Genomic DNA, 61,107 nt, shown 5'->3' on the forward strand with positions numbered 1-61,107 from the left:
GTGTTTCTGGGAATAGTTTTCTCAATTCAGCTTCATCAGCTGTCCATCAGGTAGGAATTTTTCCCATTTTCAGATTACATTTCAACTTAAACATGTCCTGGCCACTTCTGCTGTTGGTTAAGTGAGAATCAGCGTTTCTATTAGTGACGTTCATTACTTTAAATATTTTTTTAAGCCATGTGTTATTTCCTCGATAAGAAAACACATGTGGAGGTGATGGCTAGGAGGTCTTTATATATTTACAATCTGTTTAAGATTTTGTTCATGATGCCTGGTGATTTGATACTTTGATGTGAATTTTCCTCTTTGAAAAATGTAAAAGTTTTCTTGAAAATTGGTTAATGGTTATGCTGTTCTTTTCTGTAGGCTAGAAGTCCTGGTGCCTCAGTCCAACCTGTAGATACTATTTCTAACGGGAATGTTATGTCTCATTATAATCAATTGAAAGCAGCTTCTACTTCAAATAGTGGATTTCCTGATTTTGGATCTAATGCTAATGGACAGTCTGCAGTTGCTAAACTTAGGCAGAAGTTTCACTTTGGTAAAGTACCAAGTGACGGAAATGGAAGCTCTGATGTATTGGGTGAGCAAAATCGAGGCCCTAGAATTAGTAGATCAAAAAATCAGCTGTCTGTGAAAGCCTATACAACCATGGTAGGAGATGGTAACGAGCAAGGGAACATCATCATTTATACTGATCAATACAACAAGGAGGATTTCCCTCTTGACTATGAAAATGCAAAGTTTTTTGTTATAAAATCATACAGTGAGGATGATGTGCACAAAAGCGTTAAATATAATGTGTGGTCATCTACTCCGCATGGAAACAAGAAGCTGGAGAATGCTTATGAGGATGCAAAGAAAATATCAGCTGAAAAATCTGGAGTCTGCCCTATCTTCCTCTTCTTTTCTGTGAGTTTTCATTATGATGATGCGTCAATGAGTTTTGATTCCGGTTCTTTCTTATTTGTATATCTATGATCTGTATGCAAGCTAATCCCCTTCTCTTCATAACACTGACTTTTCTTTTCTTTTTCTTTTCTTTTTTAATGCAGGTTAATGCAAGTGGTCAATTCTGTGGGGTTGCAGAGATGGTCGGCACAGTTGATTTTAATAGGGATATGGACTTTTGGCAGCAAGATAAATGGAGCGGGAGCTTCCCTGTAAAGTGGCACATCATAAAAGATGTACCAAATGCATATTTTAGGCATATTATACTAGAGAACAATGAAAACAAACCAGTAACTAATAGCAGAGACACACAAGAGGTATATATAGTTTCTGCTCAGTTCTTTTTTTATGTTTAAAATTGGCAAGTTTTTATGTTAACATATAAGTCAGTGTGTGCAGAAGTTTTTACCTGAGTAGTTTAACTGAACCCGTTCACTGTGTGTGAAAAGATTGTTGCAAATTATCAAGTGTCTTGTTCTGTAATATCAAATGCAAAGTTATTAGATGATGCAATTGGTTGATTGAACCATTGAATACTTGTTCGATTGTTTGTTTGCACACACATGCACGCTTAGTTAACAGTAGTGTTGGTGGCTTGGTGCTGGGTTTAAGATTTTAGTGAAGTTAAAAAGCTTGATAGACGTACTTTGAGTTAATTATCTTGATATTGGATTTAATATCATTTAATTGATATTAGGATGCGTTTGTTGTTGTTGGTATGGGTGCAGCAATGCAGTATGCAATTCCTGACATGAATGTATTAAGTTGGACTAAGTACAGTGTTGTTCGTCATTTTATATCTTGGTTTTAATGTGGGGTTTAGCTATTATCGTAAATTGTGGCTTTGATTAGAGTTATAAAATTTTCCCTATTATCAGTTATGGCTATTTTCTTCTCCTTGAGTTGTAACGTTGATTATTGAATGCCCCTTGCTTGAGCAGATAATGTGTTGGAAAGGTTTGGAAATGCTGAAAATATTCAAAAATTACACTTCAAAGACATCTTTGTTTGATGACTTTATGTACTATGAAAACCGTCAGAAGATCATGCAGGATGAGAAAGCCAAGTTGCTAATCAAGAGTTTTGAAAGTCCGTTGTTCATACCAACAACATTTGAAGCTCCCCGAAAGTTTGATTTTGCTGTTGACGTCCTTCCAGGCAATAATGAGAAGAATTCAAAGCTAAAGGATGTTTCTAATAGCCTAAAACAGAATTCAATTTCAAGTCCTGAGCAGATTGTTAGTAATTCTGATGTCAGTGTCAAGTCTGTGGATGAGAAGGCTGAGAAAGTTGCAGTTGATAAAGATGATATTTCTTCAATTTTAAAGATCGGTTCGGTCACTATTACCCCAAAACAGGCCGAGACTAAACAATCCATTGGCATTGGTAATAAAGAATCAACTGATGTTCTTACAGTAGGCTCAATGCAAGTCAAAGTTAATGGATTTGCTGAATCCTCTAGTATCTTGAAGGTTGGCAGTATCCCACTTGATGCGAGAGCATTACAACCGGGAAAAGGAGATGCTGCCGTTAAAAGTGGATCTAAACGGTAAAATTTTGCGTCTGCATTTCGACTTTCAGGCACCATTTGGTTCTCTAATCCCGTACTTTGGTAAAGATGGATTAATATCTGCCCAATTGTATCATACATTTGGGAAGTTGAGTTTCTTTTCTCTCTTTTTTATTGCTCTTTGGGTTTTCTAGGTTACTTGCCAATGATGCTTTGATCCAAGGCCATCCTTATGTCATGTGTCTTTTGAGCGGTGTTGATTGTGTTAACTCCTAAAGCTTCTATGAAATAGCGTAACCTCTTTTCATTTTGCCTCTCGGCGTCCAACATGCCAAAACTTACCCCCACCTTCATTCTCTGTGATTCTGTTATATCAAAAAGATCTCATTTCTTGAATGTATTCCATTTTGATTTGGTTTAAAGATGAGGAAATGTAACGAATGACTGAATGAGAGCTTTTAAAGGAAGATTACAGTATATCTCCATCTGGTTTATTTATTTATTTTCCTGTATTGTGGAATCTATCTGATGTTTCCTTCTGTATATTAATATCCCTTGCAGTTAATTCCAGTCGAAATATTTATTTAATTTTTCTAAGTTTCCTTCATTTTTTAATAAATTAACATTTGTACCGTCTATCAAAAAAAAAAAAAAAAATTAACATTTGCACCTATTGTAATCAAATGCGTCGCTAGTAAGAGATATAAACACGTTGATACGATTTTCTTCATCTCATTATTGGGTTTTAAAAAAATGTTGATGCTAAAGTCGTTGGACTGTATAAGCTTTACAAATCTAATCCATCAAGGATGTCTCACTAGTCTGACAGCAAGCCCTGCCAATTTCTTAAATGTAGTTATTCCAAACATATCTTACGATTCTTAGGTAAATTTTACAAAATTTGATATACACTTGGACCTCTATTTGTCATTACTCAGTCACTAGTTTGATACCACGTGTGTTTGATGGGTGTGTAAAAATACGTTATTTTGTTACGCTGAGATATTCTGTTAATAAACATAATTATGGTAAATTGAAGTTCTTTATAAATTAATATATGGGTTCGCTTTTTGTCATGTCACATGACAAGACTATTTTCCTGCACACACAAATCAAGTGTGGATCCCACGCTTAAAAAAAAAAAGTCAAACCAAAATCAGGATACGGCGCCGTATCCTTAAGATACGTTGCCGGATCCTTGTTGCAGGAATGAACAGTGTCATTCCTGCAACGTGATCATTATATTTTCCTAATATCATTGTATTAAATTATAATGCCATAATAGATTAGTATATCGGAAAAAATGATATTATAATTTACGCGGTACTAAATTTGTTACTGAATGAAAGCATTAACAAAATGAATTCATCTAAAGATAGAAATTGCTATATCAGTTTAGTTATAAATTGGAGTTGAACCTACCCAACTCGCATGTTAGCATTGAGTAAGTCCACATATAAAATGCACAATAATAGCTACAATCTAAATATTACGTCAACTTGGTACATGCTACTTGCATGTCAATACACAACACAAAGTATCATATCATCCAAACGAATGTCACCGACTCACCATCATCAGTTGAAGCATATCTTTTCATTTGAGTAATAGTATCTGAATAACAAATGTCATTATCAGTATCTCAAGTAATAGATTGATTTTCCTAAACTAGGAAGTAAGTTAACAAAATTCTAATGAATATATATATCACTAAAAGAGAAGTAAATATAAAAATAAATATAAATATACTGTGAGATAGTTATCTTTTTAAAAAAAATTATGTGAAATAGTTTCTAATGTTAATAATAATTCAAATGAATGAGGTTATATCATTAATTAGTTCATACATTTTTTCAGATTCAGCTCATTAAAATAGAGTACACATGCACAAAAGATATTCTGATTGAAATCCTATATTACTGTTACTTACCATTTGAATAGTCGTTTTTCCAACTGCTATTGAAGAAAGGTTAGTCACTGAACCATCAAAGGCGGATTCCTGAGTAAAAGGAAGCATCAATATGTATTATTCAACAAAATTAAATTTTAGTTTGTTATATAACAAGAAGTTGACACAAAATATATAATTATTTTTTTTTAACTTATACTGTCTATATCAGCCAATGGTTATTTTATTATTCTTTATCCTCATATTTTCTACAAGAAAAATATTTTTACAGTTACTGTAGATAAGTTATCTGCATTTGCTCCCAAAACGACGTCGTTTTGGGATTAAAAAATTAAAAAAATAATTATAAAGATTATAATAATCCTGAAATAAATTAAAATTATAAAACACCATAATTTTCGCCCAAAAAGACATCGTATTGAACTTACTGCAGATATATCTGCAGTAACTGCAGAAAAAACGAACCCTATTTTCTATTTCTTATCACTTATCAATATTGATTTATCTATGAATGACTGAGATTGTGATGTGGTCATATTAAATAAAACACTACAGGGTCCATTCTAAACCAAAAATAGATGAAGATATACTATTACAATTTGGGTAGTATTTCTATCACGTAACATGATATGGAAAAGCATTCCTACTCACACATCGAATATTGTGTCATCATTTTTTTTGTTTTTCATTTTTTTTTTCATGATGGGTCCTACCAAAGTTTGTTTGTATAGGAAATTGGTTTTGTATTATGTTACGTAAGATATGTATTTTCCTTGCAATTTACAACTAACAGTTTGATGTCATAGTGTAAAATCAATTTATAAATAATGATAACATACATCAGACTTAGGTAAAGAAGACATAGAAGATCTGATACGTTCGACATCATTGATTATTTTCTTGAGGGTGAAACTTGAAGATGGATTACTTTTGATGAAATCAGTCACTTTACTTGTAGAACATGTAGCTTTAAGTAGGATTCTTTCACAATAAAGTTCATCACCATTTGGTGGAACACGATACTTTCTCCCAATATAGAATCCTTGCTTTGGTATGTGGTATTTTTGAAATTTTCGGAAACTGAATTTTTCTAAATTTTTAATTTCTGAATATAATCGTAAACTGAATGTAAAAATTATATTTTTGAAAATCGAGATTCTCGGATAAATTTTTTTTTTCCTCTACCAAACGCTCCTACATGTAGACAAATATTGATGGAAATTCATGCATGTGTTAGATCGTTTGCCGCATCATAACTGTATGATTAGCCTCAAATAGAATAAATTGTTCTTTCGGAATATGAAAACTAAGTATTCCCAAAAATGGTTGTCTGTAATTGGATATCAAAATTGAAGGAACAGCAATAAAGTATTTGCAAATAAGGAACTACAACTGCAATGCACGAAAATTTTAATAAATAGACAATCAAGAAATATACCTGTAATCCAAGCACTGCTATATCCCATCCAAGTTTCCAAGATTAATTTGTTTCATTTCCATTATCTTAAGAAGATTTGTGTTACAACCTATTTGTCCAAGTCTACTAGAACATTACTATTGTTATTTTAAATAGTGAGTAATTATTTTGTTTGTTTTGTTATTTGAATTTCAACTTTGATAAAAGATAAATTATAGTTATTAGTGGAGCCTAATTAATGTTAAGGAAAAGTTATTTTTATAATTGACTTGTATTATCTATTTAAATTTTAAAGTATTTGAATAAATATGATCAGAGAGAATAAGAAATCTTTTGCGCATTTGTTTATGTGTTTAAACAAGATTTCCTAAATTTCCTTATTTTCTTTCAAAACAAGTGTAAGAGAAAAGTGTTTGTCTTTTTAATTGACATAATTTATATCATTTTACTCTCACAAAAAGGTAGAATTCACACCTTTATATTTTTTTGTCAACTCTTTCTCCTTCTTTATCTATCTCTTTCTCTCATTTAAAATGACACAACTTTACATCCTTTCAAATAATAGATACTTTTGCCTGTAAATATCAATGTTAAAAAGTGCGAACATCATCGTACTTGAACCTGGGACCCAACTTTTATTGCTTCTCGAAAATCTTAATATATTATGATTATTCTTCATGCAACACACACAAAAGTGAGTAGGACTCATTTTTTTCTTTCTCTCTCTTCCTCTTAGTAAGTCTCACTCATTTTTTCATGTGTTGCATGAGACAATTTATCTAATGCAACATGGGGAAAACATTTCCCTTATTCTAAAAGATCAAAATAATATAACACAAATAAATAACATAAGACACTTAAATATCTCAAGGGGAGTTTGTATATTCTGTCCGACTTAAATTAAATTAGTCGATTAATTGATAATTAGTTGGTAGAGAAATAAATAAAAAATACATAAGATGCTTTTTTTTTAAATGAAATTCTAATCAAATAAAAATAAATAAATAAAATATTAACATGATTATATTTTTTTAAAGAACATATCATTTATTAAAAATTAAATTCTTAGAAATAATGAAATTTTTAAATAAAAAATTACAAAAACAACATAATAATTCCTAAATAATACTAATTTTTTTTTTTGTATAAGAAATAATACTAAAATTTAAATATACTTATTCCTTATACATCACCACCTTCGTTTTATTTCTCTCTCTCTCTCTCTTTTCCCCCCCTTCTTTTCTCGCCATTTATCAACGCCAGTCTCAAAAAGTTCATGGAACTAATTGTTCCCTGTGGTGAGGATACGGGTGGCCTAGCTTTAGATTTTAGATTGCTTTCAGTTGGTTTGAATAAAGTACTGATATATTTTTAAGACAATATGTACATGCAACCAAATGCCATCGTTTTGATAAGGATTTGAATATTTGGTTTGGGTTGCTTTCTATTAAAAAACATTTATAGCAACAAGCCTAATTTTTTTTTTTGTTGCAAAATCCCAAATTAGACCAACTCTGACACGTTTGGTTGGTCTCAACAATTTGATTAATTTGATTGTCATTATACCAAACAATATTATTGGACCCTTATACGATTGAAGATTGCTATGGTTAGGTGAAATAATGGAGAAAATTTAAAGATATGAAGCTAACTTAGCTAAGTCCTAGGGTCCGCTGAAGCCAAGTGTCACAGTTTGAGTACACAAAATTGAGAATGGAATAGAAGGGTCACCGGAAATCTAACAAGTATGCAATCACTAAAAAAGGCTTGTCCTTTAGGCACTTAAGAGGAATTTAAATTAAAAATAATTGGAAATTTAAAAAGTGAGTAATAATTCATAAATATACTATCTTAGAGTGTTTGATTGAGGTTTGGTGTTCTCCGCTAAATTAAGCATGATAATTAAGTTTTGTGCGAGCATGTAAAAAAGATTTATGCAAAACTGTTTGATATAAAAATTATTAATGTAGGATCATTTAATAATTAATTTTTTTGGTTTAATTGCCATTTTATATGGTATAAGAGCCTTTATGATCATGTGAAACTTTTGGATTGAATTTACGATCTACAAAAATATTTGATTTTGCATATTTCGTTATATATGGATAAAACTTATGCTTTGATTCGTAACAAAATTATATTTCATTTGTGTTCATGATCGGTAACATAATTGTAATGTTGGAAAGAAATAAGATGACTAAATATCTATTTGTGTGGTGAGGCTATGAGAATCTTTTAGTATTTTAACTTATTTTTTCTGTGATATGATTCACTGTATAATCTGTAAATTCAATAAATATTCGCATATAAATTTATAAATATATACGAAAAATGAGAAGAGGTACAAATCCATATATAATTGATGTCTCTTTGTCTTCTCTCGCTAATTTTGGTGAACCAAATTATAACCTGAAGGTATACCGAACTCGTGAATATTGAATAAGATACTAATTGATTTCCATTCTTAGTTATCGAAATAGATAGCTTATGGCATGCTTTATATTATATGCACTATTAATTCAGGAAAGAAATGAAAATGATATTTTCCCAACACATAGTCATAATTAAAGAGGAAAACGTGTTAAGGCAGTTGTGGAAGATAAAATGGTTAGGAGACTTTTATATAAGTGTAAAACTACAGCAGTGAATTTTATGCTGTATCTTAACTTAAAACTCTAAAATATTAAATTTATTAGTTCTCTCATTTATATGATTATCACACTTAAATAGGATTTGGTAGATATGCTAAAAATAAGATGCAACATAATATTCGTGTTCCATTTAATTTATGTTTAGTATATTTAACAAGCATTTTAAAATTTCTCATGTTATACGAGATAAAATTATCTTCTACACATATATGTGAAGTTCATATGAGAAAAAAAATAGAGAAAGAGAAAACTAAATCCCACACCACACATATATAAACCTCTCACAATATAATAAACTTTAAATACTTTTTGAATTTACAAATTGAATAAAATAGGACGTTAAGTTAAAAAATGCTTTTTAGTTATAATACAAGAAGTAGAATCAAGGAAAAGAGAATGGGGATTCTTTTTATTATGTTGCATAACATAAAACCATCTTCCTACACACATAAATTTTATATGGGATCCACTTTAATTTTCTTATCTTTTTCTTATTCTCTCTCCTCTCTCTTCCTTTTGTGAGAGTAGGAAGTTTGCTTTTATGTTATGTTACGTAACAAAAACAATTCCCAAAGAGAATAGAATAGAAAGTTACATTTCATTCTATTTGCATGCGGAAGACTAATTAGTTTATTTCTAGCACCCGAGAGATATGCTCCAATAGTCTAATTAAAGAACTTAAAAACCAACCTTTATAATGAATCTAATCTCATGTCTAAAACTTTTAAGTTTGTAACTTCATTCACTTTTCATTCATACCCAATATGAAATTTCATTATTCACACTTGAGTTTTAAATAAAATAATTTTTTAAGCAAACTTGATAGAATAAATTAAGTAGAATATTGAATATGGAATAACAATCAATATCTTATTCTTTCAGGACATTTTGTTATTTTTAAAATGATATTCTTCCAATAAATATTCTCGTAATCATTCTTTGCAGTATACACTTTATTCCATAAACCTAATGATTCTTCATTTTTTTTAAAGCAAAATATCAATGTTTGTTATGAATATATCTCACTATAAAGCTAGAAAAGATATTGTAATTTCCAAAAACAAAAAAGAATATTGTAATTTTTGGTAAATCGCTGAGAAGATAAAACAAATTTAACAAAATAAAGCATGTAAAAATACAAAAAACGAGCAACATAATTTTCTTTAATTTTTTACTATTTAAAAGTAACTGGACGTATAAAAAGCCAACATTCTCCCTTTGCTCAAGACTCTTGGACATTCTCCCTCGAGTCCCTACCCTTTAACATTTTCTTATTATAAAATTTAATTTTCCATTTGTTATGTGTCTGGTTTCTTAGGATGAATAAAAAAATGAGGGACGCACAAATGTGCATGCATTACATTTCTTTTTCTTCTATAAACAAATAAACAATAAATTGCGAGGGCGGTTGAGAAATAAGGAGATGAAAGATTGAAAAAAAATATAGTAAATAATGGAATGCAGGAAAAAAAATATTTTTTAGCTACACAAATAAATTAATATTATGAATTGTGTATAAAATAACTTGTAATCTTTATTTAATTTTAATAAATATTCAAATGCGTGGCTATTTATTTTATTATGTGATAGCGTGAAAAAAATATATAATACACACGTAAAAGAGAATACTCATATAGAATGAATCAGTAAAAGGTTCTTTTTTTAATTATATAGATTTTTGTGTATTTAATGTTAATTAAATGATAATTATATCTGAAACTAAAATAAAATGTGACTAAACGAAGGAATTCCTACAATAATATAGATGAAATTAAATATACAAGATAAATTTAGGGGTTTACTAATCTCATGTTACATAATATAATACTCTCATGTGGGTGACACAAATATGTGAAGTCCACAATGTAAAAAGAAATAGAAAAAATTGACATGAAATTTTATGAGTGTATAATATAAAATAATTCTCTTATGCAACATGAGACTATTATTTCCTATAAATTTATAGCCGAACTACTGGTTATTATGTAATAATTTTCAGAATCTATGCATGAAATCTTTATACGATATGAAATGTATCAACTTGTATACCACTATACCTAATGGTATATTCAAGATCTTTTCTCACAAATTGACATTATTCCCATTTTCATTGATGGAACTTGGCGCAAAACCACTTTTATATATATGCATATGGATATTAAAGTAATCCAGAACAGATGAACCTAATGGATATGAATTTGTTCTCTAGATACCATAAGATATATATATATATATATATATATATATATGAGCCACTTTAGATAAGGTTATCTACAACTACCATTTATAGCTATATTCTCTCGAGAGAACATAGTTATAACATTAAAATTACTTTTTTTTTCTCTCCTCAGTTACTTTTCAAATCTTATTTGTTGACGTGAAGAGAGAAAAAAAAACAACTTTAATGTTATAACTATGTTCTCCCGAGAGAACATAGTTGTAAATGGTAGCTGTAGATAACCTTATCTAAAGTGACTGTAGAAATATTTTTTTCATATATATATGGGGAAGTATACAATTTTTTTTTATAAATTACACTAAGTATGACCAGTCATACACTCTTGATTGAAGCATGACCGGTCATACTTAGTGTAGTTTGTAAGAGTTTGTAAACAAAAAATTTATAAATATAACCTTCCCATATATATCCGATTGTTGGTTATCATCTATATTATTGGTTATTATCTACCCATGTTCGATTGTTCACATAATATTTTGGTATATATTTGTTGTTGTTTTTTCTTTCTTCTTTGTTATATTCTTGCTCTCTCTCCTTCTAATTTTGTGGAGGAGAGAATGCAAAAGGCGAATAAATATAGGATAATATATTGGTTATATAACAGGAAAACAAAAAGTTTTACTGCACACACAAGAATTGATGTGGGGACCATTAAAACTTGTTTTTCTCACGTTACATTTGTTTCTCTCTCCCATTAAAACTTGTTTCTCTCACATTACATTTGTTTCTCTCTCCCAATTCGTGTGTGTAGGAAATTTTTGTGTTTTCCTGATACATGACCAATATATTACCCATAAATATATATCAAAATACTATTGTTTCATTTAAAATGACACGAAATTGTGTTCTTTAATATATGAGAAAAGTTTTTATTATTTTAAATGACACAATTTTTTGTCATTTTAAATAAAAGGTTAATTGTATGTCCTTTTAAAGGACACAAATTATGTATTTTTAATTTTTAACACTATCTTACCTGTAAAATATAGTTATAATATAAAAATTACTTTTTTTTCTCTCTCCATGTCAGGTTAAGTGACTGAAGACGCAGAAAAAAAAATTACTTTTCATATTATAGTTGTCTTACTGGTACTGGTAAGACATAGTGTCAAACATTAAGTGCCTGTTTGGATCCTTTCTTTTTTTTTAGTTAGAAGTCACTTATAAGCATAAGCTAGGCCAAATAGGTTTTGAGAAAAGCTCTTATAATGAAAAGCTCTTTTTTTTATAACGAAGAAAAAAGTTAAAAACTAAAAGCTTCTAGGAGGAGCTTTTTTTATGCTCTTATATGCTTTTCGTGAATTGTGTGCTTTTAAAAAAAAAATGAAGAGCTATAAAGATATAAAGAGATAGTTTTCTTAAAATATGTGCTTTTAAGCTAAAAAATTATGTAATTATCAAACAACTTTTAGCTTTTTTTTAAGCTCTTTTTGTTAGCTTTAGCTTATAAGTAGCTTATAACTTAAAAAAGAGAGAATCCAAACATGCTCTAAAAGGACACAAGTTTGTGTTTTTTTTAAAACACAAACCTTTTTTTCCTTATGAAACTATTGTGTTTTGGTAGTTTTTAACTTTCTCTCTCCTCCATAATACTCTAAGGGGGTATTTAGTACAGGAGAAAATAAAAATTTACCGAGAAAACAATTTTGTCGGAATGTGATGAGAAATATTTTTTTCTGAATAAGTTACAAAAATATGTTTGGTTAACCAAAATTTGTCCCGGGAATATTTGATTAAGTTTACTGAGTTGATGTTTGGTTGATTGTGAAATAGTAGTAGGAATATGAGGTTATTTTACAAACATAACCCCACTTTTACTTCTTTTTTTTTTTTTGGTGAAACCCAACTTTTACTTTTTCATTCAAAATTAGTACACAAAAAGTAGGGTTAATTTGGTCAATATTATTTTGGTTGCTTTTTACTTCCCCATGCAAAAAATTATACCACCTAATCTATAGATTTTCTACGTTTGGTAGGCGGGATTCTTGAGGATTTCCGGGAAATTAAAATTTTCTGAATTTTTAAATTTCAGATATTATCGTAAATTGAATGTAAAAATCATATTTTTAAAAATTGAGATTCCCGAACAAAAAAAAATTTCTCCTCTACCAAACGCTAGTAACAAAAACCAAGCAAACTTTTATTGGGGAAAGATTTGCATTTATTGGTACCAAACATGACATTCTAATTCTCTCTATCAATCTTTCCAAGGAATTCCAATATAATCTGGGTAACAAACGTTCCCTAACTTTCTCTTTACTCCACAAAAATAGGAGGAGCAAAAATATAAAAAATTATTAAATATGCACTACAACACAATAATTTCACTTAAAATGACACAAAGTATTCTTTAAAATGAAAAATATTTTCCCCATACTATATTATGAAACTATACTATTATATAAGGAGATTATCTACTATGAGTAATTCATGCTCAAATAATATGTGCTAGGTAAGAAGAGAAATGATATGTTTATAATTTTTTTTTTTACAAATTACACTAAATATAAGTGGTTATACACTCTTGATTGTATTATGATCGATAATTTGTAAAAATTTATAAACAAAAAAATTTGTAAATATAACTTTTCCATATAATAATTGGTAAAAAAAATGAGAATATTACTCGCATGTTACACGAGAGTAACAGAGAGAATCCAAGTACGGTCCACCATTTAAAAGCAAAAAAGAAAAAGAAAAAGAAAAAAGAGGGGTACGATTTTCGAAGTGAGAGAAAATAAGATAACTATCTTATGTAAGGTGAGAGTAGTATTTCTCAAAAAAAAAAAAATTGGTAAACAAATATAAACTTCATCACTGTAGTCTGTATAGCGTAATATGTGTGTGTTGAGAAGGTGGGGAGTTAGAAGGAGTGAGATATTTCTTTCCGAGCCAGCTTGTCATAAACTGGCAAAATATATGACTAGTAGTAGTAGTAGTCTCTCCTAATCATGTCATGTCTTTTGAAATGGAAACATTTACCAAAACCTTTACCGCATTTTTCTCCAACTTTCACCCAAAACCATATAGAGAGAGAGACACACACATTTCCAACACTTCTCTCTTTCTCCCTTCACTTTCATTTGCAGCAAAAATCCCCTCCTTCTAAATAAATACCCATTAAAACCTTAGTTGTTTTATTGTTGGCTTTTCTGGGCTTCTCTGCATTCCTTTTCCTTAACCCCACTTTTTTCTCCTTTCATTTTTAACACTAGTTTTCCTTTTTGTGCAAAGTTTGCTCTTTTGCAATGACTACAACGTTTCGTTAGTTCCCTTTTGAGTTTTTACTCTCATTGTCATCTATGTACTTTTCATTCAAGGCTTTGTTAATGTATTTGGATTTCCCCCCTCAATCTTTCTGTCTCCTTATATTGTGAAAGTTCCTATTTTTTCTGCTTAATCATCCCATCCTTTGTCATTTTGATCATTCAGTTATGCAGACTCCAACTGGGTTTTGAAGCTTGGTCTATTCCTTGTAACTTCCAAAGTTTATGTCATATTTCATTAGGCTAGATGAAGTAAATCTGTTGCTGTTGGGGTTCTATTTAAGGGGTTTTTATCTTATAAAATACAATGATGTCTAGTTGCTTGCTTATTTTACCATAGAAGTGTAATTATTGTTCTTAATTCCTCTGTTGCTCATAGAACTTGCATTGATAACAGCCAAGATTAATTGATTAAGTACAGTACTTCTCTGCTACTATGTACTGTTGTTGAAGCATCAAAGAAATTTTAAATCCTGCTAAAGTTTTGTTGTTTGGCCATAACTCCTGGTTAAGAAATTATGGAAGAGACATTTGTTCCATTTCGTGGAATTAAAAATGATCTTAAACGGAGATTGGTATGTTACAAGCAAGACTGGATTGGTGGTCTCACCGCAGGCTTCAGGTACATCTTTCCTATGTCGCAAAAAACACTCACTTATTTTATTAGAATTGGGGTAGTGAACTTTGATGCCATGACATATACTTTAATGAAGATAGAAAGCTTTTCTTTTTGTTCAGTTGGTAATCCTTTAATTAAGATTATCAGTTAATACACTTTTGGCTGTGTTAATTTCATACATTTTCTTTCGATTGGAAGGTTAACTTGGTACTTAAAACTGCTGTTTCTTAGGATCTTAGCCCCTACAACATATATATTTTTTGCATCAGCAATTCCAGTTATTTCATTTGGAGAACAATTGGAAAGAGATACAGGTACTTTACTTCTTGTTACTCATATCCCGTAAGTTTTTTTGGTTTTATCCTTGAATGGAGTCTTGTTTATGATTAGATAAATGCAGAGATAGTGATTTAGTGCACCTCAAATTTGATGTATTGTGTTCCAACAATTTCCAGATGGAGTACTCACTGCAGTGCAAACATTAGCATCTACTGCATTGTGTGGAATTATACACTCTATTATAGGAGGCCAGCCTTTGTTGATTCTTGGAGTAGCAGAACCAACTGTAATAATGTATACATTCATGTTCAACTTCGCGAAAAATAGACCAGATTTGGGTTCGAAGCTCTTTCTAGCGTGGACTGGATGGTATATCCATGTAGTCATTTATGTTCTTGGCTTTAATTTTTATGACAAGTTATTGTCTGCAAGTTGCCTTTAATAAGAAACTTATTTGCCTCGTGAATTTATTGATGGGCAGGGTGTGCATGTGGACTGCCCTCTTGTTGTTCCTACTTGCTATCTTAGGAGCTTGCTCCATCATCAACAGGTTCACTCGCCTAGCAGGGGAACTATTCGGCCTTCTTATTGCAATGCTCTTCATGCAAGAGGCTATTAAAGTAAGAGGCATCTTTATGTTCTATCTGACAGTAATATTGACTCAATGAGTTTTTTTAGCACAAATGATTATGTGGTTGTAGCATGAAGTAATGAAAATTTTTAAGATGATTTATGATATAATATTGGATGGCAATTAATTCAACTGATAAAGATGCTTTCTAATTGGGTTTAACAGGGACTCATTAATGAGTTTCATATACCCGAGAGGGCAAACCTAACATCAACTGAGTTTCAATCTTCATGGAGATTTGGAAATGGCATGTTTGCTTTGATTCTGTCCTTTGGCCTTCTGCTAACAGCATTGAGAAGCCGAAAAGCAAGGTCTTGGCGATATGGATCAGGTATGACTTGTGAAATTTTACAGAGGTTTCAAATCACATGTACATTTGCATCATCAACATGACAACAAGTAAGAAAGCATAAAATTTTCTTTTCCTTATAGTAATTGGCTGATTGTTGACAAAAGTTTCACAAATACTAAGTTCCTCCATTATGATATACATTTTTAATTTTTTGAAACAAGTATACCAGAAGCCAATAAGCTAATTAGTAATAACTTACATGGCTCCAACTATGGTCTTTACAGCGATGTGCTTGAAGTCATGGATTTGATTTGATCCCTGCTCCATCCCCTTTTGCTTCCTCCTTTCTCAGGTCTGTGTAAGGCCTCCTTTGTGACAAAAATACTTTAAAATAACAGAAAAGCTGGCCTTAAAAGAGAACAGCTGCAGTAGGAACAATGTTGTTGTGGGGTCATGGATTTCAGCTAGGAAAGTGTTGCTTTTGATGTTACTAACTGGACTTAGTGATCTGTAAATTGAACACTGCCTGAAGAACATTCCAAAAATTGTCTTTAAAGCTTTAGAACTTCGAAAGATACAAACTTCTGCCTAGATGAAATATTTGTTGCAACTCTTAAAATTGATTTTGTAAGATGACTTCTCTTTGATCCATGAAGAAAGGCTTAAACCCATAATATGTCAGCTTTATGAATTTCTATAGACCCACCAAATTTACATTGGATTTGGAAGTGAGATTAAATCTGATCAACATGGACTAAGGATTTGCTTTTTACTTCAAAATAACTGAAAATATATACTTTCAACTCATCTTTTGACCAAGTCCTTTCATTATATTTTTGGGTAGTTCTTAGATTTATTTTCCCCTTATCACAGGATGTTTACGGGGCTTCATAGCAGATTATGGTGTCCCATTGATGGTTCTATTATGGACTGCTGCTTCATATATACCAGCTGGAAGTATTCCAAAAGGAATCCCTAGGCGCCTCTTCAGTCCAAATCCATGGTCCCCTGGTGCATTTGAAAACTGGACTGTCATAAAGGCATGGCTAGTTAATAAGTCGAAATTATTTTATTGTTAGGATATATGATGATTAAAATTCTCTTTCATTTTTATATTCTCTGTACTTTCATGGAAATTTCTCATGAAATATATTCACAAACACTGACAGGACATGCTGAATGTGCCAGTTCTCTATATTATTGGAGCATTTATTCCGGCGACAATGATTGCTGTGCTTTATTATTTTGACCATAGTGTGGCATCTCAGCTTGCTCAGCAGAAAGAGTTCAATTTAAGAAAACCACCTTCCTTCCATTATGATTTACTTCTTTTGGGATTCATGGTACGTGATCCTCCCTTGCTGTATTTGATCGCTTGCTTTATGTGAAATTCCTTTGGCTCTTTGCCTTTTGCCTAATGCTCTTTGTTTTTCATTTGCAATTTGAGATGGAGTGTGGTTTCATGATCTGTCCAATGTGATAGTAGTTTTGACATATTTGATGTGTTGAATGTATGACAGGTTATATTATGTGGTCTAATTGGAATTCCCCCATCAAATGGTGTCATTCCACAATCTCCAATGCATACCAAAAGTTTAGCTACACTGAAGCATCAGGTAGATATAGTAATTACAAATGCAGGTTTCCTGTTTTCTTGTTTTATAGAGCTTTAATGTGGTAAATGTTGCCAATACCCTAGAAAGTGGAAACAGAATACATACTAATTACATGTGCAATACTGCAATGTAATATCATCCTTGTATTTGGGTGATTTGCAGTTACTTAGAAACCGGCTGGTTGCAACCGCTCGAAGTTGTATGAGAAAGCAAGAAAGCTTGGGTCAAGTATATGGAAGTATGCAAGATGCTTACTGGCAGATGCAAACCCCTCTAACTCACCAGGAACCTTCTTCTCGGGTATGTGGGGTTGTGGATTTTTTATCACTCTCATTTCTTCTCCCTTTCACCTATATGGCATGACTACTCTTCAATACTGGACAAATTTAAGTTGATAAAAAATTTTCAGGCATTTAATTCCTAAGTTATGCTTTGTGTTTTGGAAGTGCCCTATTCTAGGAGTGATGCAATAGAATCTTTCATCATGTCATGTTTTAATGTTTTAACAAACTGAACTTTATTCTGATAGTCTCTTGTCCATACAGGAAGTAGCATACCATATTATCATCCGACCTTGACTAAACTTGTTTTGACAGGGATTAAAAGAAATGAAAGAGTCAACTATTCAATTGGCATCAAGCATGGGAAATATAAATGCTCCAGTTGATGAGTCAATATTTGATGTTGAGAAGGAAATTGATGACTTATTGCCTGTTGAGGTTAAAGAACAACGAGTGAGCAACTTGCTCCAATCTTTAATGGTAGGAGGATGTGTAGCAGCAATGCCTTTCCTGAAAATGATTCCAACTTCTGTACTCTGGGGCTATTTTGCTTTCATGGCCATTGAAAACTTACCTGGCAACCAGTTCTGGGAACGGATTTTGTTAACTATTACTGCTCCAAGCAGAAGATACAAGTATTGTCTTAACATCATTTCCTGTCTGTTTATGTTTTCTCTTCTCCAGAAAATTTAATGAGTTGCATTTACTGACTTGCTGCTGCTTTTTTTTTTTTTTTAATGGTGTCTTAAAATAATTATAAAGAGTTCTGGAGGAGTGCCATGCAACTTATGTGGAAACCGTACCTTTCAAGACAATTGCAGCGTTTACACTCTTCCAGACTGCTTACTTGCTTGTTTGTTTTGGTATTACTTGGGTTCCATTAGCTGGGGTTCTATTCCCATTGATGATCATGCTTCTGGTTCCTGTAAGACAATACATTCTGCCCAAGTTTTTCAAAGGGGCACATCTTCAAGATTTAGATGCTGCAGAATATGAAGAAGTACCAGCTTTACCATTGAACCTAGCTACTGTAAGTCTTCAATACCAGAGCAAAGTTCACCTTTTTATTTAGCTACATTCCTAGGGCTTCGTCTCTTGGCAGAAGGAAATGGATGAATGCATTCAAACTATTTATGCCTCTTTGTCATGGAATTGCATGAACATAAATGACACCGATATCAGTAGTTGCACTAAGTTTTTTAATGATTTAGGTTTCTTAAGAATATGCTAATTGTACAAAGCTTTTTATTTTTTTTCTTGCTATTGGCATAACTACTTTTAGGTTGATGCACAACTTAGGTTTCTTCTGTCTTCCATGCTTGCTGTGTTTATGCAGGAAAGGGACTTGAGCAGTACAACTTCCTTTGCAGATGATGGAGAGATTCTTGATGGAATAATAACTAGAAGCCGGGGTGAGTTTAGACGTGTTTGCAGTCCAAAGGTGATGATGAGCTCTGCTACTACCCCATCCAAAGAGTTCACAAGTCTTCCATCAAGTCATCAAATTTGAGGAAAGATGGTTGAACACTGATATATAATTTTTGATTGGTTTCTGTGCCTATATAATACAAGGATTGCCAGCAAAGGTAGCAGCATGCCCCTCACTGGTTTTAACATCTGATTCTTGACAAAGGAAATTGCTAAAATATAAATTATTTAGTGCAGTGAATAATTAGTAACAAGAGTTCTCTCGCCTTTTTATTTTGTCGAACAACTGTATGGTAAGAATGGTTAACGTCTATGATTTGTTAGTAAATGCAACTGTGGAGCCCTGGTTAACGCCTATGCCAAGTATGCTGAGCCTTTTTTTTAAAAAAATCTTGGTTTGTTTTGATGTTAAAGGATTTCCCCCAAATTACATTTTTAGTCATAAAGAAAAGGTAATCCACTGTATTTTACAAATTGAATACTCTTCAAGACGAATGTAAAATTCAAACAAATATGTGACAAAACTTTCTACGCCACTGAGAAAACCAAAAAATATAATTTTTATTACCAACCTCCAAAACAATCCTACTATCAGAAGCCCAAAAGTGAGACAATCCCGGGAAGTTAGAATTGTAAAATTGTATTACACGTGAAAATCTGGAACATAATAATGCCACAGTATGATAGAGATTGCAAAATAACAACAGTTAGTTACAAGCTAATTGCAGTAAAGTATCATAATTAGTTAAAACAGTTGGTTAGAGAGGTTGGAACTTGGAAGGATAGGAATTTAGCTTATATAAGAGGAAAGGTGGAAAGGAGAGTGGTTAGCATTGAAAAAACAGAGCCTTGGAAGAAAAAGTTGAAGGACATTTCCCCCTTTTTTATCTGTAAAGATTCAGCTATTAAAACAGTTTCTATTAATTTCTTCTCTTTTTCCATACTATCTCTGGGCTTTCTCATTCATGCGGTTTTAACACAATCTCTTGGTTTTGACTTCGACTTTGGCATCTTTATCATGTATCATACACAGCTTATCAATGTAAACAGGAAATATATATATATATATATATATATATATATAGCGATAGGATATTCTTACACCAGTGTAAGAGTTAGAAGTCTTACACTCAATCTTGATCATTGATTCACTTGTATCCAATGACTCACATTACTAAAAAATTAGAGCCCGTAGATATAAGTAAGATCAATGGTCAAGATTGAGAGTGTAACTTACACTGGTGTAAAATGATCCTGACCCCCATAGGGGCAGGATATTCTTACACCAGTGTAAGAGTTAGAAGTCTTACACTCAATCTTAATCATTGATTCACTTGTATATATATGAGGTAGGATCCTTTGACACCAGTGTCAAATTTAAAGTTTGACACTTCATTTAAGAACCATTAGATAAAAAAAAATCGACGACTCTAATTTGTAAGCATGTGACACCAATGATTTTTTTTGATCTTACAGTTCTTAGATGAGGCGTCAAAATTTAATATTGAAAAGAAGTTTTTGTATATTGATATTGAATAAATTACATGAGTGAGTATTTATACAAGAAAGAATCGCTAAGAATGACTAAGCGATGACTAATCAATCCTATCACAATCCTAATCACAATCAATTCTAATCAATCATAATCAATCCTAATCAATCATAATCAATCCTAATCAATCATAATCAATCCTAATTAATAGGAAATAAAAACGGAAACATGTTTGAATTCTAATTTTTTACACTCCCCCTCAAGTTGGGAGGTAAATATTGATCATTCCCAACTTGCCAATCAAGTCTTCGAATGCTGGACGGTGTAGGCCCTTGGTAAGGACATCTGCCGTTTGCTCTTTGGTTGGAACATATATCAAATGCACACTTCCATCATCTAATTTTTCTTTGATGAAGTGACGATCAACTTCCACGTGCTTTGTTCGATCATGATGCACAGGATTTTGAGCAATGCTAACAGCTGCCTTGTTGTCACAATATAGTTTTATTGGTAGGGAATATGAAATCTTCAACTCTTGAAGAAGTCTTCTCAACCAGATTCCTTCACAAACTCCATGAGATAAAGCTCGAAATTCTGCTTCAGCACTACTTCTTGCAACCACTGTTTGTTTTTTGCTTCTCCAAGTAACAAGATTTCCCCACACATAGGTGCAATAGCCTGAGGTAGATCTCCTGTCTACTGATGAGCCTGCCCAATCTGCATCAGTGTAGAGTGTTTGTGGAAGAGAGTATGATCAGTCTGTGCTTGAATGAAGCCTCTTCTTTTGACTGCTTGTGTGAATTTGTCGAACCATTCTCTGGGAGACTGTTTCAATCCATATAGAGACTTTTTTAGTTTACACACTGATCCATTTCCCTTTTCAAAACCAGGTGGAGGATCCATATAGACTTCTTCATGTAAGTCACCATTTAGGAATGCATTCTTCACATCTAACTGTTGCAGAGGCCAATCTAGATTGGCAGAAAGAGATAAGAGAACTCGGATGGTATTGACTTTAGCAACCGGAGCAAAAGTCTCATGATAATCTATCCCATGAGTCTGAGTGAAACCCTTTGCAACCAATCTTGCCTTGTATCTGTTGATGCTATTATCTGCATTGAATTTTATTGTAAACACCCATTTGCATCCTACTGCCTTTTTTCCTTTGGGTAGGGTCACTATCTCCCAAGTTCCATTTCTTTCTAAAGCATTCATTTCTTCAAAGACAGCATCCCTCCATTTTTTATCATTGAGAGCCTCATGTATATTTCTCGGTATCTTTGTACTATCCAACATAGTATTGAAAGCACGAAACCCTGGGGACAACTTTCCATATGAAATATGATTAGAAATAGGATGAGTAGTACAAGATCGAGTACCTTTTCTGAGAGCAATGGGCAAGTGTAGATCATTTTCACCATGACACTCAAGTATTGGGGTGCTGGAACTAGAACATGGTTCAGAATCCTGGCAGTGTAGAGGCTCTGGGTTATTCACACTTTGAGGAGGCTTTCGCCTGCTATAGACTTGTCCCCATTCTGTAGCTCCCCCTGTTTCTAAAAGTAGAGGTAATACTGTGGCATTAATAGGTTCCCATGACTGATCTTCATCTACTCCTATAGACTCCCCCTGAAGAGAAGTCGAGGGGAAGAAAGGGTCATTCTCAGAAAAAGTGACATCCATAGAGACAAAGACCTTACGAAGAGAGGGTGAATAACACTTATAGCCACGTTGAGTAGGAGAATAACCAATAAGGACACACTGGAGAGACTTAGGATCAAGCTTAGACCGTTGATGGGAGGGAATATGGACAAATACAACACAACCAAATAACTTGAGAGGTAAGGAGGAGACACCTCGGAAGGAAGGGAAGATACGAACAAGACTAGAAAGAGGAGACTGAAATTTCAGAATGCGAGATGGCATTCGATTTATCAGATACGAGGCAGTGAGAACTGCCTCTCCCCAAAGATATTTAGGAACACTCGTGGTAAACATAAGAGCCCGAGCAACTTCAAGGAGATGTCGGTTTTTTCTTTCCGCAACTCCGTTTTGTTGGGGTGTGTCAGGACACGAGCTTTGGTGAAGGATGCCATGTTGGGAAAGATATTCTCCAAGAATAGAGTTAAAATACTCTTTGCCATTATCTGTACGAAGAATTTGTATAGCAACTTGGAATTGGGTTTGAACCATGGCATGAAATTTTTTAAACACGAATGCAGCATCGGACTTATCCTTTAGAAGATACACCCAACAAACTCGAGAATGGTCATCAATGAAGGTAATGAACCATCGAGTACCTGAAATATTTTTAACACGGGCTGGACCCCATATGTCGCTATGAATTAAGGAAAATGGGGAAGAGTCATGGTGAACTTTAGAAGGATAATGAGCACGAGTATGCTTGGCAAGTTGACAAATATCACAAGAAAACAAACTTGGACTTTTATTAATAAATAAGTTTGGCAACAACTTCTGAAGATAAATAAAATTTGGATGGCCTAGCCTACGATGCCACAGCATAACATCATTACATGAATCAAAAGGAAACATAGAGTTTTTTTTTACGAAAACAGCTTCATGAGTCACATCCTCCTCAAAGTAGTAAAGTCCACCATCCTCTCTAGCACTGCCAATCATCCTCTCCGAGTCCTGTTCCTGAAAAACACAACCATGTGGAAAGAATTTAGCAAAACAATGCAACTCAGAGGTGAGCTTGCTAATGGAAATGAGATTACAAGTCAGAGAAGGAACATAAAGAACTGATGTCAAAGTAATCAGCTCAGAAAGTTTAATGGTGCCGTTTCCCGCAATCTGGGAAAAACTGCCATCGGCGATCTTGACCCGAGAAGGTTCAGAATATGGAGTGTATGAACAAAACAAGCCAAGATTACCTGTCATATGATCAGAGGCTCCAGAATCAAGGATCCAATGATTTTGACTATCAACATGGAAAGTTGTACCTTGCTGGACCACATGACTAGTGGCCTTAGGAGGTTGCTCGTGGTAATAAAAAGAGTGTTTTGAGGAAGCCATGAATAAAAAGAGAAGGGTTGACCGTTGATGAAAAATCAAGTTTTGTAAACTTTTGATCTGACCTCTGGAACAGGAAGGGGAGAAGCCGGCGAGAAGGTCTGTGCAAGTCGCGACGGAAAAAAAACGTCTGGAAGGCGGCGCGTGGTGGCGCGTGCAGCGGCTGACGGCGATGGGTCCAGCGGCGGTCGACTCGTCGGATCCTTCTGAGTCGAATGGTCACCTCACTTTTTTGATCGGAGGTCAGTAAACTAGGTTTCTGTGTTGGACAGATTCAAGGCAGTGTTTAGGAGGTGTTTGACGGTGATGGAAGTGTTTGGATGGTTATTTCAGATTTGAATTAGGGTAGGAACGAACCCGCTCTGATACCATATTGAAAAGAAGTTTTTGTATATTGATATTGAATAAATTACATGAGTGAGTATTTATACAAGAAAGAATCGCTAAGAATGACTAAGCGATGACTAATCAATCCTATCACAATCCTAATCACAATCAATTCTAATCAATCATAATCAATCCTAATCAATCCTAATCAATCATAATCAATCCTAATTAATAGGAAATAAAAACGGAAACATGTTTGAATTCTAATTTTCTACATTTAAATTTGACACCGGTGTCAAACTTTGAAATTTGACATCAAATCCTAACTGTTGATTTATGCCAATCAACGATTATTATTTATTGTGAATTAATGATTAATTAATAAATTTAATTCCTAATAAATGATAACCGTTGATTGGCGAAAATCAACGGTTAAGATTTGATGTCAAATTTCAAAGTTTGACATCAGTGTTAAAGGATCCTGCCCCATATATATATATATATATATATATATATATATATATATATATATATATATATATATATATACGGGGTTTGCATTTGTCATTTAACATTACACAACAAACTTTCCTACACACAACATTTTGTGGGGTCCACATTTTTTGAAGAAAAAAAAAAAAAGAAATCACTGCACGCAAAACGAATCTCTATAACATTACGCAATCACTTTTCATTAAAAACACTTATAAAACCCTATATATATATATATATATATATATATATATATATATATATATAATGAACATATATATATAATGAATGATCACTGCTATTTCCTCCACAGGTTTAGTTATTAGTTCTGCACTGATACAAAAGTCAAAAGAATCACCCACAAGAAGGCAGGGTGTTCTGGAATCATTATTTGCCAAACCTTGAGTTGATAGAGATATTGAATCATTTGGTAGAAACTAGAAAGTAGTCATACGAAATTTAAGGACTCTTGATATGAAAAAGAGTAACAGAAAAAAAGCCATCCCGCTATTTTCCACAATTTTTTTATTTCAACAGTTTAACATGTTACATCATAAACACCTTGGAAGGTTTTCTTCTACATGTTTGATCCGCAAAACCTTGTACTGATGGACAAACTGAATCATTTGGAATAAAGCAAACTAAGCAGCTTTAGGAGGACTCTTGCTAAATTTACGACCAGACATTTGCTCTGACTCGTACAGTATGTGATTGATAAGTCCCCTTGCAGCACTACAAAACCAGAAAAAAAAGAAAAAGAAATGTTTTGTCCTCAGAAAAACCAACCTATGTATAAATAATTAAATATAAATTTCCCACACAAACGCGCATGTTTTTGTGCATGGAGACATCATAAAGGTATTGCATCTATTAAGGGGAAAAGGAACAAAAGAAAAAACAGGAACAGAATAGACTAGGAATCTAGAAAACATGCAAAATATAAATGAAATATACTAGATCACAAGCTTACTCATCCTTCATCTTTTGAATCTTCTCGGGATCTGTCTCATGCATGTGTTTCTTAAACTGTTGTCTCACCATATCAACAAGAAGCTCCGTGTTATGTTGCTGCAACAGCAAGCAGGCATAAAGCGTAATCAGTTTGACGCATCTTGGTTTTATCACACGAGCAGTTTATATATTTAGTATAACAAGTACAGTGCTTCAGCAGAAGGAGTGAATTACTAGCTGTATAAAGACAGTAACCGCAATGAAGAAGCATCCCACGATCATAGATGAAGAGTTTAACAAGCATACGAAAGGACAGTTGAATCAAGTAAATGATGCTGTGTGCTCAAAGGATCTGAGTATGTCCAACATGTTAAACCTCAACATCTAAATGTGATAATTTGGACATCAATTACATGTCTTCACAAAACACACATCACAAACTTGACACATACGCAATTGGTAAAACTTTTTTAGCAAAAAACTCATAATTTGAAAACAAGAAACCCATCATTGCAAATGGGGAATTTTTCACATATATTCTATTTAAATGATGCTGGCAGCAACGGCCCCCAATAAAGCTAATTGAGATAGATATAGAGAGAATCACGTACCCGATGACCAATATATTTAGCTCTTCGCAGGCATTCACGATAAAGCTAAAACAAAATCCATAGAAAAGCAAAAAAGAGATATTTTTATTACGCACAAAATTTCAAAATTTCGAACACAAACACAGGGCTTTCATTGAATTGAATGGAAGAAAAAGAAGGTTTCGTATCAGACCCTAATGGCATTGTTGGCGAGCTCAGGAGGTAGTGCAGTTTGAAGGGACGGCATTTTCAAAATTATAGACCCTGCTAAACAAAATCCCCCACAACTCAAATTCTAGAACCTCACAGAGACAATTCATCGAACAGTTTCGAGGCAGAAAAGCAAATTTGGTCCAACGAAAACATTGCATGAAACCCACGACACGAATAACGATTTGGGAACATGGGCACTTGCCTGATACTGATTATGCAAATATCAAAATCAACTTCTGAATCCGCCGAGATGAGGAAGAGTGTCCACGAGCAAAGCAAAGAAGAGAAAAAGAGAGACTGCGTTTTTTCTGGCCCAATTAAACGACTCGGCGTTTTTATGGTACTAGAAGCAGACAAGAGTGCACTCCTAATTTATCTTATTTTTTCCTTCATAGAAGATAGAACTTTAAAAATATTTATCCTAATTTATATGGTGCGCTCGGGTCAAAAAGAATGAAATATTTATCGTCCGTCGTGGTTGGTTAACAAAAACTTGTGTTGCTATCTTGTTCTATATTTCAGGAGGAAAAAACTATAGCATTGACACAGAACTTTGCAAATATCAACCATAAAAAAATTTTTGCTATTCAGAGTGATCAATACTATTCAAATCAAATGTAGTTCTCTACTCGATGAGTTATGAAAAAAAAATATACGCCATAGTAGACTATGTTAAAATGAGGATGGCTAAAAAAAAAAAAATGCATATAACTTATTGCTAACTATAACACTCACTAATAAAATAAGGTAACAAACACACTAATAAAATGCATACAACTTAGCTTTATTACTTTTACTATCTCTTTGATTACTACCTGTTTAGCTTTATTACCGTTATAAAAATGGCAAGACTAAAATATAACCGCTCACAATTTATATTTCATTTTTTAGCAATATCCTTACTAAATTATTTTGAGTAAATTACTTTGACCTTCTCTATATTTACCTGATTTTAAAATCTACCCATAAACTAAATTGTTTTATTCTGTTAAGAAATATTTTGTTGAAGTCTGTTTTATTTGTTAAAAAAAAATAATTGCTTCTATTGAGTTACTCCTTATATGCAGGAGCGTGTTGACAATATGAACATTATTACTTAATTTCAAACTCGTTTGAAGTGAAACCTAAGCAGGTATTTGAAAAGTAATATAATATATAAATGGCCAATCAAACTATTACAATATAAGTCTAAAAAAATAGACTGAGGGGTGTATTGGATTAGGATTTTAAAAGATTTTTTTAAGATAAAAAATCCTACAGATTGTAAAAGACAATTTAGAATTGGAGAGACTTTATAGACTTTTTTAAAAGGCTTTTTTTACAATCAAGATTTCATAGGATTGGATTTTAAAGGATGTTAATAGAATTTATAAGATTTGAAAGGACAATATGAATTTATAAAATTTTAAAAAATTATATGAATTTTTAACAAATATTCAAAATTACAAGAGTCAATACCAATAAATAACAAAGAAATGCAAAGATATTAATAAAAAAAAGGAAACTTAAAAACGGGTTGAAAATTATCTCAAAAATTACTAATATAATCTAATATAATTTTCTCATTGAGTTTGAGTTTGATTTGCAAAAATAATAACCATTGATTGACGGAAATCAACGGTTAAGATATGGTTGTAAAAGGTTGTAAACAAAAATAGGTCGTAAGTATAATATTCTCCATAAAAAAATAACAAAGAAATGCAATGAAATTAATAAAAAAAAATAAAACTTAATATAATTTTCTCAAGGGGAAAATATTTCTGCAGTTAATGCAGATAAATTATCTGCATTTATTCCCAAAACGACGTCATTTTTGTATTGAAATCTTGAAAAAATTATAAATCCAAAGACTATTATAACCCTGAAAAAAATTAAAATTATAAAAATACCATGATTTCCGTCCAAAACGACGTCATATTGGGCTTACTACAGATAAGTTATCTGCAGTAACTGCAGAAAAAGCGAACCCTTTTCTCAATCAGTAAAACATAATATAATTTTTAACAAACATTCAAAATTACTAAACAACAACTTTTCACATATCTAATGGGTTGAAAATTATCTTTTACATTTGGTATCAAAGTTATGCATATACGATTATAAGACCCAATTTTTTTAATTATAAAAATAATTCTAAATTTGCATATAGAACCTAAAGTTCATGATAAAATTTCGTTTGTAATTTTTTGCAATTGATCTTGGAAATTTTGGGGTTTTTATTTTACGTGATGAGAGTTTTCTAACCATATATCATATGCATATTTTCATTGAATATTCTAAGAAAATTTTGAATCTGAAATTTTGGGTTTAATTACATGAAAGTTTAGAAAAAAATTCAAATTTTTTTCAGTCAATACATTAAAACCTTAAATTGCTTTGGAATTTTTGAGAAACAAGTTTTTAGTTATCTATTGACACAAAAATTGTTTGAAATCGTTTTCTATAGTGAAAGAATTTCGTTCATGAATGTATTGTTATGAAATATAGGGTTCATATTATGAAAGTTTCAATCTTTCTTTAAATTGATATTGTTTTATTCATGTAAAACGAAAATTGGTTCGAGGGTTTTAAAAATTACTAATATATTAAAATCTTGTTGGTTTGTTTTTTCTGGAATGTTTTGTGATGAAAATACCTCAAAAATATGCTTTTTTTTAGTTTTTATGAAGCTCCCATGGCGGAACCCGATTTCGAATAGTCAACCTGCCAAAGGAAGAAGAAAACACTGCAATAGAAGAATTTCAAGAAATCCTAGGGGTTAGGATGAGATTGTGAGAGAGTCATCCTATTTATATTTTTCACTAAAAAGTCTTACGAAATCCACACCAATAGAAAATCCATTAAAATCGTCGAATTTTTGAATACAACGAGATTGTGATTCCTTTATTTAAAATCCTGATTGAATACCAACAGATTTGGACGGATTCTAAAATAATCCTTTAAAATCCTAATCGAATACCACGTGACTTTTTTTCAATCCAATAAAATCCTAATCGAATACCAACGGATTTTTTTATTCAAATACAATCCATTAAAATCCTTTGAAATCTCAATCCAATACACCCTCTAAATTCTATATCTCATAACTCATCACACACTACGGGTATACCCCAAATAGGGATGAATCCTAAGTAACAAACATAAGACCACAATCATAACCCATAGTAATTAGGCTCTATACAAGTACTATATAATATGACTTCCATATAACAATATAAGCAACCACAATTTAAAGTAATATGTTAACTGCATTCATATGCAGAGAGGTCTACCACAGTGTCAGGCACACCTTCTCTTAAGCAATCAATTGGAGGTATAGTCATGGTCTCCTGAGTTCCATAAGCATTCCAGCAAAAAGGGTTATCAAGTAATTCCCCTTCATGTGGAAAAAGTTCAACCTCAGAGAGTGTTATGTTTGTGCAGGCAACAGTGTCACTGCAAGCAAAGTGTATAGGAGGGGTTCTCACATCATAAGTACCCTTTATGTTATTGTATAACACATCGTTTACATGTACTGCTGAAGTTTGATTCAGACACTCCTTGGACAAACAGTAGTACTGGTCTATAATGATGCAGTTCCTGACATTCTCCATTTGGATGTTCTCAAATTTCAAGCCTGTCACTGAGCCTGTACCACCTTGCCATGTCTTAATCCTGATTCCATTGTCTGATTCCCTTATGTTAGTGTTACGAACAGTTAAGTTAGAGACACATGCCTGGGAATTGTGTACTCCAAGGCTTCCAATGCTGTATGTACAAAATGACCACATTTAGTGAAATATGCTGAAATTAGCTTCATAGAAACTTGGCACTTTATAAAGGTTCCAAAATAGCTTTGAGAAAAAAGTGAAGAATAAATATTGATGTCATATTAATGATTGGTAGTTTGAACCGTTCCAACTGTTAAAGTAATATAGTTATATAGATCACAAAAAAGAAGAAAATAACACGTGTGACCTGCCTTTCTTTCAGGAGAATTGGTGAAGATCAATTGAAGGTTGAATTGAAACATTTCAATTCCAAACCCTTCTCCATTATTTTTTTAGATGAAGATGAGTTATAATGGTTAGAGTCACTTTTTACTTTTTTGTTGTAAAAAAGTTTAGATGGGATTAGATACTGATATCGCAGTACGGCTAAAGCAAACCGACCCTCCCAAACCTATTTGAGGATTTCTGAGAGGAATTATACTAATAAGGTCTTCACATCAACCAATGAAATTCGAATTCACGCCGTTACATGATCCTTAACCAATTGTGCCCATCCTCCTCTGCTAAAGTCTCATTTAATTCATTTTGCCTTTAGGTAGTGTTTGGTTCGGGAGAAAAAATTTTTTACTAGGGAAATGTAATTGATAGAAAAATGGTTGGAAAGTGAGTTTGATAGGAAAATGTATAAAAAGTTGTTTGGTTGACCCAAATATTACCAGGGAAATTTATTTAAATATGCAAAATCTATGTTCGGGAGAAACTTTGCACCTGTTTTTTCACTTCTCCAGTCATCTCACAATACCACATCTCAAGTGGTATTCTGTAACAGTGAATTTCATCCAAAAATCAACACAAAAGTCATTTTTCCATCTATCCTATTTGTCTGGTATTTTTTGAAAAAACCTGAACCAAACGTGGTATTTTCCAATATCCACCTACACTTTCCCATCAATCCTAAAATAAACCTTCAACCAAACACTACCTTAGAGATTGTTCTAGAATCACTGTAGGGATGAATATCATAAGCATCAATTGGTTTATTTTAATTTCTTTGTTCACTAATCAACATTAACTGGTAGTTAACAACCCAAGTTAACTTTGAAAAGAAAGAAATTATGTAACATTACCTAATCCCGTGGGAAGGAGCACAAGTTACACCTTGTATGTCCACATCTGAGCACCCGGGTCCAATGGAAATGCAATCATCACCTGTTCAAGAATCATGTTCTTCTATAACTACTCATGTGACATACATAAGAAACTTATAACCAAACTGCCATATTGAGCAAGTAAGACATTGATCTTTAGTCTTTACCATTGCTTATCATAGTGTTATATATCCCAACACCCCTCGTGTCTCGTAAGTGGATTCCATCAGTGTTGGGACTGAGTTTAGGCGAATAAATGGACAACTTATCGATCATTACACCTTGGCAACCATCGAATTTCACGTGGAACTGAGGACTGTTTTGAATTTTTAGCCCACTCAGCACCAAATTGGAACTCATGAAGAACCGTATCATCTACCAAAAAAAGAAAAAAAAACAAGGAAACAGTTACAAGTGGAAAAAAAAAAAAAAAGTATAAAATGTTTTCTAATACTTGAGCTGAATTCTGAATAGTTTACTCACTGCTGGGCTTTCACATGATCCTGATACAGTTTTTCCATTGGGACCCTGAAAAGCCATTTTTTACTAGCAGTTATTTTGATTTCATTTAACATTAAATAAATACAACAATAATGGTTTCAATGATATAATTACCCTGTGAGGTTTGCAAGGCATATCCCACCACTGTTCCCCATTGCCTTCTATGATTCCTGTCCCATTAAGGGTCATTTGATTAAGTCGATAAAACACTAGCCATTGATTTTTGCTATCTGTCTCAGGCCAAGAATCTGGTCCATCTGGTGGCATGAGAGTACCATCCACCTATATACATTTTTGAACCTTGTTAATGTGCTAGCTATATATAGGAACATAGGAAAGAAAATTCTACATGTTTATTTATAATAAAAAAGAAAAGAAAAGAAGTGATAAACTAGGAAATTTAACAAGCATTCTCACTTGAAATACTAGTCCTGGCTTGCATGGACCTGAAAAAATAGTTGAAGTGATCTTAAAACAGTAATTTTCTGGAGCTAGAACAACCCCAGATTCTACTTCACAAGCTGCTTTCCATGCTTCCCTGAATGCAGCTGTGTCATCAGCTGAACCATCTCCAATTGCTCCAAAGGATCTTACGTCAAAAATGCAGTTTGAAGGGGAGTCCCCAGGATCATTTGGATATGGATCAGAGGGGACACTAGGAGAATTTGAAGGGGGTGAAGGGGAATTAGAAGGAGGCTCAAGAGCAGGTGAAGTTTTATTCTGCTTCTTGTGATGGTGGTATCTTCCTTCCACATTACACAAATTATGGATAAAAAAAATCATGGTAATCCATAGGATAAAAGACCCACGAATGAGACTCATGATGAGTTTAAGAATATTGACACTGAAATAACAATGTTTGTAACCAATTATGTGAAGCCACAAATTTCTCCCAGTATGATAATCTGCAGATAGAAAATACAAAACTCCAGCTTCAGAAATCTTATTGACTCAGATAAAATGGAGGAGATTGAAGTAAGAGAACCTCAAGAGGATTCGAAGCAAGTTGGCCTAGTAAGGACCATCCTAAAGCAAAGGTTCTTATTTATACTCAAAATTAATATAGCTCATGAATAAATTTTCAAGCATAAGGTGGACACGTGTTGGTTCATGGTTGATTAAAAGTCTCAAGGGTCTCAAGGAAAACAGTTGGAAGTTTTTAGAGGCCCTTTTGGAGATCAGTGTTCTGTAGTAATCCTTGCACGGTTTCTTTGTTCTCCAACCCCATTTTTCTTATCAGCTTTTTTTTTTTTTTTTTTTTATTGTAACCTTTTCAATGTTTTGTGGTCCATGATGTGATACCTTCGTTCTCTTCTTACTTCTTCGTTTCTGTTGTTCTGTATTCTGTATATTTGTTTTTTAAAAACTGCACTCCGAACAACTTTCAAGTGTGTGTTCAGCTCCTTTGAGGTTCAAGTTTTCTACAAAATTGTTCCGACACCAACCATAGTTCTATTTCTTTTTTTTCTTTTTTTTTTTATTCCAATTCTGTTTATCCATATTTTTCTCTAATTAAGATCTAAAGAAGAGAAATGCGTTGCTTGCAGTACATAGAATAAAACTCTTACCATTAAGGTGGCATGTTGAGTTTCAAGTGGTTGAATTGCGGCAATTGATTACTTCCATAAACTAAGCATATTTGTCTAATGTCGTGTGAAAAAAATATATGACATGATCGTGTAAAAAATTATAACCATACAAAGGTGGATCAATAGTAATAAAAGAAAAGAAAAAAAATATTAAAATAGATAGTTACAAAATCATAACCATTAATTTACCTTTATATGATTACCATCTTTTTACATGACTATCTCGTATCTTTTTCCACATGAGAGGATCTATTTCCATAAGCCTATAACTGATAGCTTAGGTAAAAAAATGAGAATAATAAGTTCTTTTGTGGTAATTAACTAAACAAAATATATTTGATCCTTTAGGGGGCGTTTGGTTGAGGAAATTTTTTTGGAATAGTAGGGAAATGAGATAGACAAAGAAATGATTGGAAAGATAGATAAAGTGAGATAGGTAGAAAAATGTAAAAAAAAGTTGTTTGGTGGGGAAAAACTTTATTGGAAAAATTAGGTAACTTTATGAAATCAACAGTGCATTAAAAGCCAGATAATCGGTTTGCCGAAAAATCCCACCTTCAAATTGGGTTTCTAAACAGTGCGGATATCTATGTTTCTCATAAATCCAGACAAATTGGATAGATGGGTTTTTGGTGAAAAACGTTGAAACAAACATGGTGTTTCTAAAAGTCATAGATAGATATCCCCTAAAACATTCCCAACCAAACACCACCTTAAGAAAAAAGTGAGTATTTTAAGTCGAAGCTAGACACATATTAAATTAGAATAAAGATGAGTAGAAGCCACGCGTATATCCTGTCCAAGAAAATGATCAAAATAATTCTAAAAAATGAAATTTGGGTTTTTAGCATATTTTGTCCGGTTATATGACATCTTTCTCTGTGGATTTTAACTTAAATGATCATGCAGCTATTGAAAAATCAATAGTATATAAGATATTGCATGTGAATTATGGCTATATGTTAGGACCAGATCTGTAAATAACAAAGTAGCAGATATTAAAAAAGAAGAAAGCTAAGCCGTCATGGGAATCGTGAACATATGAAACCTAGCTATAGGAAGACAAAAAACAATTGAACTTACATAATGAATCACAAGTTCACAACCACCTCTCTAGTTATAGTTAAACAAAATTTACCTTTCCATTTTATATATGAATAAGAAACTTTCTCTTGGTTGCTACATTAGGTAACTAACTTTCTGATTAAATGTTTTATTACCTCATCCTCGGTGCATTTTACTCAATTTAAGGCAATCCAGATATTACACACATAATCTATGTACTATTACACCCATTAATTTCCATTGTTTTTTACTAAATTATTTGCTTGTCATCAATCATTATACCTAAAAGTTTAGATTGTTAACTCTAACACACCTCTTCACTCGAGGGACTTTTGGACTTGAAACGTGAATATTGCATGAAGCTATTTATTTTTGTTTTACTTAATTTGTGTTGACTTAATTTCATTAGAAAGTGGGGCGGTGAGAATCGAATTTGTAACCAGGTAGTTATGAAGCTTCATGATAAACTCATTCCACCTAAAAGCTTAAGTTGTTAAAGTAAAAATTTATCAATAATTTTATATTTTTCTAACAAATAGTTGTGGAAAAAAAAAACACTATGCTATGAGGATGAGAGGAATATAAAAGGGGAAATATAATAATCATGTTGTAGGAAGGAAAATATGATCATCTTACAGATTATAACAATACATAGTTATAATATTAAAATTATTTTTTTTTATTCAGCCACGTCACTCGACAGCCTTATGAGAAAAAGAAAAAAAAATAACATTTAATATTATAACTATGTGATTGGGTGAATGTTGTAGGAAGTATTATACTAGTATATTTTTTTGCATTACCAAATTTCTTTCCTCCATGTAAAAAAGTGTAAATTGGGTGAATGTGATTTTGATGTAAAAGCAATGATATCATGACTCTTTGTTGTTGTCTAGCCGAGGGAGCATATAGTTGGTACGCGACAACAGAATCAACACATTCACGGGTGGAATCAAATCCTGAATGATTTAATGCCAAAAAAAAGAAGGAGGGGGTCTATATATATATATATATATATATATATATATATATATATATATATGGGAAGTATTTTTTTACACCGGTGTAAGACTACATCTCAATGGATGGAAATCATCGGTTATCATTTGTAGTGTAATTAATTCGTATGACTTCATGATCCATATATATATATATATGATAGGATCTTTTGACACCAAATCCTAACCTTTGATTTCCGTCAATCATATGTTATTATCTATTCGAAATTAATAAGTTTGATTTCCAATAAATCATAACCATTGATTAGCGAAATTAACGGATAAGATTCCAGTGTCAAATTTCAAAATTAGACACCGGTGTCAAAGAATCATATATATATTCCACGACCAATCAAGCAAATAAAAAACATTGAAAAATCAAATGGACATCGTGACTTCACCTGATGATGCGGGGTGTAATTTTTTTTTTTCTTCTCTTTTTATCTGAGCTCAGGAAGATTCTGCAACCATCCAAAGCAGTGGAATTTATAACATGAAGTTTGTAACTAGTCTTGTGTAAGCAAATTATCATGCAAAAGAAATAACTTGCTTTGTGAAATATGTGTATGAGGGGAGGGGGACTTTATAGAAGGGTTAAAGATTCAGAATTAGGCATGCATTCATGCTTGTCTTAACCTGTCACGTGTGTACAGTCACAGGTGAGAGGATACAAAAAAACAAATAACAAAAGAAATTTTAACGTCGAAAAAGTTATGACTAGAGATTTTCTGGGATGATGCACTTTTTTTTTGTGCTCTGAGGTGACAGCAGAGTTTGTGGTTATCAGCTACAACACGTGGCACATGCTTTATATACACGCGCCACACTCGTGAAATTACTGGTTCATTGGCTTCATGTTGGGGTTCAATGTCACCATGATTGATAGGCCATGAGATGAGAGAGACTTCCTTCTATAATGCATAGTTCCAACACAATGTTTTCACATGCAGTTCTAAGCAGATTCTGCAGAAATCCAAGAAAATGGTACCCTCTAACTTTCCTTTCCTCACTACATTTGAGGTCATATTTCGTAAGGAAGAGGGGACACGTATTCAGTGTTGAATTCACGGGATGGTGTTTTTAGTGTGTGTCACGGGCGTGTATATATGGAAGTGGATTAAAAAGTTGATTAGATTGTTAATGGTTTTGTTTCTGTGATTCTAATTAATGGTTGTTATTGTGAGACAGTGATGTTGACAGCATATGAAGATCAGGAATAAAACACAGCATTCTGGTGTCTGATTGTTAATTATAAAAACCCATTAGTTTAAAATTAATATTGTTTGCATTTGTTCTCATGATAGTTTTAATTAAGCTCATGCACCAAACTGGGATGACAGGCGTTTTGCCTATTCTAGTTAAAGCACAAAACCAAGCATATGAAGGATATCATTTTTCTTTTATGAGTTTTGTTAGCATTAGGACACGTATTAAATAAAAAGTATAAATGTTTAATCTTTTAAGATTATAAAAAAAATACTGTTTTTATACCTTAATATATACTTTGAATCACATGTTAACAAAACATTTTTAACAAGCCTAAAGCTAGCTCCATCTCACTTCTTGTTTACAAAGGTATATGTACACTCTTTGAATGCTCTTCCATCTATCCCCAATTCACCATTCCTTGGTCACCACTCAAATTAAATTTAACATATGATTAAAATTATGCTATTTACAACATTTGAGTAATGGACAATTTGGATTGATTGGAGGCTCACTCGCTTAATGGATCAATGGTAGATTGGGTATTCACTCACTTGATGGGTAATGACCCGGTTGGACTTTTTTTAAAACAAATCATGGCCCATTTATAATCCTCACCTGACTTATTGCTTGATCCATTGGTCACTTTATTTTGCAGTCTAATGTAGTAGTTCTATTGAATTGTAAAAATGTTCGATCAGTGAAATATAATGGAAAAAGATTCTTGCTATAGTTTGAGAAGGCTTGTCCTCAATACAAGGATGAGTGAGTAAATTCTAATTTTAACAAACTAAGCCAATTCGTCTTTCAGACTCCATCCAAATTTATTCAGAAGGTTTAAAATGTTATTTAGTTTCCTATTTACTTTGTATATAAATGAGCCTTGTTAATGTGTATAACCATGAATTGATGTCACACATGAATTGCAGACTCCATCCTATTTACTTTGAATATGAGCTCTTTTTATTTGCCACTTTTTTGATGATGTCACACATGAATTGCCGTTGCTGCCTGTGACTAACAGCTTAGCTTTCTATGGTGGCAATTAAGGTTGTTCACGGGCTGTGAAATCTTCGTGAACCACGGAGGTCTCTTGGTCATATAGAAGCAAACTTCACATGTGCAATTTTCTTCTCCTCTGTGCTTCAATTTGCTTTTCCTAAACATTCAGAAGCTGGGTAGTGCAAAGAATATGATAGTATCACGAAATATGAGCAGGAATTCCATTCCAAGTCCTTGAACAATTGTGGACAGCGAGGGACAGAATACTCGAGTGTTACTCTTGAGCAGAAGGTCAAGAGTAAAGATAAGATAGTGGAAACAACTACCACTATCCAAGACCACATCGAGTAAAGTAGCGAATGAAAACTAGTGCTCTCGATATAAAAGCACAGAGTTGGCCTCTGTAAAACTCACGGAGCCGTGTGATGAGCACAGAGCGAACTATTCTTTCGCCTTTTACTAAAGAATACCGTGTGCTCGTCACTATAAGCGGCATACGCCTATTTTTGGAGGGTTTTTCCTTTATGGAGGCTCCCGTAATTCCAGTATTAAATGTTGTTAATTTGGTTGATTTTTGTTTGTGTCTGAACTGTTATTGATTTGTGTTTTTGGGTAGGAAAGTCGTTAGATAAACAAAAACGTTATTGTACGTTTGGCAGAAATTAAAATCCTAACTCTGAATTTGTGTAACAAAACCGAAGTTTCTTTGCAAATTACGTCGTCATTATTAACGCGTAAAGCTTTCATTGATGAGTCTGTTTAATACCAAATTGTCATTTTTTTTTCTAGGGAAACATGTGCATGTTTAATTTGTTATTTAGTCCTTTAATTATGTAAAATTCATCGATTTGGTTATTTACTGAGAGAGGAGTGTAATGAAACCTTAATTCAATAACTAATTTTGATGATATTTTTGTAACAACTGTTGAATTAAATTGACTATTTTATATTGAAGAACTAAGCAGTCAGATTACATGGAATAGGACTCAAGGATCAAGTCGAAGTAAAGAGAAGCCAATGATTCCACTGGGGAAAAGATACAAGACTATAGGGGATGGGGGGAAATACTTTGCACAAACATTATGTGAACAATTTGAACTGCCAAAAAGAAAGTTATACAGAAATTATTACCTTATTTAATGAATTTTTTTTATACATACTTTATTCATAAAAAAATGTTTTGCATGAAAATGTTAGTCTTTCAAATTTTTTTAATTTAACCTTGAATTGTGATATGACATTGAACTGATTATTCTAATCGAAACTGGCATTAGATGTTGTAATTTTGCAACAAAACTCCAAATAAGTCAAATGTGGCATAGATAATCTCATTCTAGGTAAAAATGCCTTCCGATATAAACTCAGAATAATGATACCCTTCGATGCTGCAGCTATAGAAGGTGGACATATCCGCTGCACTTCTTAAAACAACTACTTGACCCTTGCCTAGTCCAGCTGCGTTGCTGAATACAATGTTGGTTGCGACGAAACCTTGAGGGTGCAGATCCACATGAAACATCTAAGAAGATACTCATTAAATTTATCCTATGTATAAAGTATAAATTTTCATGCCATAAGGACACCTGCAAGATTTGTTTTTGTAAGGGTGTATGTATGTGCTTTTGCTTACCAGATATGGTTTAGATGTTTATTCAAGTGTCGGCAGAAATTATAATCACAGAAAGTATTAAGAGAATCTTAAATAGTGAATGTCGGTAGACTATTTTGTAATTATTAGTGTTGACAAGATTATGAAATATTGAGTTTCTCTTTAAAAAAAAAATTAGATTTGTCAGAGATTCCTTCTTTAATCTAAAGTGACGATGGGCCCAATAAGCACCCGACTCAGAAAAGAAGAGATTCTCCATTGTATTTTAATTTTGTGTTTCAAGTCCGAGTCTATAAATAAATGTAGAATTCAGTTGTAAAATATAAAGATTGAAGTGTGTGCAAGTATTCTGTGTTGAAATGTTCACAATGTGTCTGTAATCCTTCTTTCTTTGAAATAAGTGTTTACATTTCTGAAAAAATAAAATAAAATAATCTTGCTCTTCATTTCTCAGTTCTTCTAAGAATCTTTATGGGATTTTTGAAAGAAAAATCATTCTCCTTTCTTAATTAAAGCTTTTATTTTAAGTATTTGTATATTCTTTCCCTTGCTAGTCTCTCTCATGTATATCACATTTTCTCATAATATAAAATGGGTTAAGTAGTCTTGCCCCGTCTGGTATATTTAACTATTCACCACCCTAGCGGAGCTAATAAGCGATCTGCATAATGAATTAAGATAATAATTAGGTCTATGATAAATGTAATTAGGATTAGTGAACAGTAATATAAACATGCGGATAGAATGTAGAGTCTAAATATATATATATATATATATATATATATATATATATATATAAGATTTTATAATTCTCATATTGAATGAGAATTAAATCTTATGTTCTAGAAATAAAAAAAATGTGGGACCCATATGTTAGAAAAAATTATATGTAGGATTCATGTGTGCACGGAAATCGAAGGGTGTGTAAGAAAATTTGAATTCTCATGTTACATGACAATTATAAAACTCATATATATATATATAGTACTTCTTGCTTTGGTTGATGGGGGAGAAGTACTTAATGTAAATGACCTTTCAATGATTTTTATTTAGTCTTTCATTAATATAAAATACCATCAATTGTTGCAAAATGTCATCAAAATTAATCATTAAATCAAGGCTTTGTTACATTCATTTTTCAGTCCCCTAAAAAAAAAAAAAATCAATTTGATGAGATTTTACTCTGTTAAAGGGTTATATTTAATAACAATTTTTTTTTTAAAACAAATTAGGTGATGGTATTTTGGGTAACAAAAATAAGAACTTAGTCAATATTTTATGAAACTCCATGTTATGTTATCGTACAATTTAACAATGAAAAGGTTCTACAAGATGACCGTACAATTAAGTAATGTGATCATGCCATTTCTACAAGGTCCAGCGTGCTTTAAACTGCTTTTAAAATGCACTTTATTTGGCGTAAAAAAGATGCCATTGCCATTTTCTACACAACGCTCAATTTAGGACCTGTACTGTGCAGTGATTTTCCCACCACAATTTTTTATAACATAAAATTAAACAAATTGCTTTTTTTATATAAAAAGAAATTTCTTCCACATATTAAGTTTACATCCGCTGAAAAATCTTTCATATTACACTAAAAAAAAATACCCCATAAACAAATAACGATATTTCATACTAGAATTGTGGGGCCCTCAAAAGATGAAGAACCCTCCAAAAATAGGCGTATGCCGCTTATAGTGACGAGCACACGGTATTCTTTAGTAAAAGGCGAAAGAATAGTTCGCTCTGTGCTCATCACACGGCTCCGTGAATGCTATTGAGGCTAACTCTGTTATTTTATATCGAGAGCACTAGTTTTCTTTCGCTACTTTACTCAATGTGGGCTTGGATAGTAGCAGTTCTTTCCACTTCTTACACACTTTGACCTTCTGCTTAAGAGTAACACTCAAGTTTTCTGTCCCTCCCCTCATTTGTTCAAGGACTTTGAATGGAATCCCGGTTCATATTTCGTGCTACAATCCTGTTCTTGGTATTACTCAGCTTCTGAATGTTAGTAGGAAAAGTAAATTAAAGCACAGAGGAGAAGGAAAATTCACCTTGTGAAGCTTACTTCTACATGACCAAGAGAACCCTCTTAACAAGTGAAATTCTGTTCAATCTCAATCATGCATAGTAAAATCACAAATTACTTGGTGATAAGCAGGTGGACAATATTATGTACCCATCACTGATGGACGAGTAATTATATTTCACAGCCCTTGAACATCCTTTACTGCTACCATAGAAAGCTTAGTTGGTAGTCACAAAAAGCAGTTGCAAATTTGCAATTCATGTGTGACATCATCATGAAAGTGGCAAATTCCAAAATGCGAACCTCCTCTTGCAATGAAGTGATCAAAGGTTAATGCTTATTGATAATTAACAACCATATCATTCTAGCAATTTAACTTGTTATCTTCATAAAAGTCCCACCATTTTTTCATTTACATATTCACGTCCTTCTAATACGTATTTTCCTCCTTGCACATGCAAGAATCTAAGCCCAACCAAATTCTTTAAATAGCACAGACATTACATGCAAATTTGGCTGGCAAACTTTAGCAGCATTATTTCAAAAGGGTCTCTCAAACTGCTGGCTAATAATGCAGAATGCAGCACAGTAATGTTTCACATTATGCATTAGGAATAATAGGTTTGTAAGTTGTAACATATCCTTGCAATAGATGCTCTCTCTTTTGGGTGCTGGAAATACACCTCGAACAAGTCCTTCCCGCATTTTGTAAGCAATAAATTTTAAGTAACATACTTTACCTTTTCAAATTAGAAACACGTGATTTACTAGCATCAAACATACAAGAAAATAACTTTAAATGTAATTAGGTAACTTTGTATATTTTTAATTTAAATGGGTGGATAAGTGGATTATGTGATATGAAAATTTATATTAGGCAAAATTGTATAACACTAAGATCACCAAGGTAACAAAGCTTTATATATTTGGGTTTTATGAGAATAATGTAACATGATATAACAAAATTTTTCTACCCTCACAATAAAGAAGAGAGAGAAAGTGAAATGATGAAAGAGAAAAAAAAAACATGTGGACCCCACCTCTTAATTGTGTGTGTAGGAAAGTTTTTTTAGGTTATGTAACATGATACTAATAAAACCCTATATATATATATATATATATATATCAAATGATGGTAGTTCAGTTGCTGCAGTAGAATTGAACAAATGAGGTGAGAGTATATTTTTATGTGTCCGATCTTCCTTACGTATTTGGTGTAGTATTTCAACAACCTAGTTGTTCCACAAATATTAAGTGTCATTATATTAGCAAATTAAATATTTTGATGATTCAACCAATTTTTTTATGATTATATTAGTTTTTTTAAAAAAATGTTTAGTGTTTGTCATTTTACAACTTTGTGTCATTTTTAATAAAACTACGTTGTTTTGGTGTGTTTTGTCATTTTTTTAATTTATAAAATTAGAAATAAAAAGAAAATAGAGGAGAGAGAATGTAAAAACACACCAAAACGATATAATTTCATTAAAAATGACACAGTGTCATTTAAAATGAGAAACATTTTTTCCCTTAAAAAAAATATATATATAAAAAGGTTATTGTTATATTTATTACAAGATTTCTCACCTTATCTGAAGAAAGCAAAGAAGATAGAGAATATCGAAGAAGGTTGGGATGGCGTGTATGGCTCAGCAGTTGAGTGGAGTGAGGTGGTCACCATTAGCGTCGAAGCCAACGCAGAAACAGAAGCTGAAGCGGAGGCACAGTGTGGTTGTGTGTTCTGTGGCACTCGCTAATGCTCAGAACAAAGAGAGGTTGAAGCTCAAAGAACTCTTCGAACAAGCCTACGAGAGATGTCGTACTGCTCCCATGGAAGGTGTTTCCTTCACCCTTGACCAATTCTCCGAGGCTCTCGAGAAGTATGATTTCGATTCTGAAATTGGGACCAAGGCAAGTTCTTTCCTTTCCCTCTATTTTATCATATAGTTACCAACATTGTCTCTGTATGACATGTCTTTTTGATGAATTTGCTATTGGGTTTTTGTTTAATTCTCTATTTACTTATAATTTCATACATGTTTTGATTGAAGATGAAATGGGGTTCTGTTGAATTGAATTTGTTTTGTTGCTATGTGTATGGATGTGAATGTTTACCTAATTTGTCTGTGGCAATTGTTAATTTGTTGTGTATATGAAGAAAATACAAAAAAGGTGCTTGTAGTTTAGAGCTAGTACGTTTTACTCCTTTTTCATTTTTTGTATTGGAATAGTTCTCAGAGGTAATCTGAATAGATTGGTGATGGTTGGTGGTTATGTTTCAGGTTAAGGGCACTGTATTTGGCACAGATGCAGGTGGTGCTTATGTTGACATTACTGCAAAGTCCTCGGCATACTTGCCCCTGCAAGAGGCATGCATCCATAAAATTAAGCATGTAGAAGAAGCAGGCATAATTCCTGGCGTGAGAGAGGAATTCATAATCATTGCTGAAAATGAAGGTGATGATAGCTTGTACTTGAGTTTGAAGTCTATCCAGTATGATCTTGCGTGGGAACGCTGTAGACAGCTTCAAGCAGAAGATGCTGTTGTCAAGGGTAAGGTGGGTTTGGCATACCGAGAAATTCTATTTCAGTAAGGATTTAGTATATTTGTGTTGATTTAGAATCCAAATAATTATGACATTAATTTCTAGTAATTTCTGTCAAGTAAAGATTACAAAGTGAAGCATAAGAAAAACTGTTCTTATTACCTTTCTGAGTTGGTTTATTTGATCTTTAATTACATAGACCGGTTCATCTCCCTATCTATCTCCTTCTCTCTCTCCTCACATATGCACTTTGCGTGGCAGATTTTTAATGCAAACAAAGGTGGTCTGGTGGCTGAAGTGGAAGGCCTTAAGGGGTTTGTTCCATTCTCACAGATATCAGCAACGGTTAGCTCTTGACCTACTTTGACATTTATGGACTTGTATGCATCAGATTCAAACTTGCCATTTGGCAAGAATTCAACTTATGGCCAATTAAAAAAGTATGAGGGCTTATTGTGGGAATCAAAATCAGATGAGTGTGGCCTAATTGTATGTTTTACCAAGGAATACAAATCTCAAAGCTTTGATGCAACATACCATGCAACAATATGGAGAATGACAAATCCATAATAAGTCTTTGACAAGTAGTGGTGGCTCAAACTTGTAAATATCAATCTTCCACTATTCAATTTCAGTGTTGAAATTGGGTCATGCAACTTTATTAATAGAACTTGTATGCTTCAACAAGTTCTAGTGTAGATTATTCTGGGTAAATAGAAATTTTCTTTTTACGTACATATCTATCTTTCATCTTTCCCCTTCTAAGAATTATACTTTTAGCCACCAACTCAAACTCTCTCCCTGTCACCTATGATCTTCTTAGAAATCAAATGGAGAAGAACTTCTTGAGAAGGAGATTCCTCTAAAATTTGTAGAGGTGGATGAGGAACAGTCCAGACTTATCCTCAGTCACCGCAAAGCTGTGGCTGATAGCCAGGGACAGCTAGGAATTGGATCAGTAGTCACTGGCACTGTTCAAAGCTTAAAGCCATATGGCGCCTTCATTGACATTGGTGGAATCAGTGGTCTCCTTCATGTCAGTCAGATTAGTCATGATCGTATAACTGATATTGCAACTGTTCTTCAACCTGGTGATACTCTGAAGGTAAACCTAAAATAAGCTACGTGAATATTTTCTTAGAATTACAGGTTCCACGTGGTCATAAAATTCTCATTTATTCTTTGATTAGGTGATGATCTTAAGTCATGATCGGGAGAGAGGCCGGGTAAGTCTTTCCACAAAGAAGTTGGAACCCACACCTGGAGACATGATTCGCAATCCAGACCTCGTCTTTGAGAAGGTATAATTCAAAGAAAGGATCTCAAATATTTTGCTTGCTGCGTATGTAAACTACTTTTGTAGAATATCAGTGGTTCATTAGTCAAGGGTTACTTCGACTTCCTGCTTTTCTGCTTCTAGATTGATATCCTAGAAGAAGCCAAAATACTGAGTTCCTTTTTGTTCTTTCCATCTCATCCTTTCTTTGATGAATCATATACTTAAAATCGTTTTCATAAGCATTGTCATTTTTGAAAGAGAATGGACACTTGTAATTCTTAATATGGTCTTATAGGCGGAGGAGATGGCTCAAACATTCAGACAGAGAATTGCCCAAGCAGAAGCTATGGCTCGTGCTGATATGCTTAGGTTCCAGCCAGAGGTATTTATTTGTTAATTATTTGTTCAAAATTCTTAACTCAATGAAATTGAAGCAGTGGAGCAAGGGATCAAAGGGATTGTTTGGATGATTTTTTTTTCCCACAAAGCTGTTTTTTGTTTCAAAATAAAAGTGCTTTTCACTTTATGTGTGTATTTCAATGCAACTTTTGGAAAAAAAAAACAAAAGTGAAAGAAAGAAGAAGCTAAAATGGTGTTTTTTTAAAAGCTTAAGATTTATGGTTTTTGAAAAAAGTCAGAATACTGTTTTTCCTCCCTTAAAAGTACTTTTTAGATATTGATCCAAATTAGAAATAGCTTTGGCTTTTAAAAAAGTCATTTTGAAAAAATAAAAAATAAAAAGTCCATTTAAACGGACTCTAAAATACAAATAGCATAAAAAAGTCAGTTCTTGCTGCTGCTGAAAAATAGTATTAGAGCTTCTGAAATGATAAGGTTAAATGATTTTGATGGACCTTTTTTAGAAGAGGACATGAAAAAATTTATGTGCATTTCAGTCCAGTCAGGATACAAGTGGATTTGGCATTTCAGACACTTGATTCTTTTTGCTGAGTTGAGATATATAAATATATTCTTACTTCCAACTATTTACAGCTGGGTTGGATATTTTTCTTGGATCACCTTATAGGATTCATGTATCCTTAGAGATATATTATTTGTTCATTTGATGAATCTATTTCACCCTTACCCTTTCATTTACAGAGTGGATTAACTCTCAGCAGTGATGGGATCCTAGGACCACTTGGTTCAGACTTGCCTGCAGAGGGACTGGATCTGAGTGAGGTACCCCCAGCTGAAGATTCATGATTGAGAATTGAGAGGCCTCTACTCCCCCCACACCCTCCCCTGCCCCCTTTTTTTTACACCTTACTTTAAATATTGTTGTAGAATGATAAACCTAATGCTTTCTTTTGTTTGATATTCATCTTACCGACAGCATAAAAATGAACAAATTCATTATTCTGTACCTATTTGAGCAAACTACCCCCACACACTCCTGCAATGCTGACTTCTTTTCAGTTTTCTATATAATGATTCTTTTCAGCCATTCATTAATGTAGTTAAGGCAAGTAGAACTCTTCAATAAGGAGTGTATGCTGCATTAGCAGTTCAGGACAATAATCATTTACAAGTTCTTACGAATATGTTTAGAGAGAAAGCGTACAACTAGCAATAGGTGAGGTACGCTACGTTGTTTATTCTCAATGTTTGATTGCTAACGAGGAAACTGTACATTGGTTTCATGTCCTTTGATCGAGTCTCTCACAGTACAAGAGCAAAACGACGCTACTACGTAGTTTGTACAATATATATGTTTATCCAGTATATATTTCACATAGGATAGGGATAGAAGGTAACGATGCATGTACATTAATTAATTTAAGGGAAAAGTTTATAAATTTTCCTTTGATTTTTTTTTCCCCATCATCCGAGTCTATTCCTAACACGGTTATAAGTTTAAAAAATATGTCCATGTTGCCCTTCTTATAATTACCATGTTAATAAAAATAGATTTTAACCAACATTACCTTCAAATCATCTGCCAAAACTTGTTTTTATTTAAACGGGCTCTTAATACTAATATGGATATTGACATGAGATGGAATAACAACTGAAATTTTATGTTTAAATTCAAGGTTTCTTATTTTATTCTGATTCTGGGTTTGCTGAGTTCTTGTACTGGTTAATCAATTATTCTTAGTTCCTACCAATAAATTAGGAAAATTTATAAATTCTGTCGGCAAAGTGTTTTGGTTTCTGAGTAGCATTGTGGATCTCTGACAATATGAACTAAGAGTCATCAAATGACTCAATTAATTTTATAAATCTTTTATCATCTGCTCTTCCAGTTCACTGGTGATGTCTTTAAGGGAAATGTTTATTTTGTTTTATTGATTGTTGTTAAATATATGACAGATCTTAAGTACAATAGGTGCAACAAAAAAACCTGTACACCATGATTTAAGTCTATGCAAATAGCTTTACTTCCATGAGGTGAATCACCTTCCTGTAGAAAGGTAGATGGTAGGGGAAGAATTAATGAAACGGGACAGGAATGGTGACCCAGATCTTGCAAGATCAACTCCACAAATGTATTTCAATCTGGAAAGTGGAGATCTTTACTTCAATGTGTCCTTGAAAGTCAATAATATGTCAGATGCACTAAAAGTGACTTCAAAATGTCCCTTGGCAAGAAATAGGAGCATGCAAGAAGAAAGTCAGAAACCTGATGGTGCTAAATAGCACAAAAATGCACATGGCTTACTGCAGTGGAGAAATTGGAGCACACTGTTATAAATCTTGATTCCTCTAATTGGAGTAAATGGATATGTTCAAATGAAATTCAAGGGATTCAACACAGATGCTAAGGTGATTTTTTTTTTTTTTTTTGGTACAGGATTTTATTTTCTATTGCTATACAAAGTTACACAAGTATCTGCATAATTTAGATTTGAGACAAATTCTCGATATAATAATGGAAATTGTAGCAGGTGATGTCTGAGGTAGCAAGCCAAGTTGTTAAGAGCAAAATGGACATTTTTTGTTGTTGAGATATATAAACGTGCAGTTGATAAGGTCTTGAGCACTCCCACCCTTTGAGCTAGCTTTTGGGGTGGTGACCTCAAGGTTCTTAACATGGTATCAAAGCCTCGCCGCCCCCCACTTTCTCTTGTGGCGTTTCTTAGGACAGGTAGGCTGAGCCTGTTGCATTGTCCACTCTTCAAGCCCAATGGACTCTCGTGTGAGGGGGCATGTTGAGATATATAAATGTGCAGTTTATAAGGTCTTGAGCACTCCCACCCTTTGAGCTAGCTTTTGGGGTGATGACCTCAAGGTTCTTAACAGTTACCAATGGACTTGGATGAAAAACACCGTAGGGAGATAAGTGATAAAAAAACCACAGGGGGGTAATTGATTCTAAGTGAAACCATAAGGGTTTTTTTAAACTTTTCCCTTAACTTAAATCATAATTTCACTTTTGCACCAAAAAAAAGGGAGAAAGAAAACAAAAATAAAATCAAACATGCCCAAAATTTTCGTACACTTCTACATTGAGAAAAACTTCTCTACATTTAGGAACTTGTAAAGATATACAAATTTGTCAGCTCTAAAGAGAGGGAAAAAAAGAGCCTTTTCTTCACCTAAGTAAATGCTACACAGGGTTGGGCTAACCCACTTGTTTGCTGCTCTTCTTGCCTTTCTTTTGCTTTTGCTTCAATTGAGTAAGGCCAGCTGCTGATATCTTAACATTACCAATAATTGAAGCAACTAGCTCAGGATCTGTACAGGCTTTCATTAACTCCTTCTCCCGGTTTGTTGCTTCTGACATGTGGCTGAATAAGTTCATTGCAGTTTTTGCAGCTAAACAATAAAAAGGGGGAAAAAATTATGACAAAATCTTGAAATAAGATGCGTTAACTTGGGCATTTCATAATTCATAAACTAGAGCATATATTGCAGGGCCCAGGGGGAAAGAGCACAAGTATCCTAGACCCTAAGCAATGCCATAACATGCATCAAAGCGCCAAATAAAGATACTACTCATCAATTATGAAGGAACAAAAACACGTGCTAGAAAATAGTTTTAAAACTTCCTTCTACCTGGCCATAACAAACAAAATTTTTAAGGAGGAACATGGTTAAACTGCTAATGTAAAGTTAAATAATAAAAAAAATAACCTTTCCCTTTCTTTGCCGATCCAGGAATTATCTTCACCCGATATTTGTAAGACTGAACTGCATTGTAAGGACCACAGACAGGAACAGCATACAAGAGAATGTCATTAGGGAGTGGATTTCCTGTCAAGTAATCCACATCATTTAATTTTTCTTTCTCATCTTCTCCTATTTCATGAATATCGTCTTCTTCCATTGCCACCCTATCTGCTTGGGAAGTGTTAATAGCACTCATGTTGGGATTTTCTTCAGTTTCACCAATTGCATGACTATGCAACAGATCATCTGGTTGCTCCTTACAATCCCGAGATAAGTGACCCGCCTTCTTACACTTGTAACATATTTTTGGAGCTTCTACAGGACCTAGCACAATCAACATTATAATACTATAAACAAGGTAACAAATCAAACAACTTCAATAATTGGCACATCAATATGTTTTCTCTCTAATTTAGAGCAAAGTCTAAATCTCAGTAATCAGATGAGGTAGTAATATATTGAATTATAAAACATGTCCACCACTAGATGAGAGGGCAATAAACCAAGCTCGGTCACTACTCAACTCTTTAGTTGGCTCAGAGTTTGGTTCGTGGACCAAATAGTGAAACTTGACCTAAAGAATTTCCCAAAAGCTTGTCTCATGACATTGTTGACTTGTTTGGTTCATAAACTCAGTCAGTCAACTCAAAAATATGTATTAAATAAAAATATATATTACAAATTAATATATATTACCATGGACAAAGTAATATATAGTATAATATGTATGAGAATGAACCTATCAAAAAGTTCATGAGCCAGCTCAACCCAAATCGGCTCATTTAGCTAAATGATTCAAGCTAAGGCCAATCAGAACAGTTCACAAGCTTTATTTAAGCCAAGCTCGATCCACACATATTGGTGTATATAAAGTTCATGCTGAACGTTAAGGCAACCCAAGTTTAACCAAACTGAGACTCAGCTTGGCTCACAGCTCATTTTCAGCAATAATGGTTGATGAAACTTAAAAAGGCTTACCATTGCCAGGTTTTTTCCCTTTGTCCGATGTTTCATTTCCAGCTGATGTCTCTTCCTTCTTGATTGATTTTCCAGAAGACTACAAATACACACAAAAAACCAGCTTTAGAGTTGAATCATGATGGAATTTTACCCGGGGAAATCAGAAAGATGCAAGATTTACTTGGAGGCAGTAATAAGTTCCAGAGAATGTCCATTGTCATGAACCAATTATCCCAAAAGCTTAAACTATTACACAAAGAAACATAAATGGTATAATGATATATATCTAACGCATCCCTTCAAGCAAGAGATTTTGGGCTTGAAGCATGATTAGACAATGCTCAGGTCCATCTATCTTGGGCTGAAATTTAACTTTTTATTAGAAGAATGGGGGCAGCAAAGATCAAATTTTAGACCACTTAGAGGCTCTAATACCATATCATGAATCAACTATTCCAAAAGTTTAAGCTATTAAGTGAAGACGCTTGAATGGTTTTATATTATATCTCTAACATCCGTGATGTGATTTCTTATATACTTTCTCCTATCCTGATTTTTTAAAAGATATTTTTAGGGAAAAATTACAGCAATAATTAAATTTAACATTTGTAGACTCATCTTAGCAGGTATGAGATATGCATCCCAGATACATGGTACATTCAATTTAGAAACAAAGACGCAAGGATGTATTCTGATTAAAGGCAAAAAAATAAAACAATTTTTCCCATGGATAAAAATGAAAGGACGAGCAAACTACTGAACTCACAGCCAATAATGCCATTCGGATGCTCCTTTCTTCCTCATCCTGGTCAGCATACTTCTCCTTTATCTTCTTAAGTTTTCCCTTCTGTCCACGACTGATTTTTTGACCACCATCTGTCTTCAAATTTTGGACTTCTTTTGCATGTAGATTTGCAGAAATATCTGTTAATTTTGATTCGTCCTTTCCATGTTCAACATTTGAATCGGCTTCTCCATGTTTCTGTTCTTTTTTAAGCTTTCTTCTCTCAGCTTTTGATATATAAGGTTTATCCCTTCCTGCAGCTTTGCTCTGTTCAAAATGGTGCTCACTGCCTAAATCAGTCTGAGGATCATCAACTCCATAATTTTTACTTGATTTAGCAACAGATCCTAGTCCAAGAGCTCGATCAAGAAGTTCCTCAAGTTGAGGAGTGACGGATGATAAGCCATTTCCATTAATGTCAGATAATTTCTCCTCATCAACCATATTCGTTATACTTGTCTCTTTTGCAGGAAAATCATTTGAAACTGTATTTTCTGCATTGATAGTATTAGTAGCCAAACTAGTTTGAGATGAGTCTGTTGGAAAGTCTTCTGATAGGGGTTTATGTGAATCTGCGGATAAATTACCATTCCTTTCTGAGTCAGCAGCAGATTTTCCATCAGTCACATCCTCCTCAGACTCTGAATCAGATTTTTCTTCAAGAGGGCCAGTTTCTTCATAATCATCTATTGTTTCCTCCTCTCCTCTTACTCTCCTTTCATTTAAATGTGATCCCAAGGAACTCTCATCCAAGCGAAATAGCAGGGCAAAACCCATGATAAGAGGGTGCGGTGGAAGAAAATTTTTCTTTCCCCGGATCATGAAGCTCCCTACTGTCAGATATTCCCCTGTAGGAGCAGTTTTACTAACCTGATGAGGATAAACCCACCAGGCACTAGTAACAATTTTCGAATCCCATGCCTGGCTGTGGCAGACCTACATTCCAAAATAATACGGAGGTGGTAATGGCTAAAAATTGATTAAGTTCATGAAACATGAAGTTAACCAAATAAAGTAAATACAGACGGAACATAGTATGGGCAGGTCTTAAACATACTGTGAAACATCCTGCTTGGTTTAGGGTCAGAGGCGGAACTGGTTGCACTGGCTTGTGATTCTTGATAACCGTACTAGAAGCTCCATGGAGATCGGCATGTACATACCTATTACATAATCAAATCAACAGAATGAGAGAATCAGAAATCAAATCATAAATCAAAATAGAAAAAAAAAATTGGACATTTCAAAGTAGTGCATAATTATTTTGATTTTTGATTAGTTATTACAGATGTTCCATGCACTTTAAATTGCAGCTGAGAATACATATTTAGTTTATAGATTAGAAATGAATCAGTAAAATTAATTTGAATTACCGAGATGAAGTGAACATGACAAACAAGACATCATAAATACCAGTAGTATCAAGTGATATGTTGACTACATGTCTAACGAAGGAAGAAAGAGGACTCCTGAGAAAAGGGGAAAGAGATCGTGCTGAAGTATAAGGTGCAAATGAAGAAAACTAGCATATTTTGTGGGCCAAAAGTGGAGGTATGAGGCATCTTCCACAGAGAAGCATGCATACATATATTATGTAAATCAATTTTACAATTAAAAATATATATACAAATTCTTTCTTTTTAATAAAAGAAGAAATATTTTATTTGAGAATACAAAGAGAAGAGTAAAGGAGCAGAGGATAAGATATCTTCCTAAAAGGGAAAAAAAAGTCCAAGTAGCACTCGCCAATCTCTTAGCATATCTTCCAAAGGCACTCATCTAAAGTAGCTCTTAGTTAAGAAAGACAAAGAAGCTAGGGAAACCACTTTATCCCATAAAAGATGCCATGCAAATAGCTGTCCTTGAAAAATTCATGAGTTCCTTTTCAGCCGTAGGCACCAAATAGCAGCAAACATGGCACAATGCCAAAGGGCATTGCACTCCTTATAATCTCTTAAAAAACCTCTAATATGACAGAAGAGAGAATGCTTCAGACTCTTTGGACAAACCCTCATTCACCAAAAATTATACACCAAAAATATCTAGCAGCTGGACAATGCAGAAATAAATGTTTGCTAGTGTCAGACTGACAAACACATCACAGGCATTAGGAGAGAGAACTTTGTGGGGCTTGCAAACATGTATTTAATATTAGTCCTATTAAGCACAGAAATCCAAATGAAAGACTGCACCATCAAAGGGGCCTTAGATTTCCAAAGGGAGTTAGCTAGAAGGCGGCTTTCCTTGTTTGGATACTGGGGATGCATTGGAAGCAAGATTTAAATTTAGAATCCAGTCTCCAGGGGAGTCTTGAGACAAAATCCTCTGATCTTGTGAAGAAGAGGGATGAACAGAGACAAGTAAACGAGAAAGCACATCAAAGTCCAAAGTTTTGTTTTTCTATCATTGAGGTTTCAGGGAAAAAAAATAAATGGACAATTGAATTCGGAAGGAATAGAAGCTGCTAATGGGCGGGTTGATGATGCAATCGGGAAAGACAATAAAGAAGAGGAAAATAAAAGGATTATCTCTGTAAAGAACCAATTCAACCCAAAAGCTTAAGCTGATAGGTGAGGCTACATTAATGGTTTTATATATCTCAACAAGCCCCCTCACACGAGAGAGCCCACTGGACTTGAAGGGTGGACAATGCACAGACCCACATACCTATGCTAAGAAATTCCACATGAGAAAGTGGGGGGCGGTGAGGATCGAACCCGGGACACGAGGCTCTGATACCATGTAAAGAACCAATTCAACCCAAAAGCTTAAGCTGATAGGTGAGGCTACATTAATGGTTTTATATATCTCAACAATCTCCAACCACAAATCCTCCCAAATCGGATAGAAAGCCAACCTCAAATCTCAAAGACATCAAGCAAAAAAAAGTAGTATAACCATGAGATAAATTTCCAAGAACTTTAAGTTGCATTGTCTACAGCCCTCACATCCTATGATCCTACCATTCAGATGAAACCATATTTTCATGGAATAACTTGATGAAAGAAGTTGATTCCAGACGAAACCAACATAACCTCGTGGTAGTTAAGGGAATATTTCTAGACACTAAATTTCCAAGACTTGACCCCTGCCCCACAAAACTTTTTCCTTCACCAGCTAGCAACAAAGTTCCCAACTAGCAAGATGGTCCCTAGTTCCCTATTGGTATTCCTACTCCTGACAAAAGGAAGTTTCTCATAATTTTCTCCATTTTGTTTGTGATGGGCTGAGATATTTAGAGATGGGCTTGAGATAATTAGTTAGTTAGTAGAGAGTTATTCTAGAATATTCTCAAATAATAGGATATATGGAGGGGAGTGTGGGAGTGTGAGGTATGCATGTATTCTGTGACATGGAAATTGGGAATTAGGAATTAGGAAAGGATCTCTAGGGATCTCTTGAGGCCTAGGTCTTTGGCTTTGAGGGTGAGTTGAGATCTTTAGGTTATCTTTTTCTGCATTGTTATTTACTATCGTAAATGTCCCGTAGGGGAGTCTGTATGGCTGATGAAGCTCTGTTTCTCTGTTGTTGCTGATGTTATTGTCAAGGAGTTATCTCCAACGTACTGTCCAGTAGTGAATCGAAGTGTTCTTTTACTGTATTTGTTGTTATTTTTGCCGTTAATTGATTGGGGTTCCATCATTTTGCAACACTCGTGAGGATCTGCGACATTGAAGATATACTCAATTTTTTCATAATCATGTACACAGCAATTTTTTATTAAATATTAAGTTATTTTACAAAGACATATACATTAACATATTCTTCAAAGGATCTGAAGACATTTTAAAAGTCAAAGTATTACTCATTCAAAAGAAGAGAGCATCTGAATCAAATTAATATTACTTTCATCAGTACTCAATAACCATTTTTTGTCAATGTTTAAGCTTTAGCCTTGGGAGCTAGGCTAGTGTAACACAACAAGAAATACTCACAAATCTCCTTTTGACATATATCGCTTCACTATCATCTCATTTTGCTGTGCATCACGTCCACTGATAACCAAATAGTTCTCACTGCTAATGAACCAATTAAATTTCTCAAACCAGTGAACTTTGCGCATATGTGAAATTGTGGCAACAGTTTTTTCCTGGAAATAAATTTGTTGCAAAATGAGTAAAGTAAATATAACAAATTAGCAGTCATTTCAAGCAATCAAGAACGAAAAAATCAAACTGATAACTTGCATGTCCCAATGTTCTACATTTATACATTCAGTGCTAAAAGCCTATCATTAGTTTCTTTTTGGGAGAGAAGAAGAAAGTGTTAAGATTAAGAATGAGGCACTCTCCAAAGATAACAAGAAACGACCAAAGAAGGAAAGCACAACGGAACCCCTAGAAAATAACCTCTGGCCAAATACCATAGAGAGGCCAAAAGGACATATTTTATCCCAAAACCACAGCATGGGGTAACTTTCATTAAAAATAAAGAAAAATCACAACATAGAGGACTTGTTTAAGGAAATAACTTCATTAGAGTCGAGAAAGAAAAAAGTACAGGAGCAGAGGATAAGAAATCCTCCTAGAAAAAGACAGAAAAACAAAAATAGGAGAAAAAAAGGTGATGAAGAATGAGAGGAATTCCAGAAAACTATTATCATCTGGTAACATTATCTTTCAGCACAACTTCAATTGAAACTTATATGCCCTATCACAAATGGAAATCCCATCAAGTAACCAATTTATACTGTACAAGATCTCCATAGATATAACATGGTCATGACCCAATAAACTTCTCAGAAGTTGGAATGAGATGAATTCTGCAGAACTTTCTGTTTCTTCCCATAATCACGGACCACATAGCAATCCAATAACTACATATAAATTTGCACATTAGATTAAAGATCTGTAAATACAATTTTTAACCACCTGATTAAGCTGTAGGCGAGTCTTTTTCTCTGCAGCTTTAAATGCCTTTTCATGGGCAGTCATAGTTTTTTCCTGTTTGTTTTCCTGCTTTTTCTTTAGTTCATACCACCTCCGAGCATTGGCATGTGCTGAGAGAGCTAAATCAACTTCAACCTTGAACATAAACAACTATGGTTACTAATGTTATACATCCAAGGGGTAAAACGTTAAAAATCCACATATTTAAGAAAATATAAATAAAATCAGTGATGATAGTGAAAATGACAAAATAAAAAATGGAAAAATTGATAATACTGACTTATTGACTTACACCAACCTATAAGAATGGGATATAAGGTAATAGAAAGCATATCAATGATATGTTTCTCCAGTCAAATTTTTTGTTTCCTTTGTTTAGTGAAAAATAATATAACCATATCTGGTTTTCTCCCTTCTCTTTGTAATTTTTTTATTTGTCTTAATGAATTTCTTCTTTTATGCAATAAATAAATTAAAACCTTATCCACTGGGAGTGTCTTCTCATCATCATCCATTTCATCAAGATTGTTGCATAACAGTAAAGTCATGCAGTTCTTCTCAAGATGGAGCTTGTCAATGAGACCGGCTACTGGGTTTCCAGCTTTCTTTTCTTCCTTTACCATCCTAGCAAGGTCATCCCAGTTCATACCCTTTGCAAGAGCTACACGAACAGCTAATATAGCAGCATCCACATCTTCTAAGTTGTATTCTATCAATTCTGCCATTTTAACACAGAGATCGGCTTCTTTCCTCAAAGTATGCACTCGATTTTCCTACAATACAGAAATGAGATACAACATGTGAGCACTATCAAGTATCAACTATCAACAATAATGGAAAAAAATGAGTTTTCTCAACTTCATATGAATACTTAAGGTAAGTCCGTGTGTGTATTACGAGATCCTAATGACAAGCAGGATATGAATATAATTTGAATGAAGATTCCAATTCATCTAGCGAACGAATCTGTCAGAATGTTTTACATCATAACTACACCCTCTTGCCCACAATAACAAAAACATGAACTTTCATACATCCAGACAATTATTAATGTTGAGTATTAGGTGTTCCAAATATATATTCGATGTTATACTTGTTTCCCATGTTACTATATTCAATCATAAATGAAAATGATAGCAACACACCCTTTGACACACTTTTCATCTCTCTATTAATTATTGGGTGAAATCTAATATTGGACTGACTAAATAACATGGGCCCTCTCTCTATTAGTAGGACCAGCATGAGGTTTCACCCAATAATAGTGTTAAAAGGAGAGGGTCAAAGAGTGTGTTGATAGCATTTCTCTTGTTATAATTCAAAGATTGTAGCATGTATACATCCACTTAAGATTAAGTTCTTTAATGAATCTGAAATAGAATAAGGAATTTTTTTTCCTGTTCCCTGTATCAAGAAAATTATAATTTCAAGCAGTCCAAAACTCTATATTTAGCAATATGGAAGGATAGATATAATGTGTGCTTCAGAAGATACAACTACTAAGCCTTTTGGCTGAGAAACTGAACTCTTGTAAAACTACACTTTTCATATCCACGTTCTGTGGTCAATGAGGGATTTGACACCAAATGCATCAAGGATATAGTTCAAACAAGAACAATGGTAAGTATGATGTTTGACAAGTTTGACTGCCCACCAACTTTGGAACTAAATCATTGGTAACTTTTACAAGAACTTTATTACATAATGTACACTTGGCTTTTCTAGCTGTAACCTAATAATAATACTTGGAAGGAGAGCTGAAATATTATTTCTTTCTCAAAAGAACATATACAATGGGGGTACAATATATATATATAGAGAATCTACGGGCCCAATGGGTTGAAGAGGGAATGAACCGAAATTCTAGAAATAAGGAAATCAAGGATATACACTAATTACAGATATTTACAACAATAATGCATATTCAAACGGAAAGATTTAATAGACAGATACTACTATCCAAATGCCAAAACTATCAAAATCATATTCTGGTGCAAGTGACTTTGAATTGAAAAGCAACAAGAACTTGTTTGTGGAGATAATTCATAAACAAATTTTGAGTGCGCAAATCATCATGAACATAAATTCTCTCCCTTCTTCAAATTAATGCCAAATTTAAACAAGTTCTCTATTGTTTCATTGCAACAGACAACTGAAACCCATAGACATTTGAAGTTTGCAAATTAGACACTACTATTACAATCTTGAGATGATTCTATAAAAGTAAGTTTAGTAATGAAAGACGCCAAATTTGAAGTATACACACACAAATCATCAACAGCTTGAATGAAAAAGCCAAACAAGAACATGATGTTATTAGACAGAAAATGCAGTGAGACAACATACAAAATGGTGACATGTAAATGAAAAAGAAAAAAAGAAGATAACAAATTCACCCAAGTATGAGCCAGAACGAGATATTCCAGCCTGAACTATTGTGAGTCACATGGTTCAGCTGATTTTCCAGTCATACAAGTGTTGTAGCTTGGGCATGGGCACAAACCTGATCCTGGCGTATCTTATTAAGCTTCTGAGTGGCTGAGTTTTCTTTGGCTTTCTGCTGTTGTTCGGCCCTTTGACTCTCAATTTTGCTATAGAACTCATCCAAGGCTGCATCAAAAGTCTCATACTTTGTATAATCCCTTGACTTAAACTGGTTGAGCAAGATGGGGCAGAACTCATCATACATCTGCATCATAAGATACAGGTATGTAAACACCGAATACCACAAAACCATTTGGGCAAGCAAATTTGTCCCTTATTCTCTTCCATATTCATGATGCCAATAAAAATGAAGAATATAACCTGACTAACACTTCCTGGTTGAGACATAGAAGAATCCTTCGCCAAATTTTTGTTCTGCATCAAAATATATCCTTCAGGAACTATTTCACCTGAAATAATATCCTGCATCCAATCTTCAAACTTCGCAACAGCTTGGAGCAAAGCCTGAACAATAGCATCATCCCACATTTTATCTTTAGGAACTTTTGTACTGGGGATTAGGCCAGCATCTAATATTATATGTTCAGAAAGTGCAGGTCCATAACCGAGTGCTTCCCCAAGGACAATTTTCAATGTGGCAGATGACTTCACACCTTTGCGGGCTCCCTGCTTCTCTTTTGCTACATTAGAAACATCAGTTCCATTTCCATTGACCTTAACAGCTTCAACATTATCATCTTCCTTAGAAGACATTAGGGCTGTCTGCAACTTTGCAGTAGTAGTTCGCTCAAAAACTCGGCAACTCTCAGTAGGATAGCGATGGCGTGACATGATTGCAAGCCCTTTATCATCATCCCTGTAATTGATGAATTGCTATCATTCCACTTATCATAGAGACGCTTTTGAAAATTCCAATAGATAAATTAAATTATAAGATGACTCGAGCTCCCAGAATATAAATAAATAAGTACAAGCAAATGCATTGTGAAATAAAAGTAAAACAATGTTAAATGGTCCCATTTTGAAAAGCAAGGTCTAGTATGCCAATTAGCTTGATTGGGCATGACATAAAAAAATCTTCCACTCCAGAATGTTCTATACATGAAATCAATATGACAGTTTCCCAATCCTCCATAACTATACTTATTTTCTCTCTTAAAATTCTTCTTTTATCAAAAAATAAAAAAAATTCCTATCATTGTTAAGCAAGTGACAACTTTTCTTTCATGACTGAAAGGTCGTGAGTTCGAATCCAGGAAATAGCATATTTGCAATTATGCCAGGATAAAGCTGCGTACAAAGATTGCTTCCACCCGGACCACCCCACACTCGCAAGTCGGATTTAACGGGGAGTGGTTTTTTATTGTTAAGCAAGTGAAAATATATGCTACCTGCATGCAAATTTTCAATTGTGTGTATATCTTTTATATTTACATATATAGACAAGAAATTAGAAATAGACAGCACAACAGAAAATAGTACTAACCTGTGAGATCGAAGTAGAGTCATGACAGTAAGATTAGAATCTGTGAGGAGGATATTGCCCTGGGCATATAGCTCCAATATAACATAGTTTGCATTCTCCCCCAAACCAAATTGAAAGAGAATAATCTGCCATGGTTTATGGAAAAAAAAATTAAAAGATTTTTTTTACAATTAAAAAGGAAAAAGAAAAGAAGATTGTAAGTGAAAGAGAATAATGTGTAAAATGAAAGACGATGCAGGGAAGGCTATACCCGATCATACCCAAGTTGGCGCACATCCTCAAGCCTTCTAGTTCGAATATGCTTCCTCAATTTGAGAGTAAAACCAGAAGGAGTATTGCTTTTGTCACTATAAACAATGCAAACAATCGTGTTGTAAAATCTATATTTCTATTCCATCACATGATAAAGTTCATTTCAAAGAAAACATAAATTCGTGGAAATTATGATAGAATTACCGCATATAGACAGTAGTATGCAATCTGACACCACTTTCCATGAGCAGCAGAACCTTCTCGCTCTCACCGGATTCGGAGACTCCACTACTGTTCATGAGCTTGAAAACATATGTCTGCAAAAAAGAAGAAAGGAGAAAATGAATTGGATTGGAATAGTGATTGGATTGGCGATGAATGAAGAAAATAAAAAAATTACCTTTGGAGAGAGATCATAGACGTTGGAGCATCGCATTCCGATTAACCTACGGAGGCATTTAACCTCGGCGGCCACATCGGCGGTGTTCATACGCACCTTCACCATCGCTCTCTTTGTGTACTGAACCTGTTACTGTTAGGGTTTCGTGTAGGTATAGATGATTATCACTGCTTTGGTATTATAGTGTGTAGATGGTAAAGAACGAGAAGGTAGGCTTCGAATTTCAAAAAATGCAAGAGAAGAAGAAGAAGCGAACCTCTCTCTCTCTCTATCTAGATATATATATATTAATTAGATATTATTGGTTGTATTTATTAATTACTGGTTAATTTTTATTAAATTATAACCGTTAGATGAATGAAAATTAATAATAATTAGATTAATTATAAAACTGATAAATATTTTTTTACGATAAGTATATATATGGGATTTATATTTATTATTTAACATAATCACAAAAAATTTCCTACACAAACAATATTCCGTGGGGTTCGCATCTTTTAAAAAAAAAAAACTAAGGTACGCAAAACGAATCTCTATACCATAACATAATCACTTTTTCTACAACATAACTCTTATAAAACTTTATATATATTGCCCCTATCTATAGGTAGCTTATACCTTGAGCATCAAGGAAAAATGATGCTATTACTATGAATATTATAATAAATGAACTTGTTATGCATATAGAAGAGAAAGTCATATTCGATTTTAATTTAGTTCCTGAACTATGTAACTAATACCTTGAGCATCAAGGAAAAATGATGCTTTGACTATGAATATTATAAATAAACTTGTTATGCATATAGAAGAGAAGGTCCCGCTGTTATCATTAAGATACGCATGGTGTTTTTTTTTTAAATTATAAATATTCTTTATAGAAGATAATTCTATTCGGAA

The 61,107-nt window shown here is 33.4% G+C and overlaps 6 protein-coding genes and 2 non-coding genes across 11 annotated transcripts in view; 4 read left to right on the plus strand and 4 right to left on the minus strand.

The window, feature by feature from the left end:
* The window catches only part of LOC133313151 (YTH domain-containing protein ECT2-like), a 5,062-nt gene extending 2,072 nt beyond the window's left edge, over positions 1 to 2,990 (plus strand). For both annotated transcript variants that reach the window (XM_061514479.1, XM_061514478.1), the window contains 4 exons: positions 1 to 50; positions 367 to 912; positions 1,056 to 1,268; positions 1,893 to 2,990. The exon at positions 1 to 50 is cut by the window's left edge and continues 418 nt beyond it. In XM_061514479.1, the coding sequence (XP_061370463.1) occupies positions 1 to 50; positions 367 to 912; positions 1,056 to 1,268; positions 1,893 to 2,504 (1,421 nt within the window). In that variant the 3' untranslated portion in view covers positions 2,505 to 2,990. The remainder of the gene's footprint in view (positions 51 to 366; positions 913 to 1,055; positions 1,269 to 1,892) is intronic.
* Positions 2,991 to 14,427: 11,437 nt separating this feature from the next.
* LOC133313149 (boron transporter 1-like) lies at positions 14,428 to 19,183 on the plus strand. Its single transcript, XM_061514474.1, has 12 exons — positions 14,428 to 14,565; positions 14,794 to 14,876; positions 15,018 to 15,210; positions 15,323 to 15,461; positions 15,638 to 15,803; positions 16,638 to 16,804; positions 16,934 to 17,107; positions 17,285 to 17,380; positions 17,543 to 17,680; positions 17,977 to 18,296; positions 18,424 to 18,691; positions 18,998 to 19,183. The coding sequence occupies exons 1-12, from the start codon at positions 14,462 to 14,464 to the stop codon at positions 19,169 to 19,171; spliced, it is 2,022 nt and encodes a 673-aa protein (XP_061370458.1). The 5' UTR covers positions 14,428 to 14,461; the 3' UTR covers positions 19,172 to 19,183.
* A 5,547-nt stretch (positions 19,184 to 24,730) lies between these two features.
* Positions 24,731 to 26,543, minus strand: LOC133313168 (uncharacterized). Its single transcript, XM_061514502.1, has 5 exons — positions 26,390 to 26,543; positions 26,168 to 26,238; positions 25,996 to 26,040; positions 25,404 to 25,501; positions 24,731 to 25,165 (listed from the first exon to the last, which is right to left on the minus strand). The coding sequence occupies exons 2-5, from the start codon at positions 26,219 to 26,221 to the stop codon at positions 25,075 to 25,077; spliced, it is 288 nt and encodes a 95-aa protein (XP_061370486.1). The 5' UTR covers positions 26,222 to 26,238; positions 26,390 to 26,543; the 3' UTR covers positions 24,731 to 25,074.
* A 2,689-nt stretch (positions 26,544 to 29,232) lies between these two features.
* Positions 29,233 to 32,562, minus strand: LOC133313162 (polygalacturonase At1g48100-like). Its single transcript, XM_061514495.1, has 6 exons — positions 31,964 to 32,562; positions 31,661 to 31,828; positions 31,529 to 31,573; positions 31,213 to 31,420; positions 31,025 to 31,106; positions 29,233 to 29,934 (listed from the first exon to the last, which is right to left on the minus strand). Exons 1-6 carry the CDS (start codon positions 32,366 to 32,368, stop codon positions 29,430 to 29,432), a joined length of 1,413 nt encoding a protein of 470 aa, XP_061370479.1. The 5' UTR covers positions 32,369 to 32,562; the 3' UTR covers positions 29,233 to 29,429.
* A 5,260-nt stretch (positions 32,563 to 37,822) lies between these two features.
* Positions 37,823 to 37,939, plus strand: LOC133313176 (U5 spliceosomal RNA). The gene has a single exon (XR_009751774.1). It is a non-coding gene; the product is annotated as a U5 spliceosomal RNA (small nuclear RNA).
* Positions 37,940 to 40,664: 2,725 nt separating this feature from the next.
* Positions 40,665 to 40,783, minus strand: LOC133313177 (U5 spliceosomal RNA). The gene has a single exon (XR_009751776.1). It is a non-coding gene; the product is annotated as a U5 spliceosomal RNA (small nuclear RNA).
* Positions 40,784 to 42,640: 1,857 nt separating this feature from the next.
* LOC133313152 (small ribosomal subunit protein bS1c-like) lies at positions 42,641 to 46,313 on the plus strand. The gene is made up of 7 exons (XM_061514480.1): positions 42,641 to 42,961; positions 43,333 to 43,608; positions 43,858 to 43,941; positions 44,420 to 44,701; positions 44,787 to 44,897; positions 45,171 to 45,257; positions 45,977 to 46,313. The coding sequence occupies exons 1-7, from the start codon at positions 42,686 to 42,688 to the stop codon at positions 46,079 to 46,081; spliced, it is 1,221 nt and encodes a 406-aa protein (XP_061370464.1). The 5' UTR covers positions 42,641 to 42,685; the 3' UTR covers positions 46,082 to 46,313.
* A 1,949-nt stretch (positions 46,314 to 48,262) lies between these two features.
* LOC133313150 (uncharacterized) lies at positions 48,263 to 60,426 on the minus strand. Of its 3 annotated transcripts, XM_061514477.1 has the most exons (15): positions 60,208 to 60,426; positions 60,012 to 60,124; positions 59,806 to 59,902; positions 59,556 to 59,680; positions 58,430 to 58,925; positions 58,128 to 58,313; positions 56,104 to 56,397; positions 55,607 to 55,759; positions 54,671 to 54,825; positions 51,793 to 51,898; positions 51,323 to 51,671; positions 50,718 to 51,220; positions 49,970 to 50,048; positions 48,956 to 49,315; positions 48,263 to 48,637 (listed from the first exon to the last, which is right to left on the minus strand). In XM_061514477.1, the coding sequence occupies exons 1-15, from the start codon at positions 60,310 to 60,312 to the stop codon at positions 48,444 to 48,446; spliced, it is 3,315 nt and encodes a 1,104-aa protein (XP_061370461.1). In that variant the 5' UTR covers positions 60,313 to 60,426; the 3' UTR covers positions 48,263 to 48,443. The 3 variants fall into 3 exon arrangements, with proteins under 3 accessions (XP_061370461.1, XP_061370460.1, XP_061370459.1); XM_061514476.1 differs by having other exon boundaries at positions 50,718 to 51,671; positions 58,439 to 58,925; XM_061514475.1 differs by having other exon boundaries at positions 50,718 to 51,671.
* Positions 60,427 to 61,107: the final 681 nt, after the last annotated feature.

Source organism: Gastrolobium bilobum, unplaced genomic scaffold (assembly GCF_033153095.1).
Source record: "Gastrolobium bilobum isolate Gb01-03AN ecotype WA unplaced genomic scaffold, APGP_CSIRO_Gbil_v1 utg9841, whole genome shotgun sequence".
Classification (NCBI taxonomy): Eukaryota; Viridiplantae; Streptophyta; class Magnoliopsida; order Fabales; family Fabaceae; genus Gastrolobium; species Gastrolobium bilobum.

What these genes read in the sequence shown, in the direction of transcription:
- LOC133313168 (XM_061514502.1), bottom strand. Translation starts at nt 26,221, where the DNA reads ATGCCGTCCCTTCAAACTGCACTACCTCCTGAGCTCGCCAACAATGCC. An exon ending in CTAAATATATTGGTCATCGG is followed by an intron (nt 25,502 to 25,995) that starts GTACGTGATTCT and finishes TTGCTGTTGCAG; the next exon opens with CAACATAACACGGAGCTTCT. An exon ending in ATTCAAAAGATGAAGGATGA is followed by an intron (nt 25,166 to 25,403) that starts GTAAGCTTGTGA and finishes CTGGTTTTGTAG; the next exon opens with TGCTGCAAGGGGACTTATCA.
- LOC133313152 (XM_061514480.1), top strand. Translation starts at nt 42,686, where the DNA reads ATGGCGTGTATGGCTCAGCAGTTGAGTGGAGTGAGGTGGTCACCATTA. An exon ending in ATGCTGTTGTCAAGGGTAAG is followed by an intron (nt 43,609 to 43,857) that starts GTGGGTTTGGCA and finishes TTTGCGTGGCAG; the next exon opens with ATTTTTAATGCAAACAAAGG. An exon ending in TCTCACAGATATCAGCAACG is followed by an intron (nt 43,942 to 44,419) that starts GTTAGCTCTTGA and finishes TGATCTTCTTAG; the next exon opens with AAATCAAATGGAGAAGAACT.
- LOC133313149 (XM_061514474.1), top strand. Translation starts at nt 14,462, where the DNA reads ATGGAAGAGACATTTGTTCCATTTCGTGGAATTAAAAATGATCTTAAA. An exon ending in GGTCTCACCGCAGGCTTCAG is followed by an intron (nt 14,566 to 14,793) that starts GTACATCTTTCC and finishes GCTGTTTCTTAG; the next exon opens with GATCTTAGCCCCTACAACAT. An exon ending in TAGCTACACTGAAGCATCAG is followed by an intron (nt 17,381 to 17,542) that starts GTAGATATAGTA and finishes GGTGATTTGCAG; the next exon opens with TTACTTAGAAACCGGCTGGT.
- LOC133313162 (XM_061514495.1), bottom strand. Translation starts at nt 32,368, where the DNA reads ATGAGTCTCATTCGTGGGTCTTTTATCCTATGGATTACCATGATTTTT. An exon ending in AGCCAGGACTAGTATTTCAA is followed by an intron (nt 31,829 to 31,963) that starts GTGAGAATGCTT and finishes AAATGTATATAG; the next exon opens with GTGGATGGTACTCTCATGCC. An exon ending in TAACACTATGATAAGCAATG is followed by an intron (nt 31,107 to 31,212) that starts GTAAAGACTAAA and finishes ATTCTTGAACAG; the next exon opens with GTGATGATTGCATTTCCATT.
- LOC133313150 (XM_061514475.1), bottom strand. Translation starts at nt 60,312, where the DNA reads ATGGTGAAGGTGCGTATGAACACCGCCGATGTGGCCGCCGAGGTTAAA. An exon ending in AGGGAAAAAACCTGGCAATG is followed by an intron (nt 49,316 to 49,969) that starts GTAAGCCTTTTT and finishes TGATTGTGCTAG; the next exon opens with GTCCTGTAGAAGCTCCAAAA. An exon ending in ATCGGCAAAGAAAGGGAAAG is followed by an intron (nt 48,638 to 48,955) that starts GTTATTTTTTTT and finishes TTTATTGTTTAG; the next exon opens with CTGCAAAAACTGCAATGAAC.